General features: G+C 41.7%; 1 long non-coding RNA gene across 2 annotated transcripts; it reads left to right on the top strand.

Moving 5' to 3' along the window:
* The first annotated feature begins 22445 nt into the window (after window positions 1-22445).
* Window positions 22446-40845, top strand: LOC116226009 (uncharacterized). 2 transcript variants are annotated; one of them, XR_016466529.1, is made up of 6 exons: window positions 22446-22716; window positions 24827-24990; window positions 28370-28511; window positions 34592-34778; window positions 38611-38649; window positions 40335-40845. It is a non-coding gene; the product is annotated as an uncharacterized LOC116226009 (long non-coding RNA). The 2 variants fall into 2 exon arrangements; XR_016466530.1 differs by lacking the exon at window positions 24827-24990 and having other exon boundaries at window positions 22452-22716.
* Window positions 40846-72089: the final 31244 nt, after the last annotated feature.

A 72089-nucleotide genomic window follows, 5' to 3' on the forward strand; every position in this document is an offset into this window, starting at 1 on the left:
CCCCAAAACATAAGCCTGAGATATAGGTCCTATCCAAACAAGGAATGCCAGGACTACAACATATCCTTATCCAGTATTGTTTTCACTAAACCCAATACTCAGGCATTAGACCACATCATAAATTCAAAATAAAATCAGCATGAACTGAGGTGCGGGGTGTGCAAGAGAATTTCCTCTCATTAGCTGTGTACAGGTATGGCTAGATCCAGGCATGCTCAACAGTAAGGTGATGGGGGAGCATTTCAGAGACCAAAGAGTCAAAGTTATCATTTTTGTTATTTCTTTAGCACTCAGGATCACGGGCAAAGATTCATACTGCCTGGTGGGGTGAAAAATTTGAGCACATTCTGTATATCTGGGCCAAATTATTCGAGCTTCCAGATCCAAAGGTGATGATGTTTGCACATTTTCTTTTCTCTAAAAAAGTATTTTGGAAAAAAATATGAAAATCTAATGAGTAACAATAGAGCAGACAGCAAGTCGTACCTTCTGGTGTAGAGTAATACCGTTATCATTACACATTGTTGTGCTGAGACAGAAAAACCCACTGAGCTGAAGGGACTCCTGGGTGACTGGTCAGCAGAGTATTTTCTGTACTCTCTAGGAAAGAGTATTTGCTGCTTTATACTTCCTCAGAAGGTAACTGAGCAGACAAAGTGGAACCTAAAACATCTTTAAGCTTCTTAAAATCATGTGGAAAGATGCTTTCCAAATTGGGTATGGCACAAGACTTAAGGCAGATTAAACATTTTTGGATGAATCCCAGGTTTCCAGGTAAGCTTGCATTTTCAGCAGAACACAGGAGATTTGGTGGTGATTCCTCCTTCCATTAAGGATCCAGTTTTAAATGGAGAAAAAAAGGAGAGAAAAAAAACCAACACACCCATACAGTGAAAAACATAAAGCCTGACACAGCTGCAACCAGAAGTGTTTTGACCTAAACTGCCATCAGGATGCCTCATGGGACTTGTAGTTCAGGTGTTTCAGATCACTTTTCTTCACCCTAGACCAGGTTGCTGCTCCTCCTGTGCAGGTCAGCATCCAGCCCTCCCTTGCCTGGAGGCATCCAGCTCCTGCTGATATTTCGTAACCTCTTTTCTGAGCCCCAGACCCATTTCTGATTCACACTTGGGTTGCTCTGCTCCAGGCTTGCAGAGGGCAGCAGACAACAGAGCAAGAACTGGGAAAGAGAAATGCAGGCAAAATCAGCTCAATAACTGGGAAAAAACCCCTCAAGCTCCACTTGCTCTGGTTGGCTGTGTACTCCAACACCAACTGCCTGGCCTGGGGCTCTCCTATAATGGCAGGCCAATGGGAGTCAATGAGGCCAGCTCCTTTGATCCCCATTTCTCAGCAGCTGTGCAAGTCATGGCCTTTGCAGCCCTTGATGCTGACTTACAGCAAAGTCTTGCATGCTGGTGCTATAGAGCAGCCTCAGAGGGCAGAAAATAGGTAGTGCCTGCTTTTAGACCCTTGGAGCAGCATGATGAGGCCTTTGTACAACCTGAAGTCAGGTTCGTTGTGATAGCATCCTGCTATAACATAAGTGAATATTATTTGAGCACTATTTGCAAAAAATGACAAATTTAGGTAACAAATCTGTAAGAACCAACAAGCTGGTTAATTAATCTTATATCTAATATATCTAGCCCATGGTAAATTACTCAAGAAGGACAGTGAATCTATCCAGTGAGCTCCATTAGGTGGCCCAACATGTATGTATAAGAAGACTGGCCACATGCTATTGGAAGCTGCTGGTGGCACACAATTGCCCTTTGGCTCCTTGACTGCCCTGATGCCAGGGGGAGACTTCCAGGCTTCTGTCTGCTTCAAAGTTCCTTGAGGCAGGGAGCATGGCTTTGATCCTCCCAGCATAAAGTTTGGAGGTTTTGTGAAAGTAAATTTCACTCAAATTTAATTCAAAACGAATAGCATGTTTAGCTGAATCATTAGTCTGCAAAAGCTACTTTAAATCTTTTTTTTTTTTTTTAACATAGTCACATCACGTGCTGAGGAGCTGTGCAAGGGGTAAGGATTATCAGCTGCTGGTATACAGGCAGACTGCACCCAGAAAAGGACTTCATAGCTGTTTTTTAGCAGGTTGATATAACTTTCATTAGCATTACAGGCTCTACGGTGTGCCACATAATGTGAGTTGCAAGTATTTAAGGAAGGCTCTGCAGGGCTGCTCTTAGCAAGTAGGCAGGATCAGGCAACACAGCTAAATGTCACAGAGGTACCTTTTTTTCAAGTAGCTCCTAAAGCTTATTTTCACAGGAGCTGCCAATACAAAGAGGGATTTGTGATTGCAGTTGAGTTAAGGAGCATAAAAAGTACATGATGTCTCTATGAAAATTATAGTGTCTTAGCTGTGGTTGGCTTAAGGGTCAGCTTTATACAAAATGTTGTACAGCAGCCAAGCTGTGTCCTGAGGCTTTGTGCTAAAACACACAGCAAACAATGAGAACAGATAAAACTTGTCCCAAGAGCTGCATGCATGACCACAAATGTGTTTTATAGCAGCTTAAGGATGGTGCTTTCATTAACCTGCTAACAGCTGTAGGGTATCTGTGGCCCCAAAAGGAGGGCATACACCCATTTTGGTGAAGTCTGAGCTCTGGGAAAGCCAATGGGATATTTGCCACTGGCCCCCACAGAGCCCTTTATGTAGATTACTGCATCCAATTTCTGATGACCATTGCCCAATGTCTCCACTAGCGTAAAAACTTTTTGCTATGTTTGCTGGGCTTGATTAATTCCAGTTGAGGATATGATCTGATGAACACTATCTTCCCCAGGCAAAAAATATGTGCACTAGTAAAATTCAAGGGTAAAACCCTTCAAGACTCCTCAAAGAAGGCTCACAGAAGCTGATAAACAAAGTGCTGTTTATTAGGCAACTATAGAAAAATGTGAACAAAGGGAGATAGCCTTTATGCTGGTCATCCCCTGACCAACTGAGAGAAGATGTAACATCTAGATCAGCACATCTGTCTCATGGCTGCTATTAATGGATGCACCTCCATTAACTTCAACATTCTCTGGCACAGAACTGGGACCCTTATAACAGATGCACTCAAGGGCATTATCCATCTCACTATTTGCAAAAGTGTCTGAGATTATTTATTTGCAAAGCTTCTTTGTTGTGGAAGTCATGTAGAAGCAGAACTTTCCCAATGTCTAGCAAATCCCTGCACCAAAGTTTGCACAAGAGTAGTATAATGTGGAGTAAACAAACCATGGCATGAGGCCATGAAGCTGAACGTTTCCAAAAGAGGTATCTTGTGGGGAGACAGAGGATAAGACAGTATGAAAGAAGACATACAACTACAGCAGAATAAGGAAGAGCCAAAATTCTGCCTCAGTTTTCTTCCATTATTTCAAATAGGCATTTGGAAATGGTGCAGTAAATGTGAAGGTCATGAGATTAAAAATAATTCAGGTTCCTTGTCTTTCTCAGACAATATTTTCTGTTGTTTGTTTTTAGCATGCTTTTTAACAAAACCTGCATCTTGCACAGTGATGTGACGTCAGGACAGATCTTTGAGAACAATGTGATACATCATGAAATAAGCTGGGATATGGTGTAAATGAAGACCACGGAGTACCTGTACGTGCTCAGAGGACAGCTAGCCAGAGCAGAGAGGCTAGGGAGAAGCTGTGGGAAGGAGCTAAGAAGGAACAAAAAGAGCTTTCAAAAAAAGGAAAACTTCTAAAAAATTGTTCATAAGAGAGAAGGAAAGGTAGGTAGAGGCCAATGGAATCCTGCATTGTTCTGCTGTCATCTAGGCTCTCTTACTGGACTAGTCCTTAGCAAAAGGAATAATTGGAAAGCTTATACTCTCTTTTCAGTAGCAAATTCAAAGAAATGTTTGTCTCAGCAATAATTTTTTTGAGCAACTCACCCCCACCTGAATTAAAATCCACTTCCACCAATTCTAACAACAAAAAAAGGGCCAAAATGAACCACTGGGATCCAACTAATAAGCAAAACCTTCTTAATACCATCAGAGACTTTGTCAGAGTATTCTCTACACAAAATAACCACATCACGTTTTTGCCCATTCTAAAACATATTTGAACCAGCCCTTTTGGAAATTCCTAAAATGCTTGGTTATCCTTTGTTTACTCTGAGATTGGACGAAAAACCAGTACAACCCAAGTGGAATTCTAGCTGAGATGAAAAGACAGAGGTTACACCGCCCATTCATGGTTTTCAAGCCCGTCTGGCAGATTCCAGGCATTCAGGTAGATATCTAAAAAAACCTCCAGTATGAAACTAAAGCTGCAGTGAATTCAGTACTGAATCTCTTCCCAGCCTCATGGGCCCAGCACTTCAGCCCTGGGTTTCTGTTCTTAGGGTCAACCCAAATTTCCTCACTTTCAGAGTCTACCCATTCCCCTTCTGGCTTTCCTTTTAACCACTTCAACCCTCTTTGGGAATATCACACTTTTTCTCAGGGATATGTGTTGCTTATGAAGGGTTTCTCTGACTAGTTATGGGACTGTAACGAATGGAAACCTACATGTTGTTTTACTCTTTTAGGAGGCATAATTGACTTGCTTCCTTAAGAAAACAAATGCTGACATATCACTTCATTTATTCAGAGTTTGGAACACTGAAATCTGTGGTAACCATTTTTTTTGCCCACTTTCAGAAATATTTTGCAATATATACACCTACTCATTAGATTTTTTAAAATTTCTCCAAACTCACCCACTCGCTAGATAAAAAAAACATCCATTGCAGTCCAAATCCACAACATGATAACAGGATTTTAAACAAATAAGCACATATCTTAAAAAGAATCCATATCTGCTAAATCACTTGTATAGCAGTGTGGTAAATCAGCCCACAGACTAAGTGATACTTGATAGAACAGACAAGCTGGATATGAAAGCTTAAGTTTCTCACATGCAGCCAGCACTAATGTTTGCAAAGCCAAGATGTGCTGTTTAACATTTTGAATGTACTCTCCAGTTTGACTTTCTCGCTGTTGCAAGCACCACATGTCAGCACTCCTTGGAGTCTGCATAGCGTACTTATATGCTGATCTTTAACCTCTGTGTCATAACCCAGACCAAAATCAATAGAGGGATATGACACTGGTGAGACCGCTTGCCTACACTAGTTCAAACAGACAGATGGGCTGTTGCACGAACATAGGGCCAAAGAAATGTGGAGTCAGTCAAAGGGTTTATATTTTTTTGGAGTGTGAAATGAAGAAACATGACTCAGAGGGAGGTGTGTACAGCTTCAGCATCAGCAAAACCACGGCAGGTGCTATGAACTTTGTCCCTTGAGGCATGGCAAGATGGTTGTCTGCCTTTGGGCTTTGCTATTTTCTGTCTCTTCGTTGCACCAATTCCCCCAAGATCCACATAAATATCACTCTCTCAGGAGCTGAATTCAATAACCTTTATGGGTCCCCTCCAACTCGAGATACTCTATGATTCTATGACTCTCTCTTGGACTAAACTAGCTCATGAATAATAAAACAGCAGTGGTGCCTGTTAAGTTCACTGTCCTTGTCCTAAGCTACACTGGCTGTTTTCTCCCAGCACTTCTCATACCGTGTATGAAACACAGTTAGAAATTCAGAGCATGGCATTTTCTCATTTGCTAACTTTGCAGACCTACCAGCCTATCCACTGAATTAACTCAGATGGTAGGTGGCTGGAGGTGACATAGAATTGGGCTGCTGGTGACAGACCAGTATGCAAGGCCATAGACTGCTGCTTGCCAAAAGTCAAATCATAGAATCATAGCATCATAAAGTCATTAAACCTGAAGAAGACCACTAAGGTCATCTAGTCAAACTGTCAACCCACCACCATCACCATGCCCACTAAACCAAGTCTTTATGACCTTCAATCATCATTTGAGATACACAGGGTAGAAGTGAGAGCCCCAGTGTTTGGGAATCACCAGAACTGATGCAATGTTGCACCCAAAGAAGGGGAACGTCACTCCTCCCTGTGTCTGGACAGAACTGCAAAATGTTCTGCCCTGTTTGTCCTGGATCCCAGTTTCTGAGCTCCTGGCTTGCAACAGCAACCTTCCCCTCCATGTAGAGGTTCTGGCAGAATGTAGGCACAAAGCTGCATGGTGCATTAACCTTTGAAAAGATTTACAGTTGGAGCACTACTGTTAGTTCCCTCTCTCTATATATCTTCTTTAATGCCTGTAGTAGTCCACGACTGAGAGTCAAGCAGACACTTTCAACTGTAAAAATAAAAATATTTTTAGTTCACATTTTTCAAATATCTTTTTTTTCCCCCCCAAGCAGTATGTAACTTCATAATACAGCCTGGTTAAAATTTCTCTTTCATTCTACTCTAGGACAACACCTTAGAAAGAAAAAAACAGACTGAATTTTAGGAATAGAATGCTATTCCCAGGCAAACTGATCTTTAAAAAAATATCATAATGAAATCAATATGTATTATTACACATAATGAAGAAAAATGTATATTTTTACATATTAACTCTATTTGCTTTTACTCTTTACATGTAGTCATAAAAATATTTATTTTTCTGCTTAGAATAACAAAATGAAAGCTCGGCGTTCAGGCTTTATCTGGCTGGCACTTATTATTCCCATATGTTAGGGCAACAACCAGATTGCTCTGCCAGTTAATTCTGTGACTCTTTCTCCACCTTTTCATCTGATCTTGGAAAGATTATTTTCTTTGCAGATATAATTGCAAAGAGGTGACCAATTGCCACTGAGCAGTTAAAAATGAAAGGATCAATTAAGATTATTCATCTTGTGGGAAAAATGCACCTTTACTCAGAACATTAAAATCATTAATACATTGCCACGTAAGGAGCAAAGATGAGAAATAAAGATGTTTTCAATATTTTAAACAGGACTCTCTGTTTTCGGTAGCAGTGCTGTGTTCGGATTTTACTCTGGTGAGAAGTTTCACTCCCAGCTCTGCTCACTGCAAAGGATGGCAAAGCATCCCGTTGACTCTAATGGAACAGGGATAAAGAGAACAGGGCAGCTCCTGAAGATGAAGTCATTAAGATCACGTTTTTTATCCCTATTATGTCTGAATCATCTACCATTTCTATGTGCATGGTGATTTTGCACTGTTTTTTGTATGAGTGCATGCCAAATATGCCTGATGGGCTTTTGGAGATGCCCCATCATGAAGTTCAGTGGGAGCCAGGGAGCAAGTTCTGCAGAGAGGAGGGTAGAAGGAACATGGAGTCCACCACGTTTTGAATAAAAGAGAATTATCCTTTGAAAAACTGCGTGCACCTTTGCAAACAGATGAGTACATCTAGTTGAAGCCACAGATGTGCATTCATAGCTTAGTAGTAGCATGGCAGTCAGTCAGTTTGCACTGAGCTTCGTGCCATTGCTGGCACTGCTGGATGGTACTTCTACCATCCTGACCAATACCTGAATCTGAAGTTTAAAGCCCTTATTTCTTGTCCTGTGACCTCTGCAGTGTCCCCAGCAGTAGGGCCCTAAAAATGCTTCTCAGCTTCATGATCAGGAACACCCACACTTGTCTTAATGCCTGGTGGGATGAGTTGTGGACCTCTACTAATGCCCACCACTGTATTTCAGTCTGTCCATGAGGCTGGAAGGAAAAACAGTGCATGCTGTCCAGATCTCCAAACCAGCATTCAGAGGTCATTGTTACGGGATGCATCATTATGGGATTCATGGCTACAAGATCATACTTCTGCCTCATCCCACTCATCATTTTGGGGGGTTTGCTGGAGCGTTGGAGCAGGAAAATCAACAGTGTGAATGTTTTGTGGCTGAACAATGAGAAACACTGAAGTCAGATTTCCCAAACCTCCACTGATGCCTCCATGGAGGCCCAAGTGGGCAAGAGCAGGGCATTGTAGCTTCACATCCCAGCTGTGATGTGGTCAGGAACCACAAGCAGAAATTGCCTCTTCAATTTCAGCAGTGCCTACACAGTGCAAGTGCTGAGGAAACACGGAGCAAGCTGGTGTTAGCAGTTGAGAAAGGGACAGAGGGGAGAGGGAGTTCATGGGAAATAGAGTAAGCTAAATGATTCCCTTTGAAAGGTGTTGTTACCACTGATGTAATGAAGGTAAAATGCTTCAGATGTCAACAGCATGTCGCAAGCTCTAGGAAAACCTGCACAGCTTCTCTATTCTGTGAACTGTCCATTCACAGAATAGTTTTTCTTTCTCATTATCAAGTTATTACAGACAGTTTTTTGTTCTGCCAGAGCTCTGCTGACCAGCAGTGTGAGACTTTTCAGAGCTGCAGCTGCTTAGGCAGAGTCAGGTATCCCAACATAAAGAGACCGTATGTACGTATTTCATTTTTCATTCCCTTCCCTTGGTGGAGTAACTATAGCAGTACAAGCAACTTTATACTGGCATAATTCATCCCCATTGGGGATGTTATATCATGTTAGAGAGATTTAGATGGTTAATGTGATAAAACGTATGAATAGAGAAGCTAGTAGGATCTTGAATTAGCTTTTTGGGTTGTTTGTTTTTTTTTACTTCAGGCAGTCTACATGACTCACAGTAAGTCAAACTTGTAAGAATAACAGAATGTAAACTGGGCAGGACTCAGTGTCATTGCTGGTGCAGATCAGTTTTTAACTACCTGAATGCTCTAACCTTCTTCAACCCCAGAAATCTTATACAAGGATAACAAGTTTTCTTCTAAGCAGTGTATCATCTACTGGCAAGGAGTACATATGTACTAAACTTTCCAAAGGAAACCAGTGATTCCAGCTTCTTTTATATTGAAATGCCTGTCCTGAGAAAACTTATAAGGTATCTTATGTGGAAACTGCTGTTGTAAAGCAAAGAGTGATAAGGGTGCAATCTATGGAAGACACAGATTGCTCCGTAGAGGGCTATTTTCTTATCTTCAGGACATTCTTGGGAAAGAGAAAAGAGTAAAAAATAGTGCTGAGAAAGAGGGAAAGAGATCTAACAGTCAATTGGGAATGGTGAAATAGAAAGGGTGAGAAAGGAGAGTCTTGGAAAGGGGCTAGAAAGGAAAAGACAACAAAGGGGGAAAACAGAGGAAGGCAAGGGGGAGGGGGTGGAGGGTGGAGAATGTGCTGGACAAAGGGGAAAGAAAGGGAAGAAGAAATGAAAGTGAGATGGGAAGAAAAGGCACAGTGCTGGGATGAATGCATTTTGTTCCTATTTATACATTTATATTCCAGTTAGTAAGGGTCTCTAAAGGCTGTGATTTATTATAAGTTTTCCTTTTTAGTCTCTTGGAGGAAGGGGCAAAGGCCGGAGGGGGCCGAATTCTTTGCCTAGGGCATGGCTATTCCTCTGGCTGGCCCTGAATTCAGAAAAGTGCTAATGCTCTCTGGAGCTGGAATGCAATTAATTTTCGGTGGCACAATGTTCTAAACAGAGTATGTTTGGGGAGGCTCAGGTTTGTGATTCTAGGCTACCCTTAGCCTATCTGTGCAAATAGGAGCTGTGACACTAGCTCTATCACCAGGTTATTATCTTGCACTTGGGAAACGAGCACATCTCAGATTTTTGACTTGAAAATGTTTGTTTGCATGATATTTCTTTAAGTCAAGAGGGTATTTCATCTTACCCATACATACTCCTCTCAGCATCCTGGCTAAAGTATGTAGTAAAACCTCCTCTGAATTATCTCCTGCTGCATTTTTTTTTTTAAATTTAAACTTCACAAAGGTCAAATTTAGGGGATCTTTTTTTAACAAACCCCAAGCTGAGACACTGGATTATTTAGAATAATCAGTTTAAAACCACATGTGACACATCACTGAAGCAGCATACTTTTTCCATGACAGCTTGTTATGTGTCACAGGAACATTTGTCACTGATCACTCAATTATCTACAAATTACATCTTAGTTTCATTCATGCCATTTCCTGGTGAAAATCAGGGCAGTCTCCTGAAGCCATCTCTACTCATACTATTGCAGCCAGGAGGTTATTTAACCCAGATATATAAATATCTTAGCTTTAAGATACTTTGCAGTAATTGGACATGTTTTTTGGTTGCAAAACAGAAAATTTCAGAAATTCCTAGTAATAGAACTGTTTTCTTCATCAATGACCAGAATTTTCAAAGGGGGAAATTTTCATGATGCTTTTTTTTTTTTTCCTTTTTTTTTTTTCCCCACCTATCTGCCTCATTTCTTTCTCTTTCTGAAGCCAGATGGGGCGGCTTATTTACGTTCTGGCAAATGTATGGGTACATGGCCTCAAGTTGCACCAGGGAAGGTTTAGATTAGATATAAGGAAGAATTTCTTCTCAAAAAGAGTGATAATGCATTGGAACAGGCTGCCAAGGGAAATGGTGGAGTCACCATCCCTGGAAGTGTTTAAGGAAAGGGTAGATGTAGTACTTAGAGACATGGTTGGGACATGTGGAGTTGGACTAGATGATCTTTAAAGGTCCCTTCCAACTCTGAGGATTCTATGATTCTATGATTCCATGGCTTAGTGGGCAATATTGGTGGACTAGATGATCTTAGAGGTCTTTTCCAACCTTAATGATTCCTTGATTCTATGGGCAGGTGTCAGGGCTGTCTGGGGAAGTGCAGAGGTTATACTCAGCTTATGGGTGAGGATGATTTGAGGAAAGATTTGAGGAAAGATAGGAGACTGACAGGTGGGTATGGGCTTTGTGTTGTGCTCCTGTTAGAGGTAGGGCCATGTCCAGGTGGCTTTTGAAGATCTCCAGGGAGGAGACCTCTAATCATTAGGGGTGAATTTAGGTGAAATATCACAAATATGTATCTTTTCCCTGAGATAAGAGGGCAAGCAAAGCCTCACATATTTTGCTTTTAGCAAGGGTAGTAGTAATGGCATTGAAAATGGCAGTGCCATTATTTTGAGATCCTGTTTTGAAACATTTCCAGTACCAGAGAATGCATAGTTAACCCTGAACACCTGTGCCACATTTTGCTGACTCAATTAGAAAAAGAAATGTTTGACCACTGCAGGACTCAGCCCATTCCAAGCTCCATTGTTTGATAAATAATTGAACATGATTGTACCAGGGAAGAATTACTTCATGATGTTTGAATAAGATATGCTGCCCAGTGGAGGCTGATGGGAAAAAGATAAAATATGCTGAATACCATATATTTAGACTATTGTTTTGTAGGTGAAATAGTATTTCCTTGTGAGTCACTGATTTTGCTTATAGATCAATGCCGATGTGCAGAGGCTCTAACTTGCACGTAGCACAGCTTCCCCTTGATTGACTCCTCAGAAGAGAGGATTAGAATAATCTCTTTGCTGGCACAAATGTACTGGCAAAAGCAGGAGTTCCCAAACTATGCTCTGTGATGTGAAATCTGTTATGAGAGAGGCACAGCAGGAAGCTGGAAGTAGAGGATAGTTGGTGGGATATATATCACTGGGATACCTTCTGTTACCTCTGCCATCATGTGTTACCCCAGCACATGCAGTGGTTACCCTCAGTTATCATCTCTGCTATTGCAGCTTAAATCATAGAATGATAGACTCTTCTGAGTTGGAAGGGATGCTTAAAGGCCATCTAGTTCAACTGCCCTGCAAGGAACAGGGATACCTACAGCTTGATCAGGGCACTGAGAGCCCCATCCAGCCTGACTTTGAATGTCTTCAGGGACAGAACATTCATCACATCTCTGGGCAACACATGCCAGTGCTTCACTACCCTTACATTGTCCCTGAAATCCAAACAGTAGGAAGCTTGGGAAATCTAGCGTTCACCATTTTGTCCATCAATTCAATGTGAAGAGGCTTGTTATTGGATGGAGACACCTTTTAGTTTTCTCCCAAGCAGTGTGCTACAGCTGCCAAGGTTGCAGACTCCTTTAATTATATGCTGGGCTACCAAATCTTCTCCTTCTTGAAGCTATGAGATGGAGGCCAAAAGGCCAGTAGGTTACCTTGTCCCTATGCAAAGCACCAGCTTCTCTGTACCAGCTTGTGCACTAGTCTATACACTCTTCCAGTCCAGTTAAAGTGCCAGTGCCTCTTCTCTGTTTTTGTTGTGATTAGCAGCCTGGTGATGCTATCTCTGCACCTGAGCAGGTCTCAGCTATTGCTAATCCAATGCAAGCACTCTGCTGGAAGCAGGTGATGAAGAGGGAAAGGCTGGTGGCTAATCTTTGACACATGGCCCTTTTCTCTGGCTCAGCATGGGCTTTTGGCCTGAAGGTGCACAGTACATGGCATCATCTGGAGGGTGAGTGCAAAAGCTTTGAAAGAAGCAAAAGAAGTCAGGCAGGGAGCCTCCATAAATCTATCAGAAAGTTAAATACTGTAAAATCTGCATGTTGTTTACCAGCTGTGCCTACAATGAAGGCAGAAATAATCCTGGTAAAACATGACCTTTGATCAACAAGGTGGAGAAATTAGGTCAAGCAGGTTTTTGCTTGCTGAAACCATAAGCTGGGGATGGACAGAAATAAAATTATCTTCCAAAAACGGGTTAGTCTAATGACCCCACAGAGGGCTGTTGTACTGTTCAGCTGCCTGCAGCCAACTTGCTGCACTTGCAGGCGTTCTTTGCATTGAGCACTGCATGCCCAGGGAAAACCACATGCAAAGAAGGGGAGAAATTTCATGCCCCATGGACTGAGATTCCATGCTTGAATTATGTTGCACGGCAAGCAGTGGCAGGACTTTCCTGTATGACCCTAGGGAAACCCTTCAGACTCCGTTATCTCCACCTGCAGAGCCATGTTCTAGGTGTGGTGCAAGGTGTTCCCACTTTGTGTTTTGCAGATGGCCTGCTGGGAGGGTGTTGCCCTTGCACACCCAGTTGCTGTGTCTGTTGTCTTTGCAGCGAGGCTCCTCCTGTCTGCACACCTTAGCATGGAACTAAGGCTCTGTGTGCTCTGGAGGTGCAAAAAGTTTAAGTCTGTGAAGCACGTCCTAGCTCTTTTATTGAGCATAGATTCACAGATTAATAGATTCATAGAATCATAGACTCATATGCCTCACCAACCTCTGACCTCTAACATTTAAGCTCAATGTCCCCTCTTTTAGTTTAAAGCCATTTTCCTTTGTCCTATCACTATCAGCATGTAAAAAGTCGGCCCCTTCTGCTTGTAAGCTCCCTTCAGGTACAGGAAGGCTGCAATGAGGTCTTCTCTGAGCCTTCCCTTCTCCAGACTGAACGAGTCTAACTCACTCAGCCTTTCTTCATAGGAGAGGTGCTTCAGTCCTCTAAGCATCTTTGCAGCCCTCCTCTGGACCCACTACAATACCTCTATGTCTTTCATGAGTTGGGGGCCAAATCTCTGGGTTTAGTACTCCAGTTGGCCTCACAAGAGCTGAGCAGAGGGGGATAATCACCCCCTCACCTTGCCACCACCCCTCTTTTGATGCAGCCCAGGATGCATTTGTCCTGGGCTGCACACAAACACTGCTGGCTCACATCAAGCTTTTCATCCACCAGAACTCTCAGGTCTTTCTCTGCAGGGCTGTTCTCAGTGAGTCCTTCTCCCAGTCTGTATGTGGGAAGAAGCAATATGCCCTTCTGACACTGGCATCAGCTCAGTGCCTTGTGGCATCCTCCCTGAGGCCATGGTGCTGGGTTTCAGTGCCCTCCACACTCTGTTCTAGCACTGCTGGAGCTCAGGCAAGCATGTACGGGAATGATGACACAGTGTGCTCATCTATAATTAATGGGTAAAAGGATTCTCAGAAGAACTTGTAATCAGAAAAAAATGTCACCACAGAAAAGGCAGGAATAGCTGGTCATCAATTTTGGATGGGGTCATCAGCCTTCACCCACTTCCTTGCACCCATATGTGGGGGCACTGACCTGAGGAAAGCATCCTAACCTGAAATATGTTAAGTCCCTCCCTCCCTGGATATTATATAATGTCTAATGATGAAACTAACCAGACTCCATGCTTTCCCACAAGAAGCAGTTTAGCAAGCCAGGATACATATGTGCACTCAGAGGGTTAAACCAGCAAATGGGTGACATGATTTTACGCCTGTGGCAGTTTGTTCCAAAGATCAGCTGCTCTCAAAGCAAAAGTAAACTCACAGTGTTTATTATGAGTCACTTAAGCAAGCAAATTATTAGTTGAATCTAACTGTGGTTATGCGAGCTGGGACCTGAATTGAAGGTTAATTATTTTTTCTCCTAAAAAAAGAAAAAAAAAAAAAGTGCTTGCCAAACTCCAAGGTGCTTTAGCAACTGCCATTGGAAGATGCTGCTTGCACATATTCCAGAGCTGCTCAGCCTGGGTAGCTCAGCACTTCTGCAGCTTATGGGACTGTTTCATTAGGGGATATGGAACTGCTCTTGTAGGTCCAACCCAAAGTCTACCAATCATACAATCATAAAATCATAGAATTATAGAATCATAGAATGGTTTGGATTGGAAGGGACCTTACATCCCACCCAGCCCCTGCCCTTGCTGTGAGCTTGTTGTCCCCACCAGATCAGGCTGCCCTGGCCCCATCCAACCCAGCCATGAGCACCTCCAGGGATGGGGCACCCACAGCTCTCCAGGCAGCAATGACAGAATCTCACCGCTCAGAGTCTGTGCAAAAGATGGAGCTAAGAGGGAACAGTGGGGCATTTCCTTCCCCATTTCCCAGCAGTGAGTGTATTACATCCTCTCAATTGAAAGGAAAAAAATAACCCCATCAGGACTGAGCTTGGTGCCCATGGGTGTACATTAAAGTATATGTAGTGTTGCTGCAGACTCTGGCATAGCAGCAACCCAATTGCTTTGAGTTGCTGCAGTAGCCAACAGCTTTAAAGCCTGTCCCAATGCTGCTGCGCAGGGAAGGGTGGCAACAGCTGGAGGCTCTTCGGTGGAGGTGGCACTGGGGAGAGAACCCAGGAGCCTTTCATCCCTTGGCATGGAGTGTAGGGAGGGTGATGTATGGACAGAGATGGTCTGGACAGCACTCCAAGGACTGGGGTGGAAGTGGATCTCAGTTCATTGGAGGGGCCTTAGTGATGGCAATGCAACAGAAGATAATAAGGAAGGGGCCATATGAGCACATCGCATGCAGAGGATGTGAAGTTTGACGGATCTGTTCTGACTGTGCAAGTTTGCCGTGGCACTAGTTATCCTTCGTGCTCAGTAAACAAACAAAAACAACAGTGTGGATGTTTTCTGCAAAAGGTAATAGAGTATAGGTCTCTTGAGTCAAATCTGGAGTCAGTTTAATAAAGCTCCCTGGAGCTGTGACTGTGTTGCTCTCTGTTTGTAGAGCACCATGGTGCTATTCACATGCTTTTTAATGCAATACAATTACACAATAATGCAATACAATAATAATAAATTAGAACAGAGATGGTTCTCAGCCATACCAAATGAGGAAAGGCAAGGTTTCACTCTTGCAATACCAACTCATTCCATAACCCTAAGCAAACTGCTGGGTATTTAAAAGAAGAGTTGCTCTTTTTTTTTTTTTTTTTTCTTTTTTCTTTTTTTTTTTTTTTAATTGTGCCTTTTTAAGGCTCTCTGGAATCACAGCACTCTTTGGGAAAACAGCATCTTAGCAGTCCTCTCTCTGTTTCCCTCACTAGTGAAGTCAGCCGAGAAAATAACCCCACCAATGCACACTGGGAGAAACAAGCACAGTGACTGTGAGTGTAGTGCTAAACTGGGGCTTTGCCATTCATTTTACCAAGTCCAGCAAGGACCGTCCCATTCAGAGAGACGAGCCCCCGCACTCCCTCCTCTCCGGCTCCCTAAAATGTCTCTATCTGAAGGAAAAGCAGTTTAGCACATCGATAGTCATGTTCAAATTCCAAGGCTAAGCACGAAGCCGGAGAGAGGGGAGGGGGGTGGGGTGGGGGGAGCAAAAAAATCAGGTGCTTCTCAAAAACAATCAACCTGATTCACATGCAGCTCAGCAGCTTTTTTGATGGCTCAATTCCAGATTTCACAGCTATTCAATAGTTCTCTTGTGTAGCTGATCCTTGTCTTAGAATTCAGCACAACTCAATCCATTTTCCCTTTTCTTTCTATAAACACCCCCTCCTCCTCTTCCCCTCCCTTCATTTTCTTGATTTACATCTCTAGGGAGATGGGAATGTGAGGGAGAAGCTTGTAGTCTTCCTTCCTGGGGGGCCTTGAACTGGTGTCCTCTGTCTCAGGTTCCCATTATCCTGGCTGTGCAAGCCGCAGCCCCTCTGCACTCCAGCCCGACTCAATTGGAATTTAAATGCTTCATGATTGTTGTCTCACAGAATAGGAAAGTGCTGCATTAAAGAGTAAATTACAGCAGACAAGTAACTGCCTTGGGAAGGAGAGTGAAAGGAGAGATGAGCCCAGCACAATGCCCATTTGCTAAAGAGAGTTTTCCAAAGATGAAACAATCTTCCTGAGACAGTCTCACAGGAGTAAATATGACACAGCCTGCATGGATATGGAGCTTCATTTGGGAGAAGTGCAGTGTGCTCAGCCCAGAGCAGCCCCATGATATGCATCTTGCACACGCATCTGAATTGTGCCCTGGAGCCAAGTGTGTAGCTGGATCTGGGCTGGATGTTCAGTCTCTTACATGGGGTGGATTTGGGCTCTTTTGCTGGGATTCAAACTACTAAGCAGCTTGCAAGGAAGTGAATAACAGAGATTTCCTCCTGTCCTTGCTTTCGATCATTTCCAAGCAGAGGAAGAGTTTTAAGTTATTGGTGATAGGTGGATGGTTGGATTGGGTGATTTTAGAAGTCTTCTCCAACCTTAGTGATTCTATTCTGTGATTCTGAATTCACTCACGGGGAAATTCTTTACAGAGAGAGTGGTGAGGTGCTGGCACAGGCTGCCCAGAGAGGTTGTAGATGCCCCATCCCTGGAGGTGTTCAAGCCCAGATTGGATGGGGCCCTGGGCAGCCTGGTCTAGCATTAAATGAGGTGGTTGGTGGCCCTGCATGTGGCAGGGGGGTTGGAGATTCATGATCCTTGAGGTCCCTTCCAACCCTGGCCATTCTGTGATTCTGTGGATCTTTCTATCAATCTCCATCCATGCTGAGGCAACATCACTCACCACCTTCCCCTCTCTAGCCACACTGTGGTGATGACCATTTGTTGTCTAAATGCTGTTATGCATTGTGAGTCTTCCCCATTCTTGTGCAAAACTGAATGAAAAATAAATCCCCAAGATTTTTCAGTTGTTTTGGAGATGCTTCTATATTCTTTCACGTGCTCTGATATACTTCAGGTCCAAGATAGCGTTTTTCCACTTGAAATAGTACTACTAGAGTCAGCCTCAAAACTCAAGTACTCTTGTGCTCTCTGAGCAATGGCACAGCTCCCCTTTCCTTGCCTTATGCTGGGTATGCCTCATATAGGATCAAAGAAAAACAAAGCATCTTCTCCAATACCAAAGGAAAGCAATAAAAAGATAGTTAGCATTCATCTAGACCATCTGAAAAAGGAGCAAAAAAAATGACACAGCCACAAAACCAAGACCTGGGACAGAGTAAAAGTCAAATATTTACCTTCGAGAGTTACTCAAGACATCTGTCTCCTTAACATCTTGGTCACCTTTGCAGAACCTGTCATATCAATAGAATATTCATAAATTAAACCAGCCAAGTGCAAAGGATAGTCATAAAACGCCAAAATGAGTGACATAAAAAAACTGCATTGCGATAAAAGAACAAAATCAGGAGAGCTTTTCTTCCTCTTGCTCAACAGCATATGCCTTCCGAACTGTTGAAGTAAGGTGCCATGGACATACAGTAAAATATTGCACAGAGAAGACAAGAATCAGAAAACAATGTCTGTACACATGCAAACACACAGGCATACAGTCCTTCTCCTTCTGAGATCGCAGTGTATGCTTTTCCTGGAGCTGGCTCCGAGTGGCTCCTGTTTAATTACTCCTCTGGAACCACTGCAGGAAAGGCTGTGCCAGCATTTTTTTTTTTTTTTTTAAATTTTTTTTTTTAAACAACATGTGAAAAATGCTCCTTGGCTCAATGTTGACAATGTGTCAGTGCTGAAATACATATTTGTAAGGTTGCTGTAATTTTTTTTTTCAGTGTCCGTTATGAAAGAAGGCTTTTCAAATGGCCTCAAGCCAGGACTCTGCCACCTCCCTCTGCCTTTGCATGTTGTGAACCCCACTATCCTTTTAAAATATTTTGAGGAATATCCAGTGAGTTCCCAGAGAGAATATTCTGCATTTTATTTGGAATAGGGTCTATCTTTAGGGTCTACAACCAGGTACTCTGCAAAGCACTTCAGGAACTGCTGCAGTCACACAGAAGTGCCTGTGCTTTGTCCTCATGACCCTAACCCTACACTTCGTGTAAGATTGCAGGCAGGGAATAATTTAAGTAAATGCTTTGTGCTAATCAAAGTCCCTCTGATTTACCAGGCTCAGCGCTCTGTTGATTCAGGGCCTTGTGTCCCAAACTAAATGCCACTGAAAACAATAGGAAAATTGGGCTTTGGATAAACACATGCACAATGTGAAATGTTTTAGACTGAGGCCTTTTGAGGACAGCTAGCATGGCGCCATCGGAGCCCTGGCATCATACCCTACCCTGCAGTCCCACTCCTTACTGCAGAACAAGGATTCTGGTGTGAGGCCTCAGGTGAGGACCGTGGCATCTTCATACCTATGCTGCAGAGATGCAAACCAGGAGACCCTACAACAGGCAGGGGAACTTCTGGGGATGGGGGCACACTAGACAAGTCCTTCATTCATTCTCTGCAGACATTTTCTCCTGGACTCAGGCAGAGACAGGAAGCTATGCATTGAGCTTACCAGCCATGCTTTTTTAGCCTTCTCCTTGGAATAGGTGAGACCTGGATGTTGGGCATGAGAAGAGAGTTGCTCTGGCCCTGCAGGACTTCTGCCTGCTATGGCATAGATAGCAATTAAAACATCTCTGCCTCCAAATCCCCACAAGCACAGGGAGCGAGAGCATTGGAAAAGAGCTGCCGCATCTCCAGTTGTGTCTGCCTCTCCCTTGCAGGCATATGCAAACACCCAGCTCCCAAGCACCAGCCCTCACTTTGAATTTATCTGCTTTGGCTGTTTGTCTCACAGATCCTTAGCGTGTCTTGAATGTGGCTTATTGTCTGCTAATAAAGAAGAGTGCAACTCTCCAGCAATGGCAAGAGCCCAGCTTTCATGCCCTGCTGTGGAGCCAATTCCCGTCAGGGAAAGAGGCTATCACTGGAGGTTTTAAATAAAACAGTTCTCCCCTAAAAGCCCTCCTGTTATATAATGCTCTCCTTCTCCCCCTTTTAATGAAAACAAGCAAGTAACTGTCTCTTTTTACCATGACAGGGACAGATCCTGCAGCCCTCACTTGTACATGTCCTGCTGGAAATCAGTGGCCTCTGTGGGAAAGCACTGAAGGACCAAGTTCAGAAGTCACTGACTTAGGGTAGTGCTTCCCACTTTGGCTTGGGAGAGCCAGGAAAACACAGAACACAGCATAGTACACATTATACATTTACATTTTGGTGTCAGCCAAAATATACATCAATATGATGAGGGATATAGTAAAAAACACATTCCTTCAGTACATTATTACTGTAATGTCTCAGTGCTTCCACATTAACTTGTTCCCAGGAAATTCCATCATCAATGCTTCAAGCCTGTGTATGTTCTAGCCAGTTAGGATGATGGGAAATTACCCTACTCAGGAAAATAGCATAATTGAAATAGTGATTAAATTTTGCTGCCATCCTGGGTCTGCATAACATTAACAGTCTCTCACAAAATATTTTTTGTATAGGAAGATCCCTATTATGTCCTTAATGAAGTATTAAAAACTGATTGAAAGAGTGGGTTTGGATTTCTGCTGCAACATCCAAAATAAAACAAGAGTAATGCTGCCCCCCAAGAGATTCCCACAGTAAGATGTTTAGAGTAAAAAAAAAAAAAAACACATTAAAAAGGATACACTGCTCCAAAAGACATGACCATATGCAACAGAAGCATTGCCAAACAATCAGACCTAGTTCTGCTAGATTGGTGATCAGGTTTTCTGGCCATTAGGTCCAATGGCAACCAGCACTGACTGCTCCTGAAGAAAGGTATTATGGACTGCCTGCCTTTGGAAAAAGTCCTCAACTGAGTATCTGGAGAGAGCCTTGAATCATGAAGGTTTGTGTCTCTTCCAAAAATTGTTGTGCATCCAGCAGTTATGGATGAGAACAGCCATGTCCAATATATACACAGACATACATAAATACACTTAACACTGCATAGATTTTGCTGTCAGGGATTTCACATGGCAGCAGTTTCACAGTCAAATAAATATCTCATTCCATAACACCTTAACTGACTGGCAATCATGGTATTTAAAAGCTCAAATATACGTGAGAAGTAAGACTTTATTCTGCTACATCTATTTTAATTAAAAAAGAAAAAAAAGAAAAAACCAAGAACAACAGCAACCAAATAAACTAAAAACAGAGGAAAACAAGTTTGGATCGGGTTTTGTAATGCAGCACCAAAATATGCAATATCTTTTGCTTAAATTTCCCTGTACAGAAGTTTTCATCATGTGTGAGCAAGCTTACAATTCCCAAGGAGTCAGGCTTCTTCTGCCCACCCTTGGGCATGAAGAGAACCCCATATGCCCAACTTCTGACGTTACTTTTCGTGCTGTTTTTTGAAACCAGCCCATGGCTGTGGGCAGTGATTTGCACCACCAAGGGAATCCTGCAGCACTTCTATGCTACAGCTTCTGTCTTTCACATAAGGCAGATGCACATTGCACCCAGGTTTGCTGGAAGCTAAGACTTCACATATAGAGAGTCACCAGATAGGAAAGTCCCTGTGGGCCAAATAGTTTGGAGTGACTTTAGATGAGGCTGAGTCACCTCTGGAGATGTTCTCTTTCACTTCTCATCAACAGAATATATATACATTTTTAAAACATGATTATTATACACAAAATGTAGAGCTGAAATCCCATTCTGCCTTTGTCAGATGACATGACTTCACATGGTGTTTCAAAGACCCAGGAGACAGCTCTGAATGGAGGTGCACAATGTGTGCATCACGACTGCTGACTGCTCTGCCCAGAAAACCTTTAAATACAGACTAGGGGGCTGAGGCTGAACATAGGGAGTATAAGGTCTAGAAGTCCATTGCATCTCTTTCTCCACCTAGGATTTGTGTGTATATGTTAATATAAACTCAGAATTAAGCAGTTGATGGCTGGGAAATGAGAAACTTTAGTTTGCTATTAAGATGTTTTAAATAAGGATGCTTGTATAAACCTTGTCAGCCAGTGCTTCTTTGGGTTCTGCTTTGTGCCTGGAGTGGGCCATATGTTCTGAGTCTCCAAAACTTCCTCAGTCCTGCCATGCACAACTGTGCTGCTCTGAAAGGGCACTGTAGTCACACTTGGGAAAACAGCAGAGAAGCGGGCAAAATGGGCTTAGAAAAGTAATATTAACTAAATCAGAAATACGCAGGACCAGTTTCCCACTGCACTGCCAGTCAATGCAGCTCAAGAAATTATTTTCTTGTTATTGATGCTGAAATGGCTACAGTTACAGCTATAATTAAAATCACCTGAATAGTTGGTTTTCTGGTGTGGTCACAGAACTAAAAACTCAAAATATAAAATGTAAGGTACAGTTGTCTTGAAACAGAATTGTTTTTGTTATTTTCAGATTGAAATTATATGAAAAAGAATATTTGGTCAAAATTCACTCAGAGCAGATTCAAAGGACTCAGAAACCAACCCCAGTTCATTTCCTGACATTATATTTAACCTTTAAAATCAAATAATAATAATATAAAAATGCAGGTAGTCATCTAAATTTTCTTTTTCAAATTAAGTGTGTTGTAATATGAACAACTATGTTTCAAATTGCTCTTTTTTTTTTTTCCCAAAGTTACTCATTGACTGGATTGACCTGTAGCTGTGAATACGGTCACCTGAAGCAACTGGGAGCACTTTTCTGCCCTTCTAACACATTCCTGTGTGCAGCCACATACAACCTTCCCTCTCACAACTGGCAGTGCGTGAAGGATGGATGCTATTCCTAGATGAGGCATTGCTCTAAATGGAGAAATGAAAGAGCACTGTGAACATGACTCTTGTACAATCCAAGCCAAATTCTGCTGGATATAGTAGGAGTCTTTCCATTGATTTTGGTGCACTCTGCATAGGGCCATTATTCTGAAAGCTGCACCTTTGCTTTGTGTGATGGCAACAAGATGTTTCTCTGAGGCTTCAGTAAACACACCTCCACACAAACACTGCTTTGTGGTATGGAGGTTCAGACCTTTGATTTCTTGATTTTCTGCCTCTGTGTGTGTTGTTTCACTCTTCTTAGCAATCACTGCTTGAACAGGGGTTGTGAACCAGCAGGAACAGGTCCAATCTCTCAGGCAGTAGGCTTCTTTCTCGGTTGGAGCCCTCCTCACACACCTGAGACAAACATTGCCACCAGCATTACAGGTGTCCAACATACTTTTCCCTTTTAAAGCCTTCCTGGCCTGGACCGTGCTTTTGCTACCTTTCATAGAATCACAGAACCAAAGAACTGTAGGGTCATAGAGTCATAGAATCACAGAATCATGGAAAGGCTTGGGTTGGAAGAGACCTCAAAGATCACCTAGTTCCACCCTTCATGCTCATATCTCTTTGGTCTGAATCGTAACACCATTATTGTCACAGGTGCACAGCACAAGAGGGAGCTGAAGAACATAGGTTACGGGACTTGCCCAGGCTGATGAGCAAAGTTGCAATTATGAATATGAATAATTGAGGTTGGCTTTCATATCAGCAGCCAGGTATACTTTTTTTTTTTTTTTTTTATCACAAACCCTGCACGTAGTTTAACAACCATAAGCTGGGACTGAGTTATTGTCACAGCTGGAGGCACATTTGCTTGTGAGTTATGACAACTTTACTAAAGCAGAATTCAACACCTGAAAAGGGAGAAACAAGTGGGTTTAGATGCACATTTTTACTTAAAGCTTCTCTCTGTCATACTATCACCAAATCCTCTCTGCTTAGAGCTGTCAATTGATTATTTTAAATCCTATATTACATTTCTAATTCATTTTTTATCCTTCTTTCCATCTTCTGATTTATTGTCTCTAAACTTTGCAGACCTTTTCTGGCTAAGTTGGAATATTGTATGCCCTAAATCTAAGGATTACAAAATGTTTGGAAGTCGTTTAAGAATGTGAGTTATTACTCATTTCATGGAGTAGAAAATTGAGTCTTTGCTCTCTCTCCACATCAGAGGACACGCTGCTGAAGACAGACACTTAAAAGTGAGAGGAGACCCAAGTTTTAAGCAGGTCAGGATCTCTGCTCTGCACAGTATGTGCATTAATAACCACAAAAGCAATCGTGCATAATGAACATGTGGAAGCAGTTTTACTACTTGATACGATCTCTGAGCCAAAGAAGAAGTTGTCTGATTTGTCAGCATCTGGGAAGCAGCTCCATTGAGACATAACTGTATTAGTCTTTGCTTTGTATCCAACCTTATTAAAGACTTATGCTTTAAGTCTGCTTCTAATAAAAGCCTGCTTTAGTAGGAGCTGGGCTTCCTTACCATACACGAGTCACCTATTTTTAATGGAGAGTTAGTAACATTTGCTACTGAGCTGCTAAATCATTTCAAGCTCTTAGCCCACCTGCTTGTTTTTCAGTGATACGGATGAGTTCAGCCAAGCTTTCCAAAAAGGAAGCAGCTGTGGCCTCCATCAGAAAGACCAAATGCAAGTCAGTAATGTGACCACAGTGAAGAGGCAGAGACAGGAGATCAGTGGTTACCTCTGAAGTGGGACGGTTGATGACAGTTCTTCTGAGGGGAATGAAACCTGGAAGTTTACTCTCATCCAAGACCACTCTCAATTTGGTGCTTTGGGTATGGCTATCAGGTGGTTTCCGCCTTTCCCAGCAGCATTTGAAGCCCACAGGATGTAGCTAGAAGCAGTGATGGATGAAACCATCTCTGGTATCTTGGCTACCTCTCCAGCTGGTGTGGAAAATCATTAGTTTAAGTGGAGCTACACTGATTTTTGTTTACTTGAAATCCTGTCCAAGGCCGTCCAGTGATAGCCGTGTCTGATATGCATCAATGTTGTGAGAGTTATTATTCCTCAAACATGGCCTGTTACCTTTTAGTTCCTCACAAAACTCATGTGTTCTTGGTGTATGTTTCATTCATGACCAAGTTGGCTTCATTCACTCAAGGCCGAAGATGAGATTAGGAAGATTGACATCTGTTAATGGTAGCTTGGTAGTTTGTCTGAGGTGCTTTATCAAACCTGTTGGAGGCAATAATAAGCAGTGCATATCAGGAGCTCAGCCAAAGCAAATGGTCAGATGGTGCACACCAGTGCAGATGCATGAGCCTTGAATAAGAGATCTGACTGCTACGAGAACATTGCAGTCAACTAAAAAGCAGATGGGGGAGAATGTAATTTATGGGCACTTAAACATGCCTTTTCTCCTGAAGTCTCCATTTCTTTCCTCTCCTCAGGTTTTCTCGTTTGAAAATGGGCATCCTGCCATGCCAGAACCATTACTGCTCTCCAGACTGCAGCTTAGTCCTAGGGCTAAATGCAGTGCCATGGAAGCAGATACCTGGGGGATGTTTGGAGATGCACAGCTGCTGCCTGTGGTTGACGTCCATGATGTGTGACTGAGCAAAGGCTGCTTTCTTCCCAGCTCCTTCTGTTTGTAGCACTTAAAGTCAGAGAAGCAATAATGAGTCTCTGTCTTCAAGATAAAAGGAATATCAGCTTTCACAGATCTTTTTTTTTCCCCAATTGTCAGAAATCAGGTCAAGAGGCTGCGTTAAACAATTGCTGCCTGGACTTTGCTTCAAAAAGGAAAGTACAACTTGAGTTTTGTCCTTTGCACCACACTGCCTTTTCTTAGGCTCCTTTTTGTGATGAAAGGAGGACATAGATGCTGCCTGGATGTACTGGTGAACAGTTCACACCTGCCTCACTGATTACCAGTCTGAGGGATTATCCTAACCCTGCTCCAGTGGTCTTCAGTGCTGTTTTGAAATCAGGATGGAGTTGAAGAAAATTAGGAAGGTGAGAAGGGGAGATGCTGCAGGAGGAAGAAATGAAATGTTATTTTTGCCTGGTCTTGGATAAACAAAGTCCAAGATGTGCATATTAAGATTACATTTGTCTTATCTGTGATCAGACATTTCTGGAAACAGAACCTGTGAAACCATAGTGCAAGAATAACAGTTTTCAGTGATAGAGAACAAGCTGTTCTTGGAGTGTGTAAGGGGGGAGGGAGGGTGACAATCTCATCAACAGAGCAAGCCTGTTAGAAATGTTGCCCAATTCCCACACCATACATTCAGACCAATGGTAGGACCTGGATCAAGCCCAGTGGGAGGGAAATGCCTCTGTGTGTTTCCAAATTCCATCAGATGCATATCTGCATCTTCAGGTATAATATGTTAGGCATTTTTTCTATGCTTCTTTGCATACCTAATCTTTGGTGAAGTCACCATCCCTGGAGATGTTCAAGAAATGTGGAGATGTGGCACTGAGGGACATGGTTGGTGGGCATAGTGAGGATGGGCTGATGGTTGAACTAAATGATTTCACTGGTCTTTTCCAACCTTTATGATTCTGTGATTTTATAATTCTATGATATGCATGTGCTAAATAGAGGATTCTACCCTGGGACTGAAGACCAGAGTATGCTCAGATGCCTTGGGTGCTGAGGAAGTCAGCATGGATGGATAGGCCTCTTCACTGATATCGGAAATGAGGCAGACTCATCCATTTGCCCTAGTCTGTACCCCATGGCAGGGGGCTGCATGGTTGTTCCACAGCAGAGCCAAGAAGACAACAACAGTCCCAAGACATCTCCCAGAAACCAGTCCTAGTCTCCGTGCCACCCAAACCCCTCATAGAAGATATTCAGAACAAGAAGCTCAAAGGACTGGGGAAAGATGGAAGCGGGAATTTCACAACCATTATGTCATGGTGAAGGAGCTTCTCGTTGCCTGAACTCAGGGTGTCTTCTCGTGGTTCTGCCTTGCAATGAAGAGCATGAACTATATTTTCCCCCACAAATCTAAAGGCAGAGGTGCACAGAGTCCATGCAGCATCATTTGGCTCTATATTAACTTCATCTTAACTGTAACCATTGCCTGGCTTGCTTTGAAGCACACTGCTGTTTTCCTGGAGTGCATTAGCAGCAGCGTCACTGCAGCACTGCTTTACAAGAGCCCAGGCTGTCAGATGTGCCTGATTTGCTTTCAGCATAACGCCAGAGAGGCACAAGGCTGTGCACGAGCCAGTCCTGTTGCAAGATTGGTGTGTTGAGACATGTGAGTGTGTGTATAAGGGTTCATGTATTTAGAGAAATAATGTTTCCCCTCCATCCAAAGCCAGAAGACTGAAATCCAAGCAAGCCTAAACTTCTTTAGCATCGACGCCATAACAGCATTTGAGGTTTAGAAAAGGAGTGGAAAAAATGTGTTGCTGTAGTAAGGGAATTGTAATAAGATCTTAGCCTTGGAATAACGTGCTTTTTAGTGAGGCAGCAAGCTCTGCAGCGCTTCCGCCTCTTCGACTTGTGAGATTTGTGAGGAGAAATGTGCCCCAAAGAATGCAAGTCATTTTGAGTGGGGTGAAAACTCAGCAGGGAATTAATGGAAAGGCATCCTATAAAAACAGAAGAGCATGGATATTCTGTTCTCTTTCCACCCCCTGCCCCCCTCCTCAGCTCAAGCTGAAGTGCATTGCAGCAGGGGCTGGTGGAAGCACAGTATAGGAGCTCGTGGCAACACTGAAGAAGATTCAGGCTACAGCAAGGAGAGGAGGAGAAAGTGCTTCTACCCCAGACAACAGATTGTCCTGATGTGTGCCCATTTGTCTCTGGTCTGTAGGGACCTGAGGATGAAGCTGAGACTCTGGCTGCCTTCCAGGGTTCAGCAGCTCCTGGATATATTGCAACACAACTCTTGATGGAGGTTGTAGAAACTGATGACACATCACAGAATCACAGAATCATTAAGATTGGAAAAGACCACTAAGGTCATCCAGTCCAGCCACCAAACCACCCCTATCATGCCCACTAACCTACATCCCTCAGTGCCACAGCTCCATGGTTCTTGGACACCTTCAGGGATGGTGACTTTACCACCTCCCTGGACAGCCTGTCCAATGCCTCAGCACTCATTCTGAGAAAATAAAAAAAATGATATTATTAATGATTAAGAGAGAAATAGCAAAAATAACAGAAAATATTATTTTTCCATGATAAATCCATAGTGTGCCAGCACCTTTGCCAATAGATTTTTTGTCAAAAAGTCTGGACAACTGTCTGTACAAAGAGCAATTTGAGTAAATCTCTTTATCTAGAATAAGAAAACATGGAGATAGGTTATAGAATCAAGAGTGTGATGAAGAAGATGTGAAGGGAGCACCTGTTCATCCTCATCCACCAAAGGGGACCACATAGAATCATCAAGGTTGGAAAAGACCTCTAAGATAATCTAGTCCAACCACCTACCACCAATATTTCCCCACTAAATGATGTCCCCTAGAACAACATCTAAACATGGAACCAAGCAGAGCACATTGGCAGCAGACTGAGGTGGTTGTCCTTCACTGAGTAATAAATTCTGGAGTTTCTTGCCAGAAGACACTGGATGCTGAGGTATTACGTGGGCTCAAATTCATTGGTCAATTCTTTAGCAGGCAGCACCACAGAAGAGAAATTTCTTGCAGACTGTTAAATGCCAGAAGACAAACTGTGGATTTTCCAAGCACGTGTTTGGAGGAATGTACTGCTGCATTCTCACCTCTTCTTTTACTTTTTCCCAATCATATATTTCCCAATCCAGTATATTCTGCCAGATTGATCTTTGATCTGACCAGTAGCACAGTCCTTGCATTGGATCACAAATATTTATGAAATCACTTGTGCAGAGTGCATTCATACCTCTTGTTCCTATTACACCTCTGCCTAAACTTCGGTTTGTTTGCTTTTTAAAAATATTTTATCATTAAAAAAAAAAAAGAAAGAAATTTCTAGTCCTGTTGGATGTGGGTATAATCCCAGATACAAAGAAATAAGGAAACTGAGATAATCTCTTGTGTTTCAGAAGAACAGGCATCTGGTGAATGAAGTCAAGCTGGTAGAAAACATGGTAAAAAACCATTCTTACGAATGTTCTGTATGAACACAAAAGTACACCAGCAAGTCTGTCTGCCAAAGACAGTGTCTCCGGATGTTTGCAGGGCATCAGCCTGGTGTTTAAATGAAATCTGTAGCAGTAATTCTATGAATTCTTCCGCAGACCGTGTGATGCCTGGACTGCATGTGACCATGTTGTCTAGGAGCTGAGGACTGACAGAAGCATTGAGAAGGGTGCACATTTTAAAGTCTAAACAGAAATTCTTCTGAAGTTTGTTCCTGAAATTATGTAATGTATTTTAGGTCTGTGAGACCAGCTCTTCATGCAGTATGGAGCAGTACGAGCTGGAGCCTCTTCTGGCTGATCATCAGGGTGAAGCAAACCACTGCATTGTTACTTGGAAATTGGCCAGGTTTGCAGCTGAAGCATCAACACAGGCTGTCTGTGAGTAAGAATCAGCACCAATCTCTGAGATTAGAAAGAAAGCTGAATATCAAATTTCATCACAAATGCATACATGCTGCTCACCTGGAGCTTCCTACAGGCAGAAAGAAGCACTTCCAGGGAATGACTGATTTCACTTATCTTTGACAGTTGTTTTGAAATGGACACAGAGACACTTGAGAGAACATGTTTAGACTAGACTCCCACTTACAGATGATTAAAATTAGATGAGATCCATTCCTTATGAGGGTTCTTGAATTTTAGTTCTTTCCTCAAATCTTTTGTGGACTCAGTTTCCTACAAGGTTTCCTTTCTCTATGGGTTAAGGAAAAAATTTCACTGTTCTTAAATAGTGGAGACTCAAGCAGGTAAGGATTTGTGCTAATTCAAAGTTCAATGAAACTTTAAATAAAGTGCCTAGAACCTGGCAGTAATAAAATGATGCCAGATGCTATTTCACAAACTGTGAGGCATTGTCATAATAGAGCTTATTTTTCAGAAGTTCTTCTTAATTATTGTTATTGTATTATTAAGTCTTTGTTCTGATGGGATACAAGGGGAAAATTTAATGGAAACTCCAAAATAGTCACAGATGCTAAATCTGAAAAAGAAGTAGCTGTGAGGGATTTGCTACCTACTGACCTGATCCCACCACACAGTGTTCATAATATTTGTTTGCTTGAACAATCTCAGTGGAGCTGCTTACCTGCAGAAGCATCACAGGGTCACAACAGCTTTCAGAAACATGGCAGGCATTGGATGCATTCAGCTGCTAATTCTGCAAAGGTCAATTAGGACAGGTCTTCTGATGGAGGTTTTTTTGAGTATTGGATTTCAGTAGGGATATTTTTTAGGAATGTGTTCTTACATGCATTCACCAGCTACAAGACTATATTTAAACTCTTACCAAAAGATAATGCTAATGGATAGTGTGATTTTTAATTAACATTTGGGAAGCATTTTGAACTATTTCTCATGACAGATAGGCAATCTAGGGAGGAGAGCGTAGGATAAAGACTGAATTTTATTTTCTTTTCCTATGCTTACTATGTTTAATGAGACACTTTTGTCTCTTGAAACAAGTGGATGAGAAAACGAATCCCCAAACAATGGATTTCCAGTAATCACCAACAGAACATGCTAATCTTCTGATAGATGTACAGAGTACCTGCATTTTGTTTATTGGCCCCTTACAGAAACTGGTCATGCATGTCTGGAGTAAATCATTTGTATTTTCAAACGTAACAAACTAAAAAGGCAATGTGTTGGACTTTCTTTTTTTTTTTTTTTTAAGTTTCTGTTGCACATGTGCAGATGTATAAACTTTGCAGCTCTTGCAGGGGTGTAGCTGAGGACAGAATGTTATCCTTTGAGTTTGGGTGGTTTTTAAAATCCCCACAATATGCCTCCTAGAGTCATAAGTCAGTGGTTGGATGACTGGTTTGAATTAGGACAACGAGCAAAGACAAACGAAACATAATCCTGCACGTCTGTACATTCTGGAGGCTTTCCTCTTCATTCGGTGTTAGTACTGAACCAAAAGTATTTAGAGAGGCAATATTATCGAACACAACAAATAGGAAGCAAAGCATAATTTTTGTTAGGGGTAAGTCATCCCTTAGGCAGAAGCATTCCATCGGTCTTACTGCATTTCACTGCACTGAATTATGGTTAATTTGTGGTCGGAAAAAATAGAGGCACTGTGGTTACTGAAAATTATATACTGTGTTTCCAGCTTAAAGGGAAACAAAGGCATGTGTTGTAAATATAAGCTCTTTTTTTCTCGAATTTTAAAAACAAAAATCCATCTAAATGTTTTGTTCACGCTCTTTTCAGCATCCATAGTAACTATGCTATTTCCCATACTGCCCATTTAGGAAATATTTCTCTAGTGGAACATGAAAATCAGTACAGTTGAATAATTGGCAGCTATGAGTTCACTGTGTTCTTGTGTCCAGTCTACACAATGGTGACAATATTTGCTCCATGATGGTACAAGTAGAAAAAGAAAATTCCTGTTTTAAGCAATATCAACAACTAGATTTTAGGAAAAAAAAGCCAATGCAAATGTTGGATTTTCCCATTATTTGATATTTTAACTCAGCACTGTAACTTTTCCGGAGGATATATGCCAAACATTACAGGACTGAGGCAAAAATTGCTTGTTAAATTTTGTTTCTTAGGAGGTCAGACTAAATGATCAAAATGATCATTTTGACCTAGGATTTTTAGCTTAGGGACGTTTTTTGGAACATGGCTTCTGGGCCTTGATCATAGGAACCTTTCAGCAGAAATGTGTAATTTTCATGATGTTCTTTGCACATTCAGCTTTCAATAGATTACATTTTTCTGCCAATCACTGGGCCTCAAAAATCATCTACTGACATCTAAGAGAGTCAATCGGGTAATGAAAGGTTGTCTCTTGTTACTGATGCAATGTTTTTGAAAGATGAAAGCTTCATTCACCAAGGGAGTGATGTGGCTTTTGCTGTGCTGAGGACCTCCGAACCCAAACACTTATGTTTCTGGGGACAAGACCAAGAAGAAAACCCAATAGCTTGGTGGTGCAGAGGTCCTTTGTGGATATAGGGGCGGTAATGGAGGATTTTGTACTGCTGAATGACTGACTGCAGGCCTGAGATGAGTGCTCAAAACAACAGCAAAGCTGAACCTGCCTCTTCCTGCCATGGCTGAATGGTGGCAAATCTACACATCTGGTGGCTTTTTCGAGTCAAATATCTCTGCTCCCAAAAGTGACCTTGAGGCAAAGATTTTGGACATCATAAGCCTTTCCTTCTGCAACTGTGTTGCCCAGTTGTGTGCAGTGTTTTTTTCCCCCAGGACTGCAATCAGTGCATCAGTTTGCCCTGGGGAGTGCACCCATATTATATTGATAGATCTTAGTTAGGCATTGATGGCAATGACTACTACTGGTTCAGCCAGCGCTCAAAACAATGGAAAAATCTCATGATAAGCTCTCTAAACGTGGCTGCAATTTTGCATGCACAAGTAGTTTTGGAAACTTCAGATAAGCTTCCAAAGGTTTAGATCCAGGTCCAAACAAAACCCAAACGATAAAATTATGGGGCTCGCGCATCACTAACACACACTCCTATATTTACTTCCATTGGGAAATATTAAACATTTTATGGATTTTTGCATGCCCCAGTTAGTTCTCTACACTGGCTGGAATTGCTATAGTCTGCCTTCGCAGCTATATAGACATCAATAAAGATGAATAAAGCTGGGCAGTCAGATTCTAATTTATGCTGATCGTGTTGGATGGCTCAGGGCACTTCAGCACACATGCTTAGCCAGTGACCTTTCACACTCGCCTTATAGATCAAAGCACTTTATTCGTCCACTTCCAAGAAAATCACAAAGACAAAATTCCCATTCAGCACTCCTTTATTAATCTACAAAGGGCCAAATCCTGATGGCTTTAATCTGCTCCTACTCATCACTGCCATGATTTAAGGAGCAGAGCATTGCCTTCAGAGGGCTGGGCCCAAAATCAATATGCAGAAAGGCCAAATTCTCTGTGGCTATAAATGCAGACAGGACCACTGCATTCAGAAGGGTTCTCGCTGTCTCTCAGCAGATTCCCTTGCAGCCAAGCCCTTTGTCTGTGAATCTGACAAATTCTCAGGAAAAGTTAAATTCCCCTGATGTATTTTTCACTTTCTATTTTTCTGCGGAATGCTTGTTTGTCTTCTTGCAGATACTTGCTGTTCCAGGCTTTATTGCTTTGGGCAACTCTCACTGGATGGCCCTTGGAAAGGTGCACAGGATAAGAAGGCACCCTGGGCTTCATAGAATCCAATTGCATAATACCTTATCTAAGTTTTTAATTATGCAGATTAACTTCAAACTAAGTGCATTCAGACAATTTCTATGAGCGTTCATGCAAAAAGATCTGTTCTGTAATACATTGGTGCAATCTGTTCGAGTTTCTGAGTCTTGTTCTCAGTCTGTAACAGGCAATCTCCCCTATAAGTCACTCTCAATTCACAACCGTGTCAATGAAAGGAGAACCAGGGCACCCAATACACACACATGAGAATAAAAAGCATCCTTTGCAACTGAGGATTCGTCACAATTTCAGTTTTCCTCCTACTGATTAATTTCCATACTTCTTAAAAGACAAACTTCTGTTCGCTCCTTATGGTTTATGTTTGCTTGTGTTTGATATTATTTAAATGCACGTGAAATATCAAGCAGCCTTGGTTTCTTTCTGGTGCTGGGCTTCCTTTTCAGTCTGTATTCTCACTCTGTCTAAATCTCACTTTAAATAAGCATGCAAAGTACAACTATTTATTTTCATTTTATAATTTTCATCAGTTCTGCTAGCAGATAGCACATTGTTGTGAGGATAAAAGGCTTGGGTAAAATTGTAGTGAACACATTTCCCTCAGTAGAACATTAGGTTTTTGGCAAAGCACTTTTGCACAATGGTTCCTACTTCCCATAGAAATCTCTATTTCGTTGAATTTAGTTGAAAAGTAAATACTACAGCTAGAAGTGGAACAGGGCATAAACCTGATAGTTAAATTCTACTGCAAATACCAGGATTATCCTTAGTAAGTGTATTTGAAGGAAACTCTCTTTTATGACTGTTTCACCTTGCACACAATATACCAGCTGAAAACCAATTAGTGGTTAGTGATAATTATCTGAGATTGAAATTTCTGCCTATATTCATTTTTAATGATGGCTTTGAAATATTAAAAGCAAGGAAATGGACAGATCAAATGATAGATTCATAATCTAGCTGTGATGCCACAGTCAGGATTAATACAATGTAGACGAATATATGCTCTTAATGAATTGAGACAGAGATAATATGTTAATGAAACACCAGTTTTAGACATCTGACCATAATGAAGTTTCTTTTTCCTGCTAAAGTTTGGATCAAAGTTAAACCACAGGTGTTCTTCACACAGTTCAAACTATATGGTAAGAGGAGAATCTCTTGGCACGCTGCTGCCATGCACTTTTTTGGAGCAGTGAGGTTTTCTAGCAGAGCACTGACCTCAGCACACGCTCTGGAAGCTCTGGAGATGGTGGTTTTATATGCTCGGTGCTCTTCTAGGAGGTCTGCAATGGCTCTGAAGGGTGTGAAAAAATAAAACTTCACTCGGCATAAATGCACATTAGTACAAATGCTGCCACATTGTACTGCCAGAGTCACAGCAAGTCAACATATGTGCAAACATGTTGAGCTGAAAGACTGTTATTTCATCTTGAGCTCATACTTTTCTGCCTGGCTTTTGAAAACACATTCCTTATATACAAGATTGGGCATAAATAGATTTTGCATCACTTTGCAGTCTCTGTAGTCCTTTGTCCTTTTGTGGCCACAAAAGTTTCTCACATGGACTCTGTAGAAGATGGCAGTCTGGAGCTGGTCACCAGTATCTGGAATAAATAAATGACCTTTGGTAATATAGAGAGTGATTGGTAGCACCTACTGAAAGTGATTAGTAGCACCTACTGGTGCTACTATGATCGTGTTTACACTTACAGCAATAGCCTCAAAACCTTTTGTTTAACCAATGAGGTATTTTAAGATCTCTGACCACTCTGGGAGTTTTGTAGATGCATCTCTGTGTCCTTCAGAAAGGTCCTGCTGCCCTAAGAAAGGCAGCTGGTGCAGCCACATGTGTTTGCTCTATGGGCTTTACAGACTGCTTCTCCAGCCTGGGTCCCACTCAGATCCGTTGGACTTGCTGGCACATAACTCCAGTTTCTGAACTGTTTTGAGCACCTTGCTGTCAGGTGTCCTGTTTTAGGCAAGTGCTAAAAAGGACCGTGCTGCTACCCAAGCCAGGGCAGAGCATCTGACAAAACAAGGAGTGATTTTTCAGCCTGCTGGCCTGGCTCTCACAATGTAAGTTTATCTCAGCCTGTCCTGTCAGGATGTTCATGCTGTTGCCTGCCTGTTTGTGTCAGCTGGATGTCTCACTCCTGTAGGGGATGAAAGGGAGCCAGGTACCAAGAAGATGTTTTGTCTTTGAGCACTGCCTGCTTTCTTCATTTTACTTACAGTTATTTTCATGTTGTGGCTTATTCACCTGCAGAACAGCATGTTGATGCTACTGTCTTTGGGAATGATGCAGAAGAGTTCATTATTAGCGAGGTTCTGGAAACTGAGACCCACAGATCTTTGAGAAGATTGCCTTGGGAAGTCTTGCAGTGACACCAGTGGATGCCCCTTCCAAACAACCTTTGCCATCAGAAAGCTGTTGGGGGAGGATTTCTGCAGAGGTGAGAGTTTCAGCTCTTATCTAGATTGCCTCCATTTAAACAAGGAAAACTGCCTCTGATATAAAACAAAAAAAAATCTACATGAGAAAAATATCTCAGAAATTTATGCCTATGAAACACTTATCAACCAGAAAGCCATCTAGAGGAGGGCCACAGAAATGTTTCAAGGGATGGAACCTTCCCTACAAGGAGAAGCTGAGAGCTGAGGATGTTCAGCCTGGAGAGAAGGCAGCTCCAGGAGATGGGAGATGGTGGCCTTTCAGTAGCTAAAGGGGAGCTGTAAGAAGGAAGGGGACACACTCTTTAGCAGGGTCTGTTGTGACGGGACAAGGGGAAACGGTTTCAAACTAAAAGAGGGGAGATTTATATTTGATATAAGGAATAAGTTTTCTTGCAGTAAGTGTGATGGGGCACTGGCACACATTGCCCATAGAGATGGCAGATGCCCCATCCCTGAAGACAGTCTAGGTTAGGCTGGATGGGGCTCTGAGCACCTGATGGAGCTGTAGATGTCTCTATTAATTTGCAGGGGTGTCGGATTTGATGGCTTTTAAGGACCCCTTCCAACTGAAACGATTCTGATTATATGATTTTATGATGGTAAACTATTTTTGTGTGGGATATGGTATAAAACTATCATTTTACTTTCAGTTGGCAAGATGGAGTTAGAGATGGGAGTGCAGAGCAACAGTGAGTCTCCTGCTCCACTCTCAGATTGTGTTGCCACCTGATGGATTTTTCCCACAGCTACTGGAGTTTTCCCTATTGAACACCTGACTGCAATGACAGCCAAAGACAATGCCCTGTAGGATGGAAAAATCCTCTTATGCTCACATGAAATGAAATATGAACAGAGTAACTAGAGCATTACTACTATTACAGACATTTGTCCAATTACTCTCTAATGTTTATGTATTCGAAAGATGCTGTGCATTCTGCTGACAAGACACACCGCTGCAAACCAGAACAGAGGACACACGTCCCTGGACTTTATCTAACATCTAACCTTGCTTTGATGCTATCTCAGAAGGGAAAGGTCAGGGAAAATTGCTATCTTTTTCCAACAAATTGAGTAGATAAGCAAAGTGCTGCAACACTAGTTGGCAAGGAAAACTGCCTTTTTAAAGTCAGCTTGCTGCAGCAGGATGAATAGGCTGCTGGCTCTGGTGGTTCTGGAGGAGCCAAACTTGTGATGTCTGGGCTGAGCAACTCATGGTTCATAGGCAGCCATGTGAGGCTAAAGACCATTTTTGCATCCAGGTTACGAGCAGTTATAGAACTCGAGCCTTGGGCACAATCTGGGAATGACAGAGTAAAGAACCGTGTAGAGGTGTAATACTGAAAGTCATGGTTTAGAAGGCATGGTAGAGTTGTGTTGATGGTTGGGCTTGATCATCTTCGAGGTCTTTTTCAACTTTTATAATTCTATAAGCACTGAAGACTTCCAAACTCATAAATCAGAGAAGTGCAAGTGTGAAGAGGGATGGAAAGGGTCTACATCTTCTTCCTCAGGGACCTGGTGGCTTCCTTCCTGTTCTTTGATGTAACATAGGAGACATGGGCCTTGCTGTTCTGCACCCCAGCACTATTTGTCCCTTGTCACTTCCCACCACATCCCCCTGTCCCTCCCCATCTTTGCATGACATTGATGACATTGCCACACCACGCGATGCAGGGGCACACTCACACCATGTGGATGGCACGCTGTGGGCAAGCCTCACTTTTCCAGATAAGACCTGACATGCTTTCCAAATTGGTAAGTACACACGGTGTGCCAGGTAATGAAGGAAGATGTAGTAACAGTGTGATGAAAAATGTTAAGTAATCAATAGGAAGTTAAATGAGCTAGCACTCCAGGGAAAGTCGAAGGATGGGTGTGTGTGCATAAGTACATGTTTGTTTACATCTGTATATACATTAGTATGCATCTGTATGGAAGATGAAGATGGTCTTAGAGAAAAATCTGAAAACTTTCTGCCGTTCCTCTGGTATGATATTTCCTCTGTTCACGTGTGATTGATGTGGGGGGGTTGTTCCACATCTATTTCCTATTGCAGACAGAGCTATTACTTAGGTATTCAATATTTAATCTCTATTAAGGGGAGTAATTTTTAAGTCTACTTTAAAAAAGTGCATCTGCAGCACTGGACATCAATCATGGTTGTGTGGAGCTGTGCTGGGCTCAGGATCTTTTCCTGTATCTTGTGGGAGGAACAGCTCTTTTCATGGGGGGGGGGAGAAGAAAAGGAAGGGAAGAAACTCAAGGAGCTCTGATAGCTTGGACTATTTCTGGCAATGGAGTGGGTCCAACATAGCACAGGCTTGATTCACACCCTTAATTTTGCAAGGGTGGTAGAGAACATGGACAAAGGGTATCAGCATCTGTCCTGCAGTGAGTCAGCATCCCCAGCACAAAGCACACTGTGGGATGAGGAAGGAGTCCCTCTGCTCCTGTACATCATTGGTTGCCAGTGGTCAGACTGTCCCAGTCAGGGCTTGAAGTGACTGCTGCAACAATTCTAAGAGGATCTAAACAAATTAAGAAAAGAGCACAGGTGAAATGCATACCAGAAATATACCTGACACACGTTTTCCTACCTACTACAACGCTACAAAGTTGTGACCACTCTGCTGCTGACTGCTTTCAGAGAAATACATGCAGGAATGGTACACTTTTAACACTGTGGAGACATTTTGTTTGGATGTGATTTGGTCAAAGAGCTTGAGAAAATATTTAGGTATGAGGCATAAAAAGGGGGAGGAGGGGCTGAAATTTATCAGAAATAAAACCCTGAGTCAACACAGCTTCATTATTTGCAGTCGTGGTTCAAGGCCAGCAGAATGCACTAGATGCACAAAGGGCACATTGGCCCAAGGCTGCTGAAAGTTAATATTGTGCAACATTTCTGCAGATGTGCAATAACAAGCTATTCCCAAAAACGATGCTCAGTTCAGCAGAGATTGAAATCAGGAGATGGAATGGGCACAGGACAGCATCAGAAGACAACATGTAGCCCACACATGACAATTAAAAAAAGGAAGGAAGGAAGGAAGGAAGGAAGAGAGAGAGGAAGAGAGAGAGGAAGAGAGAGAGGAAGAGAGAGAGAAAGTGAGAAAGAAAGAGAGAAAGAAAGAGAGAGAAAGAGAGAGAGAGAGAGAGAGAGAGAGAGAGAGAAAGAAAGAAAGAAAGAAAGAAAGAAAGAAAGAAAGAAAGAAAGAAAGAAAGAAAGAAAGAAAGAAAGAAAGAAAGAAAGGAAAGAAGGAAGGGAGGAAGGAAGGAAGGAAGGAAGGAAGGAAGGAAGGAAGGAAGGAAGGAAGGAAGGAAGGAAGGAAGGAAGGAAGGAAGGAAGGAAGGAAGGAAGGAAGGAAGGAAGAGGGGAAAGGCATATATTCCCTTGGTTTCATTTGCTCCAGGGCTCTGCTTTCTGACTGTTTACACCAAACACATGGTGGCTTCTTCTGGACTCCTACTTGGAGAAGCTTTCCTCATTTTCCAGCACTAAGATACATATATGTGTATGCATCAGGGTGTGCCCGAGGGAGTGATTTATTCCAAGATTTGCTCTCAAAAGTCATGCAGATGTGCCAGGTTCTGCCTTTGGTTGATAAATGGCCAACATGCAGGTTTTTCTTCTCCAAAGGCATCACCTTCTGTGGTGGCTGTATCTCATGCTTGGCATGAATCAAACACAGTGTCTTATTTCAGAACTAAGGCTGTATGCTTACAAGTTTCAGTTGCCTGAAGGAAATAGTCCAGGATATTAATGAACAGACTTCTGCCATGGTAGGTCAATGCCTCATAACATCTATCTGGTTGTCTTCTATCCAACAGCTGGCGGTTCCAGGAGTTGCAGGGGAAAATGCAAGAAAGGTACAGCAAATGTTCATGAAATAGATTATGCATGGGAAAAGCTTCACATTTGTTTGCTAGTGGGAGTTTCTTCCTCAGATTTGTAGTTTGCACTCCCTCTTGAAAAGAAATATTTTGGTTCATAACTGCTGCCTTCTATGATTCTATGTGAGCATGGTGGGAATGGGTTGATGGTTGGCCTTGATGACCTTAGTGGTCTCTTCCAGTCTTAATAATTCTATGACTCTATTCTGTGGATGCTCCCAATAAGTTATGAATAAGTCTTTTTGGAGTTGGTCTGAAATCAGATGGTTTCCCCTATTTCTCATGCTGGGGAGGTGTGAGAACAAAACACCTGTGGCACACGTTAACCACCTTTTTACTGTTCCCCTGGAAAATATGGAGATACAGAGATAAGGTCGGTGTAAGAACTTGATGAAAAAAGATATTTGAATAAACCTATGAGGATGGAAAACGTTTTCAGGAGTCATGGATAATAGCTGGAAACTGAAATCTCCACAAGTTCTTTAGATTTTTCAATGTCAACGTTTTCTGTGTACAGCTTAATGAAGTCTGGCTCATATTTCACAAGAGATTGTTTGTCCCCACCTTCTCCAAACGGTTTGTTTTACATTCGGAGCTCTGTGTTGGGATGCTTTATTTATGGTCACAGTATTAAGATAGCTCTTGGCAACAGCTCCTCCTACAAATGATAAATATTTGTAAAATGGTTTGAACTGTATACACAGAGACGCTAGATTAATAGATGCAAGACAGCAGAAGCTGAGCTTTTCCAGTGGTGTCTGTATGGTAGTTTTATGCTGTAGCTCTCCAAAATTTTGCCTTGTTTCAGAATTTACTGTTTCAGGCTTCTGCTCCAGACATGCTGTACATTACTTTTTCAATGGTTTCCTTTTAATTAGCTGTTTCCCCAAAGAAGATTCCAAATAGTAAAACTGCAGGCTAGGAATATAAATTTCTAAGTTTTGTAGCATTATGCTGCAATATGTCTATTTTTGCAGGGTTTTATTATGTTGTTTTTTTTTTTTTTAAATTTATTATGTTTATATTTTTATTTATTATGTTTTCCAACTTTTCTTAATTCCATTTAAATGATTCCCTCCCCCCCTTTCTTTTTCTCAGCCTAACTCTTAAGTGACTCTCTCTAAAACCACTATAATGCCCAGCATGTTTTGTTCGCATTTGAGGATTTACCTTATATCAGACAAAAAAAGCAATTTCAATGAAGCTGAAATGTATGGTTTTGGTTTAAGGGCTACCCCTCTCTGACATAAAACTACTAAGCCTTTATTGAAATATATATGGTTCTACCATAAACGCCCTCTTTATAGAACGCACCTGGTGAATATAATGAAAAACATACTTGTTTCTCGTAAGAAACCAAGTAACTGTTCTGTAATAATATGTAATCTATTTGATATTTAAAAGGTCATAATTTTACACAAAGAAAAGAAAAATGCAGGCACAGTAAAAAGTGACATAAAAAAATTTAGCTGCACATCTCGCACATCTGTTTTTCTGTTGCACGGACAGGACCAGCTGACTTACATACAACATGCCCTCATAACACAGAGATGGAAAGAACGTCTTTACTTCATTGGCTCTCAGATTTAGCATTTCCCAGTCAGTAAGAATTTAACCTCCCAGCCCCTTGGGAGATAATAACACAATTCCCATTTTTTCAGGCAAGGAGAACTGAGTTGTGGGATGGATAAACACATTGCCAATTGCCACACAGGAAGCCCTCAAGAGAACTGGAGGAAGCTCAGATTTGCTGAATGTGAGATCAAGTTCAAAGAGTTTAATCTGAATGGCTGAACGTAACACAGTGTCTTAGGACCTCCAGCAGATCACACACTACCTGAGCTCTTGGGAGCATGGACTCTCTGTAAGAGAATATATACCTCCTTTTATGTGTGAAGTGAAACCTGTGAGGTGTAACATCTCCTGCAGCCCTGGAGAAGTCCTGGCTGTGGGTACGGTCTTCTAAATTCCTGGAGCAAGCATCTACAGCATCACCCCTCCCTTCAGCTGAGCAATACAAGGGGTTCACCACCACCTCTGAGATTTCCCTGCCCCAATTTGCAAAGCCGACTCTGAAAGTAAACATGCACCACAGCTGCACCACTGCCTTTCTGTCATCTCATAGTATAAGCAACAGCTAAGCACGGGGATCAGAATGCTGTGTATTCGGAATATCCAACATAGAGGTGAATCAAAGAAGACGTGGGTTTTTTTGTTGTTGTTGTTTTTTTTTTTAAGTCTAAAAGTCTAAGCCACTAACACAGCTTTCTTGTCCTGCAAAATCTTTTTTCAAAAGCAGTGACAGAACTTGAACAGAGGGGCTTGAAATTTTTTCCCTACCTGAAACACTAGCAAAGGAAAATTCTTCATATCTTGAAAAAAATATCTAGATATTTTGAAAATAAAAAATGTGGGATGAATCCATTAAGTATGGAAGGATCTGAAAGTAGTTTTCTCCTATTTTGAAGGCCACCACTACTCTGTAGGCACTGAGGGAAACAGTAGGTGCTGCTGTGTTCTTGGTGGAGATGGATGACCTCAATGTTTGCATCACCTTTTGTGTTTAAATTGCTTCATCAGCATCTAAATTAGCTTAATAACCCTTGACTCTTGATTCCAAGAACTGAATATTAAAATCCTAATTTACACTAGACCTTGCATTTGAAGAGGAAACTACATTTTTAGTGGAAGGAAGGAAGGGAGAAAGGAAGGAAGGAAAGAAGGAAAAATCTTTCTGATCTGTTTTTGGCATTCCCAGGACTGTGCATACTGGCCATAATAGACATTGCCTTCTTTGGACTATTGATGAAAGAAGATTTGAATGCATGAATAGACTTTTTCCCTGCAGTTTTGGTCTTCTCTTAGAACTCTCTTGATGCCTGCTTTCTTTTTTGAAAATTTTCAGTTCCTTTCCTTTGCAAATGTTCCACATTTCCAAAATCAGATTACTGAGAAAAATATTCCATTTGGATAAAAATCCTTGCATATAGGAATAGCAGAAGAAAACATGACAGAACAGTCTGTGGTAGCATTTGAAGCAAGGCTGTCAGATTTGTACTACTGGCTTCAATATTTCAATATTCTACGTTGTTGCTGTTTAAACCACTCAACATCTTTGTGCCTCATTGTGTATTTCAGTGAAGTCATACATAGCATGTTATTTTTCCTCTTCTCTTATTTTCTTTTACTGAACTTTGCCTGTGCTTTGCATCACACCAAAGAGTTTCCACTGCAGGAAATGCAATCTGTCAAGTGGTATTGTTTATTTAGACAAAGCCCTGGATGTTAGGTGTTACAGGCTAGGGCAAGCATCACATCTTCCTGTTTCTTCTTTAACAAGCACACTTGGAGAAATGCAGAGATAAGAATGAAAATCCCACCATAGTTGTTAGAGCTTAGACTTGCCTGAGGAATATTCACAGCTCCAATGGCAGTGAGGCTGGGCTTCTTATGGCAGTGCTGACCTCCTTGAAATACTCCCAAGAAGGAAGAAAGTGTTAGGACCAGTAGGTAAGCATGGGGCTGGGTTTCCCAAGGCTAACTGTCAAAAATTATCTAGAAGGCGTGTGGGGAAGCAAACCCACAAGTGTGGTGCTTCTGTCTTCATTCTCCTGGCTTGCTGTAGCTGTATGATATCAGATAAGAGGTGGCTGAAGTGAAGACAGCATCAGGGCACCAGATTTATCATGAGACCTGAAAAGCTGTCATGTTCAACAAAATCACTGTAAAGAAGTGCAGAGCTGAGTGTCTCCCCAGCACAGGCCCTTTGGCACAGCATTATATGTGGACAGCAGTTCTTGCAGGTGACATACAGCATTGCCAGCTTGATGCACACCAGGATTCAGAGCAAGCTTTTCCTCTCTTCCTCTCCCGTTTAGTAATAACAATGAAGTTGGCAGAGCAAAGAAGAGATTGGTCATGCCCTCCCTTTTCAATTTAAGCTTTAAGAAATTTTTGGCTTAATTGGCTGAGACTCCAATAATTATCAACAGTTAAATAATAATCAACAGTTTGCTGTTTTTATTTGCTATCAAATATATTGCGGTTGTTTAAGCATCCCACAGCAGGAGAGTTGGAGCTCCATGATCTTTAAGGTCCCTTCAAACCTAAGCCGTTCTATAATTCTAACATTCACACAAAAAAACAACAACTGTTTTCCTTCATTTGAGACTCTTCATTTTTTTTTAAATAAAATAAACAAGCACCACTGCAAAGCTGAGCTCCCAAGCAAAAGGTCCTCAGAAACCTTCAGTCCTTGGGGAACAGGCTAATGGGGACAATGAGGTCCCTCTACTCTGCCTAAGGGTCGTTCTGCCCAAGTCCTAGCCTGCTCAGGCTCTTCCATCCAGATGATCTTCATTTTCTTTCCTTCTCAGCAGCCGAATTATCTCCCTCTCTTCCATATCTCTGCCCCATCCTTTGTTTTTCCTTTCAGCTAATCCCTTCCTGCTTTTCCCCAGCCCCTTCTGTGCTACATATACACACACTTTTCTATCCAGGGAAATTAATTTAGATTAAGTGAAGGGGTGATTTTGAGAAAGAATAGCTTTCCTTGAAAAACTCAATGTGGAGATGCCCTAATTCTGGAATAAAAGGGTTTCCCAATGAACATGATCTTTTGTATATAGCAAATTAAACCAATTCAGTTTGAAATTATTCTGCTAGGGTTGAGTGCTCATCTGATTATGCCTAGACTTAATTAGGAACATCTCCTCATGCCAAACTCACCATAAAGACAAGATCCTGTTCTCCTCCCAGACGTGCATGAGTCCCCCTCCCAGACCATTCAAAGAAAGCAGTACATCTGCAGCCCAACCAACCATGAAGAAATCGGGGAGCTAACATAATATTTGCAAGCCAAACTCTGCTCACTCCTCTGCAGTACTCCTTTGTCTGTTCAGACTGCCAACTCCGGGGTGAGAAAACTTTCCCCTCTCAGTTTTTTAAGTGGTGCCTGGCACAGAAAGAACCCAGCCTTCATTGTACAGTCATAGCACAGGGAACAAAGGAAGCAGCAGAAAGTGTTGGGTTTTCACATGTGCCTCTCGGTCCCACTTTGGTCCTTTTGACATCTGCAGGACAGCAGCTTTAACGCCATCCAAATTTAGGAAATGAACTTAGCCAGCTGCCCTCCAGAGGTCTCCTGCACAGAAAAATTTATCTCTAGAGAAGTTTCTTCTCCAGAGAAAGTGTTTGGAGCAGAAGCTATAACATAACATGTGGCAGAACCTCGCCTCAGTTAGCTAGGGAGCCACAGCATCAACCACCTCAGTCAGGTGCTTCAGGCTGGGTTTCTCAGTATATCCATGGACACTTTATCCCACTGGGGAGGAAAATTCAAGAAGCACAGTAGAAGGACCACAGGCATCACTCACCAAGGAAGTAATGGGGACCGTGTCCAAAGGTGGCTGAACAGCTGTGGAAGATAATCCAGAGGTCAATATAAATTTCTAAGGCAATGGCATCAGAACAATTTGTTGTCTTTTTCAACAATCTTGCATCATAATACCTTGCGTTAAGATTTTCAACTAGGAGAATTTTGTTCCTGCATCCAAGAATAACAATAGCAACTTTTGTTTTGCCTACTCAAAGATGACATTTGCTACTTGCTACATAGGAAACACTCCACACAAATAGCACCGCATTCTCCTAGTCCTCTAAATCTATTTTCTGAATGTTCTGAATGACATGGATTACAATGTGCTTCATGACTACCCTCCAAAGTTCACTAGAAGAGAACTAAGCCTGAAAAGATGGATGAAAAGTTGGCCAGCCCTCTATTTACCATTGGGAAATCCACTGCAGTTCTAGATTTAACAAGGGAGACAGGAAATGACCTGTAGGATCAACAACCATTGACATTCATTTTAGCTGAAAAAAGACACCAGCAGTTGAATACCTTTACAACCTCATTTCCTCTCCCCCAGCTGTTGCAGGCTCCAGCTCAGCTGAATAGGAGTTCAGGGCTGCGATGAGATGTTTTGGTCACATATATGCTTGTAAACTAAACAAAAGTACAGCACAGCCTGCACTTGCGTTCTAGCCTGCTTGATTTTTTTTGGCCCAGGGACAGGACATCAGCATGGTATTCAGTTTCTTGGGGTTTCTCAGTGGTGGCTGCTCTTCAGAAGCCTGAACTGTTCTGCCAGTGGTCCCATCCCAGCCATATGTCCCTTTTCTCTCCCTTGCATTCACCATCCTGCTTTCTGAATGAGCACAAACTCTTACGGCCCATTCAACCAGTGTCAACTATTGGCTCAAGGAAAAATTCCTATGCTGTGGCACCAGAGATGATTATGATTTCAGCATCCCAGAGCTCAGTCCTAAAGGCAGTGATTTTGCTCCATACAAATGAGGCAAAATCAAACTGATATTTTTACAGGTTAGATATTAGGAAAAACATTTTCTCCAAAAGAGTGGTGATGTATTGGAACAGGCTACCCAAGGCAATAGTGGAGTCATGTGAAGGTTTTCAAGAAAAGGATGGTTGTAACACTGAGAAATGTGGATTAGTGGGCATGGTGAGGATGAGTTGGCAGTTGGACTAGATGATCTTAGTGGTCTTTTCCAACCTTAATGATTCTATGATTCTTTAAAAAAAAAAAAAAAGTCAATGCAAATGCAGCATGTTTAAAAATAGGATTGTAATTGTAATTGCTCACAACTTGGAAGAGGTATGCCAGGTCCCACAGTCATTACTCACTGGTACTGAGACAGGGAAATCTGTGAGTTATTCTACTGCAGTACAATATTTTTAAGACACAATGCATTAAGGCTCAGTTAACTAGAAATGGAGCTTACCTATCTATAAAATGACCATCCTCTTATTTAAGGACATTTCATGCAAGAATATGATGAACCTGGAAGAAGCAGAAATCTTGAGCAACTGTGTTCGTGCTAAGGGAGCTGTGAGATTTCCTCCCCACAATCCCTTGAAGTCCATCAATCTTTCCTCATCCAATAGACAGTGGGATCTCTTGTCTTTAGTCCAGAAGAAGCCTACACATGTCTGATGCTGGCTTTTCCCTTGGTCTAGGCTCTCATAAAATTTCTGCAGATGTTTGCCTTGGGGTTGAAGACTCTTCTCAAGGCGCTCATTACAAGCAGCTCTCACACAGCACAGTGCAGGCTGCTATGCTGAAGTGACAGAAGGCTATTTTAATTATTTTGAGGGTGATGTTCTCATGAATTAAAATAGGAAAGTGAACCTGTTTATGTTATGTGGTGGAGGTGGATAAAACCATCTAGGAATTTTTTCCTGCCAAGTGGGCACTTTGGAAAATACCTCAAAAATGGAGCTGTAAAATTAACAGCTGATCTCCAAGGATCAATCTCCAGTTGGTGTCAATTGGTATCTTCTCAATGTGTGCTGGCTCAGGATCTGGCCCAAGGAGAGATGGTCACCATGAGGCAGAAGCCCAGAAAATGATACACAGCTGCCACTGGAATCTTCTGAGCTGCCCAGAAGGTTGGCAGGTCCCAATCAGGGGTATTTTTATTTCTGAAAACATTAAGTGAGAAAAAATAAAACTTGCTTCTTGCTTTGGATGGTGGCATCTGCTTCGTCTCCCCAAAATGGTTTGGTGGCTTCTGGATCTGCCTCCTCTTTTGCTGACCATCCATGTCAACAATGCATTTTATTTTGCTGGGAAAGAGAAAGAAATGGGAGAAGCTGGTCTGGGGGTGGGAGAGGTCACTCATTTAAGTCTTGTTCCTAATCCCTCTCCTGCTGCACACTTCCTGAGTGTCTGTAAAAGCAGACCCAGCCAAGGAATAAGGCACTTCTAACATTATCCTTAAGCAGATGATGTCTCAGTTTCCCCTCTGTGAACTGAGTCAGAGCTATCAAACCCCCCATGCCTGAAGTGCAGAAGGCAAAAGCAGAAGCATCCCAGTTTTCAAAGTATTTCTGTGCGTGCTTTTTCTGCTTATTTCTGGTATAAAAGGCATTAAAAAAGCAGCTTTGTTTTCCCCTCCATGTAGTTTCACACTTTAAATTTCTTTCTTCTATTTTTTTTCCAGTAGTTTTAAATGAACAGCAGTTTTCTCTAAGGATTTAAAAATCTTTTTTATCTTTTTTTCAACAGCAGAAGGAGCAGGGAGTAATGAGCTGAAAAAATGTAGCAATTAGAAAAGAAGGAAGAAAAGAAAAAAGCTAAGAAAATGTCTAACTAACTTAAAAATAGCTTTTAAAAACTTTTTTTTTTTTTAAACTGAAACCATAACTAACATATTTTTCTGCAAAATATTTCATTGTTGTGAATCACATCTAAAGTATTCCTGTAGCCAGAAACACTGTTAGTATCCTTATTTAGTTGCACGTAACGTAGAAGTGAGCTGAGACACAGAATCATGCAATCATAGAATGGTTTGGGTTGGAAGGGACCTTAAAGATCATCCAGTTCCAACCCCCTGCCGTGGACAGAGCTGCCAACATGGGAGATCCCTCTGATGGAAGGTATTTTCTGAAATCTGTATACCACTTCAGTTCCAACCCAAACTTGTTTTAGACTTACCCAAACTGACTAAAACCTACAGAGTGTTTGTATTTCACCCATCGCAGCTGCTGATCTCTCACAAAAAAAAATGAAGTCAGTTTGTGGCCCTGGCAGGCATCAGACTGACAAAGCTTTTTATCCCAACTTTTATTGGGATCCAGCTCCCAAAACACTCAGGTATTTCTGGCTGCACTTTCTGAAGGACTCAGAGCACGTGGTAGTGTATGCCTTCCCCTCCATGCTGCCTTAGCCTTTTCAACTTGATTAAAATGCAGATTTTAAACTGTTTCAGAGTCATTTGTGTGCTGATCCTAAGCCCACAAGCTCCCAAGGCAGAACTGCACCTTGTTTTGCTGGGCCAAGACCAGCGATCTCACAAGAGCTCTCGCTCAGTGCATCCTGGAGCCCAGGGGAGCATCTCTGCCTTCAGTCACCCCAAAATCATGTTTCTCCCACAAATGTGCCTGGTAGCCCTGTGACAAAGAGCTCCCCTCTTCACTACTCACTGGGGAAAATGGCTCTTGTTTCTTTTTTTCTCTGAACTCACCACTAGCTGGTTTCATCTGACGTCCCCTAATTCCCTTGTCAGATAGCAAACTGTCATTTCTGTATATTTTTTCCAGCCTGATCATGATCTCTATCATTTCCCCTTCAGCAGCATCTTTCGCTGCCTGAAGTATCTGGGTCCATTTATTTGTGCTGCTAGGCTGCTTGAGAGCTGAATTAATCTGTTTAATTATTTGTTTAGTCTATTCTTAACCTGCTGTTAGGGCTAGGTGGCCAGGAAATACCCTGGCATCTGATCTGTGCAGGACTGCTATATAGGGCCCACCAAGAAGGAGATCCTGGACAGAGGCATTTATTTGTCCTGAACTGTCATTTAAGGAGCCAGTCCCACTCACTGAATCAACAGTTACAATAAAATGGCTGTTTTCCTCACAAGGAGCAGACCCAAGCAAGGTGCCATTCCTTTGCCTTTTAGTCATTTCTGCCCCAGCTTGGTGCAACATCCCAAGGTCTGAAAGATGGCTACAGTGGTGTGGTGGCTCCTTGCTGGCAGTGAGGTATACCAGCGAGACGAGCTTGCAGGACACAGCATCAGAATATACCACTCCTTGGTTTTTCTTCCCTAACTAATTAATTCAGCTTCAATCATTAACGATCGTATAAAGTGCTGCACACTACCAAACATCACAGGGAAGTCTCACAGGGGGCAGAGGGCTCAGCATCCGACAGAAGCTTGGCAGGATGAAGCCACTAAATGGCTGCATTTCAGCTATCATCCAGTTTATTCAGCCCACGGAACGTATTCCAGAAACACACGCCTGCAGATGTCTCATGCATGCATTGCCTTACCGATCATCATAAAAAACTGCCTATGCTTTCATTTTATCCATACCAGATGGCGGCTGTGACACTGGGGTCTGTCTTATTTCCATGCCATCCACAAAGACCTTGACAGAGGGAAGAAGAAAGGTACTTCTACCTTGGGCAGCTCTGCCAAACGCGCCCTGAAGACCCCACACCCTGCTCCCTCTAATTGCACTGTCGCTGTCTTGCAGCATGAACTGTTACAGCTATCTGTTTTCTTTCAAAGTATATTTGTTTTATATCTGACATGTTTATATATGTTAACTGTTCGCTATAGATATCTGTCAGCTTCAGTGGGTAAAACCAAAAAAAAAAAAAAAGGAAAGAAAAAGAAAAAGAGATTGGCTCTATGCCAAAGGTATGTTTCTCAAAAGCACTTAGCTTTTTGTCACATGATTTTGCATAAAAAGAGAACGGAGAGGAGGGAGGGTGGACTGACAAGGAGTATTGTGTTTTGAGTACTGTGAAAAAAATTCATACAAAAATGTACCAGGCTTTTCAGATATCAGCCTAAGAGCCATAAAAAGTTATTTTATAGTCCTAGGAATGATACACAAACACGGGTATACTGTTTGTCATAAAAGCTGCTCTAAAGAAGGGATCGCGCGTTATGATTTTCAAAATATGACATTTATGAGCTGCTTTTGATTGTTACCAGAATGCTTTTTAATGAAATAGAAAATGTGTGTGTGTGCATGTGTGTGTGTGTGTGTGCAATAAGGGTATGTGCCACTGAGAAAGAGACATCCTCTAAAAAATTATTCTTCACCCAAGTTAGAGCTTTTCATCTTTCTCCCTTTCAAAAAACAGAGTACAGCCCTCCTGAAAGGGAAAAGTCAGAAGCAACCGTTTCTTCATGTTTTGAGAGAAATATGTGCAACTTCCTGGGACCTTTTGCCTTTTGCTTTCATGTCGAGCAAGAATATGGGTTGGAGCTGTGCAGTATCCTCTTTACTTTCAGATACAGCTGATGAAGCCGGAGAGATGTGAATCTGTTTCCATGTCAAAGTCATTTGCTAAAGTGTCTCTTAATTTATGCCTTAAAAAGTCTTAAATTGGAACTACATGGCACTTGCACCTTATGCTGTTCCTTACCCATGGTGCCTAAAATGCAACCCATACCATGGTGCCTAAAAACAGCAATGGCATTCATTGCCTCCTTGACATTTCTTACTGTGAGAGGTGAACAAACTCGCCAGGATGAGACACATTTCTCATTTTGTATTCAACCATTCCACCATCCTCCCTGTCCAAAAGCCATGTGGGAGTTGAATCTTGACTTGTTCTATCCACTCAGCTCCAGTCAAACTCTTGCTTTTGAACAGATCTGAAGATTGCCTAAAGAGGTGGTAGATGCCCTGTCCTTGAAGACACTCAAGATCAGGCTGGATGGGGCTCTGAGCACCTGATCAAGTGACCAAGTAGGTGTCTCTGTTCACTGCAAGAGTGTTGGACTAGATGGCCTTTAGGGGTCACTTCCAACCTTCTCTCTATGGGAACTAGGATGTCCTGTATCATTTTCTGGAGCAAGCTGTTTTCACATCTTGTTTTACTGCATGAAACTGCTCCTCACAGGACAGAAAGCAAGCAAGCCTTTGTGGGAAGAGTCCAACCTCTTTCATTTATGATCAGAGCACAGCTGAGCCCAAGCTAATGACCCAAAATGAAATACAAATTAATACAGCTTGGGCACAGAACCATAAAAATGCAGCCTCATAGCATCTGACCCATTAGCACTGAACTTGAGCTCAGTTGGTGCCTGAGCTGAAATTGGACCTGTTTGAAAGAAATGATGGAAGACTATGCCTGCATTTACAGATTGAGGGATCCAGATGCCTGGGATCTGTTTGTGCCTGTTATTTGCACCATAGTGATTTATTAGCAGAACTCTGGACACAAACCATTCTGGGCAACTCTTTCTTAGATCTTGGGCTACAGATAGCTGGGAAAGTAGACAGACTGTTTGCAAGGAAATCAAAAGCACTTTGAGTCTTAACTGCTGCATGATTCATTTCACAAACTGAATTCAGTACAGCAAACTGTTGCCCCGCAGACAAATTTCATACAAAATGACTGTATAAAGCAGCAAAGTTTATATGCTAAGCTGATGTGGGTTGAAGGCTGTTTAAAATGGCTGCAGATAGTTATGTAATTATTTGAGAACAGTAGGGCACAATATGTGAATATAAACATTGAAAAAAACTGTACGAGTTCACTGGATGCTTATATGAGTCTGTCATCTTTTTTTACAAATGTCTTTCTTCAAATATAAATATAAAAATATCACAAGGTGTGGAAGAATTGAGTGCTTGGTGTTTGCTCGCTTCAAAGACAGATCTTTGGACAATGCCTTAATGTCCAGTTGTTTGGGTATCGGGTTTGCATCCAACTTTGCAGACCTAGTTTATCTTAATATATATTATCTTTTTTTACATATTAAGATGAGCTCTATAGCAGAATATGTGTAGCACAAGGATCTAGAAATGAATGTGTGGAAGTAAAGGATGGCTAAACCACGTTGGCTTCATGAATGTCACTGTCATCAAGAACAAAAAACAGACTGCATTTTCATGAATAAGTGGCGACAGGTCTGCCCTGGTAACTTACCTGATAGGTAGGTTGGTTCTTACAATTAATGTGATTTCATCCAAAATGGCAAAAATTACCATGTGAAAGATAATAACTAAGAAAGATAATCTTACATTTAGTGAACCTGACTGCCTTCACAGAGAGTTGCTTTTCAGCAAGATATATTTCTGGTAGAACACTCACTCGCTTGCTGCTTTATTTCTCCACCAGTAAAATAAGAACACAAATCAAAAGTATATTTTTTCTTACTGTTTTCAGTTCAAGTGAAAGTTTTTTCAGGAAGAAGCTTTGTGCTTTCACAGCACTTTACATCAAAGTCATAATTCACAGGAAGCCTCCATGCTCTAAAGATTTATGAATAGAAGTCACAATTTTCTTTTGCCTTCTTTCTAGCTGAAAGCATGCTTTTTATGTATTTTTTAATGCAAAAATAAGTAATTCCACTGGAAAAAAAAAAGAAAAAAAAGAGTCTGTACATGATGTGCTATGTGTGAAAGGGATCTTGCCATCCCACAAAGCAAGAGGGCATGGTTTAAATAATGATTACAGTAGCAAAGTTTATCCTATTCTTCAGAAAGAAGTATGTCATAATCCTGCACTGGTGTAATGCCAGGCAGGTCTGAATCTATATGAGAGATTATATATACAGCACTGAGCACTAATAAGGCATTTACTCCAACGTTGTCAGGGTCGCCTACTATGGTCAGAGAATTGGTATTTTCTGGACTAGGGCTTGTGTTTGTTAGTGAGCTTATCTGTCTTAATCAATGAATGAGCCACAGCAGTTGGAAGAAGGAAAAGAACAAGAAAGGAAGCAGAGGTGGTTTTAAGACTGATAAGGTTATTTCTTTCTTGTTTTTATTTCTTTATTATTTGATTTCTTGAACGGTGTGATATCTTATCCTGTTAAGTGAAGGAACACGAGAAGAGTGCTATCTATATCTCCAAGCTGGTGGTATCAGTAGAAATGATATGTGAGGCTGGGAATCAAGGTCCCAACCTATCCTCTTGTGGCTGGTTCACTGTCACAGAAATTCAAGGGCAAAAGACCTTATACCATCAGGAAGAGCCACAACATTCCCAAGGAAAAAAAAAAAAACAACAAAACAAAACCACAGCAGATATTCCTTCATAAGAAACCACCCAGAGTAGGAACAGACTTGTCTAATGTCCAGCTGAAGGTATCAGGGTTTATCTATAGTGCTGAGCTGTTTTCACAGTCATTAGCACCACCTGACGTACAGCGACAAGAACGAAGTTGCCTTCTCAGTCTACACCAAGAAGGCCATCTGAGAGCCATCCCAGGCAAAAAATGGCCTTGACATCACTTTACTGTATGAAAAAGCTCAGAAGGTTTGGTTTTTACTCCAAGACAGATCCAAAACACGTTTTGAAACCTTGAAAGTCATCGTAAAATGGATCTGTTGTCTTCCTGCCAGCTCCAGTCAGCTGGTTAGGCTGCAGATTAAAACAAGCATTGCTGTAAAACACCCAAAACGGAGGAAAGCACGATTTTGTTTGCAGTGACCCAAACTTCTAAAACTCTTCTTGAAATGAAAACCCGCTGGAGACTGGTCTCAATTAATGGGATATTTGTGAGTGCAACCACACATAGACAAGCTGGGGCTGGCCCTAGTCTATGCAGTAATGGGGCAGCTGCTTTGAATTCAGCTACACTGAAGTGGCTGAAGGCAGTGCTGGGCCCACAGAAGATGAGAATGCTGAGATCCTGCCATATAGTGCTCAGAAAGCCACAGGGACTGCACAGCTCAAGGTCTGCCCCAGAGGAGCCTTTGTCCTGTGCCAGGCACAAGATTGCAATCTGTCCTTTGCTGAATAGCCTATCACAGCAGGATAACTGGTTTTGGTCTCTTCATGTGCTCCCAGAGGATATCTTCGTGCTGACATCTGGGAGTTTTGTTTTTTTTTGTTGTTGTTGTTTGTTTTTTAACAGATTTTTCAGTATCCTTACTCATCACACAGCTCAGAGAGCTCAGAGAAGCCTTTTGCCAGCCTTATCCTGTCTTTAACTCTGGCTTTTTTTTTTCTTTTTTTTTTTTCCACCCTCCCCATCTCTTCAAACTGGGAATTGAACATGAAATTTGGGGAAGAACTCTGACCCCCATGACCCTTACAGTACTTTTAATATGTCAGGATCTCAGTTGATTTCTCAAGGCTTTAAAACGGAGTTATTGACAGCAATGTGAATTCCTGAGAATAGAGCTGATGACTCTGCTGGAATGAGTAGTGCTACCCTCGTTTTCACACAGATTTCTAAGACAAAGACTGCCATATGTTTGGAGCTGAATGAGTCTGTTGTTACTCAGAAGGAGACTTTGCTTCCAAGGCTTACACCATGTTTTCTTAAATTTTCAAAGGACAAAACCTGGCTGTTTTAATGAACCTAACTCAATAATTCCTAATCCTAAAGTTAAACACTAACAGTGAGGCTCAAAAACTGGCCTCCCAAGTTTCAAAACACAAATCATGACCAGAACCCATTGGTAAACATTCCTGAAAATATGTTTTGTTTTGTTTTCACCCTCATGCTCTACTGCACCTTGGAAAAACTAACTCACTCCTAATATTAATCCTAGTATAAACAGATTAGAAGCTCCCCTTCTCCTTGCCCCACAAAAAGTAATGCCTGTGAAAAGAGGTTTTTTTTTTATTTTTTGCATCAATAGAACCTGAACACCTGTCTATTTAATGGACTCTTTAAGAACAAATTATCTCCTATTTTGAAGCAGCAGAAAAAAAAAAAATCACAGGATATAGAAAAGGCAGTTTCTACTCTTGATTAACAAAACTTGTGACTTCATAAAAAAAGTAGGAAATCCAGTCCTTTTCCTCCTGAAATGAGTGGGTGCCAAGTATCCAGTCAGAGCTGTCTCACAGCTCTTTCACAGCAGCAGTGCACAACTACAACCCATTAGGAGTACACTGAATGACTGCTGTGGAAGCATGGTCTCAGCCAGGCTGTGATTTGGTTGCTCGTAAGTCATTAACATCATGATAGCTTCTATGGGCTCTGCATCTGGCATTTTTTTCTGTGCTTTTCTGCCCTTGATTCAAAACTAATGCCAGTATAAAGAGGCAGCATTCATCTCTGCAGATCCTGTACCCAAATTTCATATGTACAAGGAGCACCTTACCATACAAGGACAGTGTGGTTCCCATAGCCTTTAATGCATGCAATTCCTATGGCTAGGTTTGTTACATTACTACAGATATAAGGTGAGGTACTACTGGGGAAAACAAAAAATAACTATATGACATTGAAAACACTGTTAGAGACAGTCCCTGGGAAGCTAAAGTTGCTGGAGGGAGCAGTGATTTGCCTCTGTTGATTAGATTCCCCCCAAGTTAGCTAACACACCTCCCTGTATCGCACATGACTGCTAGAAATCTCAGATAACAGCATGCACTCCAGATTTACAGCCAAAAATGGACATCTTGGGATATGGGGAACTGCAGTTTATGAACATTTGGTTATATGTTGGGTCAGACAGAGTTAAAGACAATCTTGGAGCATAGATTGGGCCATCTGTTATCAAGGGAATGGCTGAGCTGAAAGTGTTTGTACTTTAACACTTCAGGCTCAACTCCTGCAAGTACCAAAGCTTGAAAGTGACTTTCTTTGTCACTGCACTGCAAGTGAAGATGTTGTTCACAGATTTAAGCTTTGGAAGTGGGTAGCTTTGAATTAGGAAGGTAACTAGGCAAGTCAAGACATCAAGGCAGGAAAAAACAAAAAAGGGAAAAAGAAGGGAAGTTAGAAAAAAGAAAGACAAACTAGATAGAAAGAAAGATGGATGGATGGAAAGATATCTATTAGAAGGGAAAATGCTGCCAAGGCATCAGAAGTCTTGCCAGATTCTGGGAGGTGCCAGACTGTCCCCCCAGGGCCAGAATAAAGGCCAGTTTTTGTGGGTCTCACCTCCTCCTCCAGAATCCACATGCTGAACATAACAACATGATTTGCAGAAGAAAAACTCAACGGGTATGTGCGTGTCATAGCCTGACAGTGATTACTCATTTCCTGAATACATTAAGTGCAGTTTCTTCAACGTTATGGCAGTGACAGAAAGGTTATTGGGGTGGGGGAACTAATACCTAATTTAAAAGGAGCATCTCAACAGAATTGACATGAATATACCTGTGGGTAGCAGATTTTCATAGCAGATTTTCTGCTGGAGGTCCAAGACGTAGAACATAGTTTTCGAAATTTTTCCCTCATCACAGGGTCTGACTTACTCCATGTTTCATGTACTGTGTAATTCAGGACAATATCTGACTCATCAAGAACATGTGCTTAAATGTCTTAAAATGTTGAAGCACCATACTATGCAGAAATGACTTGAATCACACTACTGTTCTAATACAGACAAGAACTGCCATATGATTTTACATAGTTTTACCCTTGCTTATCATTATGGTCCACTGAGCTGTCTCTGGTTTCCCTCCCTATGTAATACTGCAGATTTTATAGGTACTGCACAACAGTATCAATAGATTGGTGGAATTACTATTCGGCATCAATAAATGATAATGCAATAACATAAACTACATACTAAGCCACTTGTGTTGCTTTTACAAATCTGCCATGGAGAAATTCCCAAACTGTACTACATGTACCATTAGCTGTACACAAGCGATTTTGTGTCTGGGAGATTTTTCTGGTGGTGATACCAGCCAAAATATTTTCATTTCAGGTACAGCAACAGTAATCTATTTTCTAACACTTATATGGAAAGCAGTTCCACAAATTCAGCAAAAACCCAAGCCTATCCACAGGTTGGATATTAGAAAAAATTTCTTCTCTGAAAAAGTAGTGAAACATTGGGACAGGCTGCTCAGGATAATGGTAGTCACCATCCCTGGAGATGTTCAAGAAAAGGCTAGATGTGGCACTTAAGGAAATGGTTTAGTGGGCACGGTCATGATGAGTTGATAGTTAGGCTAAATGATCTTGGAGGTCTTTTCCAACCTTAATCATAGATTCTATGATTCTGTGAATGTCTTTGGCAAGCTATAGGTCATGTTCTAAAAGGTACTAGAACTAGCCCATTAGGAGTCAGCGCTTTCTTCAGTCATCTGTGTCTACTTGGCTCTAGATAGTGGATCCTACTTCAGTTTTCCAAGAGACCTCTGCAAGACCACAGGCTGGCAGAGCTGTTTTGAAGGCTGAGACTCCCTCTACAACTGTGTGGACTGTTTCTAAGGCACCACCAAATTTTAAGTCCAAACCCAGAAGAAGAGAGTTGAATTGTGGGAGAATAATCTTTTCCTTTCTCCATAGCTCTGATCATACACTGGTGATCAGACATTTGTAAGAGCAGCCCTTATCAGCTGGGTGGGCAGCTCATGTGGGTTGCTTAACTCAGTTCTGGGGTCCCTAATTATTTTTGCATTTGCTGCAGTCCTGGTCAGCCTCCTAACTCAACATCCTAAATGACTTCCAGGAGACATCCACTTTTTGCCACTGGCATGAGATCTTTTGCAGCCAAATTGGGCAACTTTGACCAGTGATGCATATATCTCTTCAATTTATCTCAAGCCTGGAGCAGCTCCATTACTGGGCTCCATCAAAAGAGGGGTGACCAGCAGGGACAGGGAGGTGATTGTCCCCCTCTATTCTGCTCTTGTGAGGCCCCATCTGGAGTACTGTGTCCAAGTGTGGAGCCCTCAGTACAAAAGACAGGGAGTTATTGGAGAGGGTCCAGAGGAGGGACACAAAGATGATCAGGGGACTGGAGCACCTCCCCTATGAAGACAGGCTGAGGGAGCTGGGCTTGTTCAGCATGGAGAAAAGAAGGCTGTGGGGTGACCCTATTGCAGCCTTTCAGTACCTAAAGGGAGCCTACAAACAGGAGGGGAATCGACTCTTTGAAAGGGTTGATAACTGCAGGATGAGGGGAAATGGTTTTAAGTTGAGAGAGGGGAGATTTAGGTTGGACATCAGGGGGAAGTTCTTTACAGAGAGTGGTGAGGTACTGGAACAGGCTGCCCAGAGAGGTTGTGGATGCCCCGTCCCTAGAGGTGTTCAAGGCCAGACTGGATGGGGCCCTGGGCAGCCTGGCCTAGCATTAAATGGGGAGGCTGGTGGCCCTGCATGTGGCAGGGGGCTTGGAGATTCATAATCCTTGAGGTCCTTTCCAACCCTGGCCATTCTGTGATTCTGTGATAACTAGGACAATGTACAATAGAGAGTTATTCACACAAACTTGGTTGGTTGGACGTTTCAGCAGAATATGCAAGGAAGAGGGGATGCCCCCCTAAAAGCTCGTGGCTTTCCTCTGTTTCACAGTCCTTACTGCTGGCCAGATCTACAGGAGTCCCATCACAGTAAATACCATCTTTCCTTCTCTTGCAGATTCAGCTGCATGGTCAGCTTTGAGATGACACCGGCAAATATAACTGTTATTTAAAAGAAAAGAAAGGAAAAGGAAAGGAAAGGAAAGGAAAGGAAAGGAAAGGAAAGGAAAGGAAAGGAAAGGAAAGGAAAGGAAAGGAAAGGAAAGGAAAGGAAAGGAAAGGAAAGGAAAGGAAAGGAAAGGAAAGGAAAGGAAAGGAAAGGAAAGGAAAGGAAAGGAAAGGAAAGGAAAGGAAAGGAAAGGAAAGGAAAGGAAAGGAAAGGAAAAGAAAAGAAAAGAAAAGAAAAGAAAAGAAAAGAAAAGAAAAGAAAAGAAAAGAAAAGAAAAGAGAAAAGATTTCTAGTAAATCTCAGATTGCATAGAAGGCTCCAGGGATATTAATGACCAATATCACTTAATGGGAGGATGGTGTTCCTAAGCAGTAATATACATATCTGCAAAAGGCCAGATTTGAGATCAGAATATTCTAAAGCACAGTTTACATGAATTAAGAGCTGTGGAACAAGATATGCAATTAAGAGTGCTATGGGCTAAGATTAATAAAAGCTCTCTGTCTGCTATGCAGATGCCTGTGGTGAACATCATCAAGGTCCAGGGACTCCTGCCACTCTCTGGATCCCTGCACATTCAAGGACACCCTTTAATTGAGATTAACCTCAACACAGTGTGTTGATCACTGAAGAGTAGCAACAGTTATATCTGTGCGTGTATGAGAATGTGTGTGTAAGGATATATGCATGGTTAGCTATATGCCTGCAGTCTCAGAAGGTTCAATCTTTTGGACAATTAGAGCCCCACGTGCTCCAATCCATTTTGTATTCAGCCTCATGGATCCTCAAATTCCTCTCCTTTTTCACTGCAGCCGCTGGTGCCTCCTCCACTCCTTTGTTTTATCACCTCAGCTGGCTCCTTGGAGCCACTGAGATGTCCTTTCCAGGAGTCCCATCTCAGACCTGAGGATGAGAGAGAAATCTGGCTTGGGAGAGCCAGAAGATGAGCTCAAGTGGCTGTGGCACTGTGTTCCTGCACCACCAAACTGGTCCCAAGCACAGTGCTCCAAGGCATTTGAGCAGGGCGTTGAGGCTGGCCAGGGAATGGCTTGTGGCTCCAGACAGACATGGGACCTGAAGGGACTCACCTGAATGAGGCGAGACAATGCAGATAAGAGTCAGAAGCTGGGCTTTAGTTGCTCTACTTGTGGGACCACTAATCCTTTGGAACTCACACTGATGAAGAGATTTACCCTGTCGACATCACTCTGACTGCAGTTCCTTCTGCTTGCATACCATTGTATTTATGCATGAGGAAGATATGGCTAACATAACATGAAGAGTGCTAAAGCCAAGAATTCTCTATTAAATCCTGTATCAAGTCTTCTTTTAAAGCTGTTTTGCACAGCCAGCTTTAGGAAAGATGTTTTAGATGTTACCTATTTACAGGCTGAGGCTATTTAAAGGTGTAAATGTTCCCACAGCTTTCCTGGAAGAGCAAGACAAACACTAAAATATTCCTCAAAGATAAGCAACTCTGCTAGGTTTGCATGCTGGATTAGTGTTTTTATGGTTTCTTTTATCTCCTGTGCAGAGGCATGACTCATGCTTTTTTATTGAAGAAGTGCATATTATTACTGTGGTGCAGTCCTATACTACAAACACTTTCATGAGGGAGTGGAGCGTGGGGGTGTGTAAGAAGCTTTTATCCAAACAGTCTTTTTTTTCCCTCTCTGAAAAAACTGCATCATGACCTCTAAGGATATGGTCTGGAGGTCTAGACATTAGCAGGAATGCTCCTTCCTCCTGTAACCCGTTCATTTTTTTAGCCAGACAGCAGTTTTGCTCACATCCAACTTCATGGTCTCAGTATTGGAGCAGAACGTACCTGGTTTAGAGCCATCTCCTGAGTCACTGAGTTTATCCCTCTCTATGCAATGACCCAGAGGGAGATTTGGGATTATTTGTATGTGAAACAACACCAACCCAGTTTATTTTTTGCCCACTGCCACCACTGTGGGTGCAGCCAGCAGTGCCATTGATTGCTTATAAGCTTGTTGCAACTCTGCACAGCAGCTGGGGACTGGAGAAATACGCTGCCTATAGTGGCGGTCACTTGTGAGACTTCACACATTTAAACACATTGAAAATGCAAGATATAAATCAGCGGAATGAAATTTGGGCTGGGGCTGCTCACTGAACCAAAAACTGATAGATAGCTTATCTCTGGAGAAGCAACTCCTTTACTGATAGCTTTTAACTGACTATGAGGGCCATGTTAAGGGAGACAAGAAGTATTTTGGTCAAGGAGGGACTGGTGTGAAGCACAGCAGAGATTCTGTGACAATCTGATGTTCAAATGCACAAAGTATCCCCGTATCAGCTGACTGTGACACCAGCAAAGCCCTGCTGACTCTGGGAACATTAGTCCTTATCCATGCTAATACAAAGGTTCAGGCCATAGGATTTCAGACCACCGAGTAGTTATATATCATTGTGTGTGGTAACGTGATATTTGTTTGCATATTAAAACCGTTCAGTGAATAAGAGATCTTATTGCTGAGACAGTCTACTGTGAAAGAAGAAAATTGTGTAAATGAAATGGAAACCTGTCTACTCTCAATGCTTTCTTTGCTAAAATAGATAAACAGCTACATACTTCTCATGAACTTGTTTCTGAGAAGTCAGTTTTCTCACAATGCCAGAAACATAAGGCTGGATTCGAGCCGGAGTTCAAGAGGTAAAAAAAAAGACACCATCTACAGTCACACATGACCCTCAACTATGCAAAGTGTGAAAGGATATACACATTCAGATGCTGATGCTGTAGGAACAGCGATTTCCTATTGATCCCAGGTGCAAGACCTCTACATGGATCTCTGCAAGACCTTGTCCAAATTTCATTTTTATTTTAAATCAGTTTTAACAGGCAAGAAAAAATTCACAAGAATGTTCACCTTCAGGCTTGCTCTTCTTCCCTCAGAGTTTTCTATATCCCAGCTATGTTCTCTCTCTTACATTTGTTTGGAAGAGAAATAAAGATTACAGATTTTCAAAGTAATGTTTATCTCATCCTCACTCTAAGAGGAAACAAACACATGCATCGAACACATTGACATTCGGAGATTCATCCCTCTACAAAACAGCTGGAACAGCTCTTCAACAGATATGCTTATAATTAGTGAAGACTGTAAAAGTCCAAGGCTGATTTAATGCTGCATAATACCGACAGTCACCCAGCAGGAGACATGCAGGTGTGCATGGATAGAGGAGCTCTGATTTAGTTGCAGGAGAGCTTTTAAGAAAATCAGACCCAGCAAAGGTGAATTTGTTGTAAGTCCAAAACTTCCCTTAGGCAAACAGCAGGTACCATGATTTCCATGAATATCATGTGAAACCTTGTGGGGTTTTGCACAGTTTTACACCAGCTGCAGCTGTAGCTGGGCAGAGATTTGCTTCAGATCCAAGCTTCCAAACCAAACTCAAGAACTTTTAAGATTTCATACTGTGGAAGAGTACATCAGAACCATAGTTTTGGTCTGGAGAAGCATTAGGAAGACCAGCACTAGTGTCACAACTAGCTAACTCAGGCAGTTACAAACTGTAGAATATGCTGATCACATTTCCTGTTCCTGGAAGTTTCAGAATTTAGATGAGGTTTTGAAAAAAAATTTGGAACTGTCACTTGTTGAGTGACTATCCGAACTGAGTGAAGACATCCAGACATACTTGTGGTATCCAGAGATCATATGGGCATGGGACCAGCTGTTTGTTCCTGTTTGTCTCAGTATGAAGTTAGGTGCCCAAATAAGCATTAGGAACCCAAGCACTCTATTGGGTTTGGATCTCAGCGCTTAGAAGATTTCTGCTTTCTTTCAAATTAAGTTCCAGTTGGTTTGGCACAATAATAACTGGAGTTACACACCACCCTGCACATATCTCTGTCTAGGAATCTCAACCTTTAATATCACATTGCCAACACCTTAATAACATGTTTCTTTATTAAAGGTTTGGGAGGAAAGGAAGAGTGTTTTATATCACTTCTCTGGTGGCATTTATTTATTTTTTCCAGATGAAGTCAATTTGGATTAATATATGTAAATGACCATCTTTCTATGCCTCTTCTTTTACAGACTTTTCCTCCAGCTTTAGAGGCCTTTGCATGTGATGCATGTTTTGGATCCATGTGCCTTTGGCCCACATTGCCCTATTTGCCCTTCCAGAAGAACAGTAGGTCATGTGTAACAATAGCCAAGTCCCTGTTCATATCTTGCAGCACCTGTGTTGTCTCAAATACACCGTGACTGTGTTTGGGCAACCAAGTCATGGCTCCTGCCTGTAAAATCCATAAGTTATTTGTTGTTGTTGTTTTTATTATTTTTTTTTAATTTGTTTTTCTCCTGTTATACAAATTATTCCAGGAGGCAATACAACTAAAAAAATTGTTTTTCATTTTATATTGAGTGGAAAGGACAGTTATACTTTGTCCACAAGGAGCAGCTCAGGAAGATGAGAACATTGTCTCTAATAACATTCTCTTGCATTGCAACTGAACGTCTGAAAAGGAAGGAACTCAGAATAAGGAGTAATCTATTCTTAAGAATAACACTTTCTTTAAAATAATTTAGGATTTATACAATCTTAGCTCTAAACAGGCTGAACGCTGATTTGATGAGTGAGAATTTTGCAAAGCGGATTTGTCCAACAATTATATATACTTTTTTTTTTCCTGCTAGCAAAACCAGATTGTGGGTTCCTCAGTTGTATTCCTTTGTCAAATATAAACCTTGTATTTAAATTCTTTTTTCAGAGTTATTTTTGAGAAATTGACAGTTGTTTATTTCATTCTCTGATCCTCAGCACGTTGGCTGGCTTTGGAATTTTCCTGGCAAATGATGATATCCTTTGTTTTCTGTATCTACTTGTGATTATACTCAATTTGAATATCTGAATGCAGGAAATGACACATTGGGTCCACCAATCTGCATGTGTGGCTGCTTAGGAAAGCAAACACAAAGCAACACAGCTACTCTGTATTTTTAAAATGTAGAACTTTGTCCAGTTACAAGGGAAAACTGATGCATTTCCCTGTCTAGCTGATGAGCAATATGGGCATGGTCCCATTTTCTGGATTATAAAATAGAGAAAAATGTTCTAAATGCTCTGGCTGTGAAACATGAAATGGTGTAAGATTTGCCTGGTTTTAAGTCTTGTTTAAAACATAGCTTCTTTTCCTTCAAGGGTTTCCTCCAGCTCCCACCCTTCTCCAGCAAATATGATGGAGCCAATATGTAGCAAAGTTGGTCACATTATGTTTCTGCACTGATTCTGTGCAGAGTTCTGTGACTTCAGATGGTTCTGACATGAAACCAGACAAAGAATTTGTTCAGTCCCAAAGTTTAGCATGTGATTCAGAGGAGGAGCTCACATGAATTGAAACTAGAGCAAATAGTTTTGTGATCCTCTTCAAAGAGAAACAGCCAAGCAAAGTGGAGGTTCTGTTAATGGTTCAAGGAAGCTCATTGATTAATGACCTCAGTTTATTTATGAACAAAAATAACTAGAAATGAGAAAGGACTATTACATTCCTGCCACTCAAGGGACTTTGACTAAAATACAGACGTTGACAAGTGCATGACTTGGATATGAAGATCGTTCATTGATTCTAATACGTATCCATCTTAAGTTACAAATAGGAATTATGTCACATACAGAAGTGTTACAGCATCCTAAAGGTTTTTATTTATTTATTTATTTATTTTCAGAACACAGCAATGTGAAGTTGTAGCAAAGGGAAGTTGTAGTACTTGTGCACTTATGTGTATTTTTAATGGTTTGTTCTACTTTTTGCCTTTCACTTCCCAGAATTTACTTGGAAGTGACCTTACCACTTCTGGCGTTAGGACTTCTAAATGTGGTTTGTGAAATAACCAATAAATAAAGAAATGCAGTTAACCAATTACTGTGTTGAACACATGGCAAATCGTGTAAGAAACCTTAAGCCCTCAGATGATAGTGAGGAGTAATGTATGAACAATCTGCTCTCCTCTGGGAATCTTGAAAGGAGTAGATCTAGAACTGACACTTCCATACCTAGTCATGGTTTTATTATTTTTTTTTTCTTCTTACTGGCTGTAAATTTGTATTCTTGAACTGCTGTGACAGCTAATGAATGGGTATCACTTTATGCCAACATGCAGCCTGGTCACTTTTATGCCTAATGAATGACCTAATTGCATTTTAGCCTTCAGAGTCACTCCTTGCTTTGTGCAGCTCCAACTGGACACTTGAAATTGGCAGTTTTAGATGGAACTAGAATAATAGAAAACTTGTCTGTAAACTGCAAAAACCTTGAAGGGATCTTAGTGAGAGCAGGAAATAGTAGCTAAGTCTGAAATCTAAATGGAATTCAGTTATGCAACTGTGTTCCTTCAGGCTCTTTGTCTTTTTGAAACAATATGTTCTGCAAACTACACTTTGTTGCAATCTGTTGACCTTGGCTGAGAAATCCAGTCTTTAAATAATTGACAGGAAATCAGAGTTACTCATGATGGACAGCCTGTCATACCTTCATATCAAGGTGCCATGGGTCCTTAGGGATTGGTGGCAATGATGGAGCAGGTGATTCACAGTATTCATGTCTCTGTGCTCAGTTTACTGACTTGAAGAAGCGACCAGTTGAAATGTAGAACTGTGCTTTATTTTCTGCAGGATTTTCCTTATCCTGTGCATTGTGGGCACGTGTTGATGAAAAGCCCAGTCTCTGTGTGGTTATGGTTCATCCAACAGCACTGATGGAAATTAAGTTTTTAAGGTTTAAGGAAATGTCCAAACAAAACAAAATGACACCACCAAAAAGTTTATAACAAAGTGAGTCATAGCATAGCCAAACAAAGCCTATGCTGTTAAATTTAATCTGCAGTGTCTGTCTGCATGATATTTTAATTGCCTAAACTTAAAAAATATACATATTTATATATACATTGAATATTTGAGATCCAGCATTAAGCTATCTCAGCAATATAGTTCCAAATTCCCAGTGGTTTGATTTTCCTGTCTAATTTATGCATTTCTAGAATATGTTAAATTATTCCAGCCTGTTGATTAGGAGGTTCCTTGATCATGAACTACAGCTTCCTGAAAGAGCAATGGATATGCAAGGATTCAGTCCTCTTTAATTACACAGACGTAAGCATGACAAGGTCCAGTGGTTGCAAGGTGAAGTGAGGAAAGAAAGCTGAATATGAAGTAAAATGTAATTTTTTTATGATAAGCATAATTAGATATTGTGACAGATTCCTAGTAATTGTGGTGAATCCTGTGTTCCCAAGACTGGATCTCTTTTTTGATACAAATACTGCGACTCATCTCTCAGCTTTTGGCTCTAAGCAAGGAACCACATGAAGACAAGCTTATCATGTTAAATGCTTCTTTCCTCTGTTTTAATTTCATTTAATGTGCAGTTCCTCTTCATGAGGATTACCAGAAGATGAAGAAGTACCATAGGCAATATCAGGGAATTAAATTCTCTTTGCTGCAACCTTTCTCCTCCTGGAGAGACTTTTTCAGGAGCAAGTGTAGATGCATCTGTGGGTACTGGTGACAATAAAGGAGGATCTTGGTGCATGTGAAAGTACCAGAAAAAGCTGAAACATGTGAGACAATCTGTGCATGAGAGAGGAGAGAAACTTCTGGAAGCCTCCAAAGAGGAAATGAGAAAAAATCAAGGTTTCCTGGTCCACATATACAGTTAAAAGATGGAAACATTTCTCATTATGCGGAAATAATTTCATCATTTTTGTGGTTTAGGAAGTCACTGGAGTTCTGTGAGGGGTTTAACGCCTCGTAATTCACAGGGTGTGCATGTGCCTGTGTGCATGTTCCTGCACACTGCTGTTCTGCATGTGTGTCTTGCTCCGCTGGCCTGCTTTGGGATGGTTTTGGGAGGCAGCTCTGCCACAGCCCATGGGGAATGTTCTTCACTGTGTCTCAGTGATTACACCGAGGAGCAAAGTTTGATTCCTGAGGGACCACACTGTATGGGCCACATTGGCACTGGTCTCGGTCAACCGAATCTCAGCATCTGTAAGCAGTATCCATCTTGGCTGGAGTTACATTATGCATAGGAATGTTGGGCTTAAAACCACTTCTAGCTGAATTACTGCGCTTGAAGTCCTCCCTTTTCAATGGCATCAGTGATGATCAATCTAAAAAGATTTGGGTTGGGGTGGGCTAGAATTTTTATTGAAGATTGAGGTATCTGTGCGAACTAAAACAGCACTGGTAACTCCTAGAAACCCAAAATTATTCTATGATGTTTCTGACACGTCTTGTTCCAGAAGCAGAGGGGAAAATTAAAGCCTAAGTACTGAGCCCACTGAGGATTCCGGGCCAGACCCAGAGGATTATTCATCATTTGGCTTAGTGGTTGAAAGATAATTTTGTGCTTTTGTAGATGTTGATTTTGTTCCCATAATGGTTTAGTTGCAGGCATGAAATGGAGTAGCCTGAGAACTCCTCAATGTGACCTGAATGCAAATGGCCTCAGAAAGTTATCAAACAGGAGGTATTTTTAAGACAGAAGGATAGCCTGGCCTTGCCTTGTATCAAAGACACAGAAATTACTATATGGCTCCTGAGCACTGATTTGTCTCCGTCACAGTGTGGATTCTACAGAAGGTTTATGGGAACGGAGGACTTGCAAGAATAAAAAGCTGTCCCATCCTTTGTGAGTATCAGGTTTTCTTTTGGTTCAGAATTCAGTTTTTTGGTGATAAGTTAAAAGAGGGATCACAGCCATTTTTCCACCCTTTTTATCATTCAGTCTGGCCAACTTTCAATAAAAGCTTGTTAACTCATTTTGATAAGGGGAACTCCCACAGCATCTATATCACAAACAGAATAGCAATTCCCATTGATAAAACCCTGTGGGATCATATTCCTGACTGCTACTTTTTAACAACATTTGAAGTTGACTGCACAATTCAGATAAATAATGCACTTTTAACTCCGTGGTTACCAACGTAAGTTCTGAGAAAGTACAGTTACATATTAAAACAGGAAGAAGAGTGGCATAAACACTGTACTCCTCTGCCATTATTGTTAATTTATTACTCACTGAAAGTGTGAGATTCATAAGTTCACCAAGCGGTGTTCACTTAGCTCTGCAGGAAGAGGTGGCCATGCATATTGCTAGAGACCAGCTACCTGACCATGTTTTACAAAGCAACTCAAAAGTGTGTCTGACAGGCTGCTTCCTTTGGGTGTTTACTGCTTTTTGGCTGACAGCACCTTCATGACCTGCGTATGGTTTACCAAAGAAATAAACAGCTTTTTATGCTGGCGGAGACTGCTAATAAAGTCTAGGATTTTGTTGACACGGGTAGATATTACCTGAGCATCTTCTCTATTGCTAGAATAGATGAACTGATTTGACTGATTTTAAAATGGCGTGTCAGTGGGTTACTCAGCCCTTGCGCATTGGTACAAGTGGCATCTGAACTGCATCTGAGCTTCCCAGTGCCTGTGCTACTTTATGAAGTAGGGTTTACTCTGGTCAGTCATCTGGCACCTACTGAAAGTGTTTCTCCAAGCACAAAGTGAGAGGAATGAAGAAAAAATGTATGGCTTAGGAGTCAGATCAGTCCTAAAGAGAAAAAAATGACCAAATATCTTCAAAATGCATGAGAAAATTTAACTTTTTAACTTTCAAACAAAATGGGAGACAGGAGGAGTAATTTGAAAATAGAATGGACCATTTTGCTTGATTACAGTTTTTCAGAAAAAAATAAGATGTTTATCTGCTCTTTCTCTGTTTGTAACCTTTTTCCTTTTCTCAACTAAAGAGTAATGACAGACATTGCAAGGCAGAAAGTCTAAGGGAAATGTGGTTTTCCTTATAGGAAAAGAAGATAAAGGAGAAAAAAAAAGGGGGGGGGGGGGGGAAAGGAAAATAAAAACCAACATTAGAGTGTAAAAACTTTGGTTTCACATCTTTTTTTCTTTTTTTTCCATCTGAGAAATATAAAAAAAAGGATATATTTCCCATGAAAAATTCTATCACAATTGTGAACTTCTTTCTCATCAAAAGCAGACATCGTTTATGAAAGACATTCCACTGAGCTCTGCAGAAAGCTGTGCTGTAGCTAGCTTACACTTGCAGCACACAGCTTAGCTCCATTTCAACTCACATGCAGGTTGTCATCAGACCAAAAATCAGTTTTTACACCTAAAAATTAATTCCTAATCCACGGGCAGCAGAAAGCCAAAACTGTGGATAGCTCTGCACTTTCCTCTGGCAACACATTCATCTACTTTGAGGCCAAGTCTGATGGCTCTGGACACTCAGAACCTGCTGTTCCTGTTGTCCTGTGGGAGGAGAGGATTGCAATACCAAACAGGCTAATGAGCAACTTGTCTTCAATTTCTCCTTATATCAACAGTCTAAAGCTTATTATTTAGGGAAGGAGTTAAGGCAAGCAGGGTAATCATCCAAAGTTTGATTTTAACCGTGTCTTTGAGGCTCTGAATTGACTGAACATGTCACAGAGAAATACTCTTCTTTGAGTTCTTCCACTAGAACTTCAGGAAAAATGATTAGCTTCCAATCTGGATAGCTTCAAATCATAAACTCACCAGAAAGCTTTAGGCATATGAATAAATCATGGCCTCTACTGTAAATAGTTCCTTACTCCTTCCTTGCACTTCTCTACCTCAGCTTTCCCATCCACTTGTTCATCACCATGTGAAAAATTATGCTGAAAAGTTACTGGTTTGACTTACATATCATTAATGTCTTTTGCCTTCACCAGCTCTAAGGACTACATGAAATAAAATTATTTGGTTATCTGGAGAAATAGCAGCTGAATGAACATGTATAATGAGTTGGGTTGTTGCATAATGGGACAAGAAGTTTTAAGTTGTGCCAGGGGAAGTTCAGGCTGGATTTTAGGAAAAATTTATTCTCTGAAAGAGTATTAATGCATTGGAACAGGCTGCCTGAAGGCATGGAATCACTGTCCCTGGAGATGTTCAAGAAACGTGGAGATGTGGTACTGAGGGACATGATTTAGTGGGCATGGTAGTGATGGGTTCATTATTGGATTGGATGATTTTAGTGGTCTTTTCCAACCTTAGTGATTCTATGATTCTGTGATCATTTCTTTTCCTTGATGCAAGCCTGCTATAGATTATCTGCTTGCACAGGGAATTTATCCTGAAATTTATCTTTCATTGAAGCTACCCATTAACGAAAATTGCCCAATTGCTTCAAAGCTACTTTTAACTTCATTTGCATTCTCACTCAATTTAACTCTCCTATGAGCACCAAAGTTCTGGAAGAATACAAGAAGCACAGATGGATATGAGTGTCATAAAATCGCAGAATGATAGAATTATTGAGGTTGTAAAAGATCTCTGAAATCATCAAGTCCAACCATCAACCCATCCCCACCATGACCACTAAACCACGTCCTTTAACAACATATCTCCACATTTCTTGAAAACCTCCAGGGACAGTGACTATCACCTGCTTCAGCAGCCTGTTTCAATGCTTGACCACTTTGAAAGAAATGGAGAAATTTTTTTTCCTTAATACTCATCCTGAGCCTCCCCTGGCATGACTTGAGGTCATTACCTCTCATACTATCCTATTGTTCTTTCCTGAAGTGCCAGATCAGAACAAACTCAACATCAAAACTCAGTTGGGTGGAAGACCAATTATTCCAGTAATGCTTAAATTCTATCTCAGAACAGCAAGTTCTCATGGTCTCTTCAAAAATACATGAATTTCTGTGCAAAGTAAGTTCCCACATTCCCAGCACTGGTGTTCACATCGCATTAAGGATTTGAGCCTTTGCCACCACTAAAACCCAAAGGTACCTCAGTGGCACCTTGGATGCCAAAACCCACTAGATGCTCGCCCCGCAAGTCCAGCCACCCTCACCATTTGTGAGCCTTTTGAAAGAGAGATTTTTCAAACCCTCAGCCCAGAGTTCCCTCACAAAGCCAATGTGTGATGGCTCAGCCCTCTGACAGCCCATCCACCGACACGTTTGCAGACAGGCTGCAGCTGGGGGCTTGGTGCCTGTGCAGAGCTATCCTGGGTGGGAGGACTGGCTGCAGCCCGGCCATCGCAGCCTGCTCAGCAGACCTGGGTCCTCCACTTCCACTCGCCTCTTTGTTTATCGATTCCTAGCTAATGAGCCCTGCTCCTCAGCAAAGAAATTTATCCAAACTGATAGTAAAGATGAGAGCTGCAGGAAACCAGGGAGAGAGCAGGGGGACGTGTTTGAACGTGGGGCCTTCAGCCCAGCTAAGTGGAGGGGAGAGTGTTGTTGCAGTGAAAGGACTATTAAAAATACAAAGTACAGACTCTCTGGGGCCTCAGATGTTGTTTTACTCTATGAAACATGATTTCTTATTTTTAAATAGCTGTCATGCTTGTTAGTTTAATTTATCCCTTCTCAGCTGCAAACTACAACATTTTATGAGCCTGACTGAGGGCATTTTCACACAGGCTCTGTGGCTTTGTGAACAGCTCTGCCAGAGCCCGACTGTTCTAAGCCAGGGTCATATTTTGTACTGAATTATACCCTGACTGCCCTGCTCACACCAGTACAGAGCCCCCTGAAAAGCCCATGAGGTTACTCAGCTCTTTAAAAGGGGTTTTGGAGAGGAAACACCTTGAAACCGGCTTGTGAGGTAGGTTCCCTTGTAGGATCAGAGACTCCAGTAGGATGATGCTACTGGGTTTCCCTTATGCATTGGGGGGGTTTATGATTTTATCCAATAGTTTTACTTTCAGCTAGTCTTTAGAGTGGTCAGATAACTAGGTCTGCTTTAAAAAGCAACTACAAACTCTACTATCCGTAAGGGACATGTTATTGAGTTGAGTCGTTGAGGCCAGACTGTTTTCAGTGGTGTGCAAGGGGCAACAGGCAGAAACTGAAACAAAGGAAGTTCCATAAATACACAAGGAAGAACTTCTTTACTGTGAGAGTGACAGAGCACTGAAACAGGCTGCCCAGAGTGGTTGTGTAGTTTCATTTTCAGCAGATATTCAAGACCTGCCTGGACACTTTCCTGTGCAATCTACTGTAGGGAACCTGCTTTAGCAGGGATCTTAAACTTGATGATCTATAGAGATGCCTCTCAACTCCTACAGTTCTAGATCTGTGATTCTGGAGTGGCAGAAATAGCACTAAGGGCTTGTTTTAGGAGTAGACCCACATGTCCTTGTTTGGTTTCAATGGTGTCTAGACACACCAGCGACAGTTCTGTATCTTTGTCAATAACAGTAAAGCCAGTTGTTAACATGCTTATCACTAACGTGTGGAATGCTACCTGGGAGCAGAGCCAGTTTGAAATCTCACCTTATATGTGCAACTTAGGTCCTCCTGGACCTCTCATGGATCCAAGATATACATGGAGTGCTCACTGCCCTGAATTTCCCATGTGTAGAACATGGGCCAGATTTGCAAATGAGCCAAGCCTGTCGTTAGGTGCAGAATACTGGGCAGATACAAGTTTCTCTCTGGACAGATTGATCACTTGAGCTGCAGGAAGGATTCAGGCTGTGACTTAGTCTAATTAGATGGGCAAACAACATCCGTTCCTCTCTATACTTTGCCTGGTTTAGGTTTACACAATTGACCTTAGCTTTTCATCAGCTGCAGATTCATTCAACAAATCTTAAACTGCTTTCCAGGAGGGTGTAGGATTAGACACAGCGGAGCCAGAGATGCTGGCTGTGATCAATAATCTGGTTGTCAGTTCCTAGGTTTTCACAAAACATACATTGCGCTATGTGAAGCAAAACCAGAAGCAGATCTTTTTGTAATACATGGGAGGGCTTTACAGGGAGCCTTCCTTCATGCAAACACAGGCAGGAGGTATCTGGAAATCTGGAAGGCATGAGAATGAAACTATGATAGAGAAAGAGAGACCACAGAAGACATCTGTAAGTCTAACCACATGAGACATCCAGAGGCAACTTCAAAACTACTAATACTGCCAATCTAGGACAACTTCATTGAAGCAATATGCTACAGAGATGTCATTCAGGGCTTTGTATTGGTGTAGGATGATGACTGCTGCATGTGGAAAACAACCCATCTGGGCTGAATGAAATGATAAACACAGAGCAGTTTTATTTACTTTTGGCACTGCCAAAGCTCTAGAGCCAACTGTCTGTGTTTCCATTGTTTTGATTCAATTTGACCTTGGTCAAATCCGCTTTGCTTTCATGCTGCTAGGAAATTGGTATTGAGACACAGGGGTCACAGGGATTGGCGTGAACTTTAACAGTTCTTGGATTTTGAGTGTTTACTAATGCAAAGGTGGAAAGCCCTTGAAGTGTGAAGACTGTTAAAATGCAATCAGAACATAATGATAGCTTGGAATTATTCCAATGGGAAAGAGATATTCTACTGTTAGACACTTATTGTTAATAAGGTATTTAATTCAAATCCCTGAGACTGAAAAAAAAAAAGAAAAAAAAAAGGAAGAAAAGAAGAAAAAAAGATTAAAAACTGGTATGCAATCTGTTTTTGGGAAAAAAAAATCTAAAACTTGCAGTATCTTCAAATTAC

The sequence above is a fragment of the Phasianus colchicus genome, chromosome 4 (assembly GCF_987193195.1).
Source record: "Phasianus colchicus chromosome 4, bPhaCol1.hap1.1, whole genome shotgun sequence".
In the NCBI taxonomy this organism is placed as follows: Eukaryota; Metazoa; Chordata; class Aves; order Galliformes; family Phasianidae; genus Phasianus; species Phasianus colchicus.